This window comes from Vigna umbellata, chromosome 1, assembly GCF_029865625.1.
Source record: "Vigna umbellata cultivar VRB3 chromosome 1, Vumbellata_1.0, whole genome shotgun sequence".
NCBI classification, from domain to species: domain Eukaryota; kingdom Viridiplantae; phylum Streptophyta; class Magnoliopsida; order Fabales; family Fabaceae; genus Vigna; species Vigna umbellata.
In genome coordinates this window covers 56,424,040-56,484,682 of record NC_142165.1, presented here as the reverse complement: position 1 = coordinate 56,484,682, position 60,643 = coordinate 56,424,040, and the positions used below count along the sequence as shown (strand labels likewise).

General features: G+C 36.1%; 3 protein-coding genes and 1 pseudogene across 3 annotated transcripts; all 4 read left to right on the top strand.

The window, feature by feature from the left end:
- The first annotated feature begins 1,784 nt into the window (after window positions 1–1,784).
- Window positions 1,785–3,340, top strand: LOC148205836 (uncharacterized). Its single transcript, XM_088103871.1, has one exon. The coding sequence runs from the start codon at window positions 2,094–2,096 to the stop codon at window positions 3,186–3,188; it is 1,095 nt and encodes a 364-aa protein (XP_087959997.1). The 5' UTR covers window positions 1,785–2,093; the 3' UTR covers window positions 3,189–3,340.
- A 21,028-nt stretch (window positions 3,341–24,368) lies between these two features.
- On the top strand, window positions 24,369–24,986 carry LOC148205835 (ubiquitin homeostasis protein lub1-like). The gene is made up of 4 exons (XM_088105472.1): window positions 24,369–24,519; window positions 24,654–24,723; window positions 24,810–24,869; window positions 24,982–24,986. Exons 1-4 carry the CDS (start codon window positions 24,394–24,396, stop codon window positions 24,984–24,986), a joined length of 261 nt encoding a protein of 86 aa, XP_087961598.1. The 5' UTR covers window positions 24,369–24,393.
- A 580-nt stretch (window positions 24,987–25,566) lies between these two features.
- Window positions 25,567–27,576, top strand: LOC148205834 (uncharacterized). The gene is made up of 3 exons (XM_088112568.1): window positions 25,567–25,754; window positions 26,176–26,341; window positions 27,241–27,576. The coding sequence occupies exons 1-3, from the start codon at window positions 25,674–25,676 to the stop codon at window positions 27,336–27,338; spliced, it is 345 nt and encodes a 114-aa protein (XP_087968694.1). The 5' UTR covers window positions 25,567–25,673; the 3' UTR covers window positions 27,339–27,576.
- Window positions 27,577–43,638: 16,062 nt separating this feature from the next.
- On the top strand, window positions 43,639–48,238 carry LOC148205833 (uncharacterized; annotated as a pseudogene).
- Window positions 48,239–60,643: the final 12,405 nt, after the last annotated feature.

Here is a 60,643-nt window from a genome sequence, read left to right as displayed (position 1 = left end):
AGGGCCCACATGCAATAGAAGAAAGAAAGAAGTAGAGAAAAATGGTTGAAACTTACTCAGACAGAGAAACTGATCGATCTAAATTGAAGAGTTTGTCACCAGGATCACTCCTACCGTCTCAATTTTTCAATCAGATGAGTAGAAAAGTAGAATTTCTAAAGGGAAGTAGAGAATTCTAGAAAAATAGTTTCTAGAAAGATAATGTGTTTTAAAATTATAAAATTCGTTTATAACAAAACTATTTATAATAAAGTCCCATATTAAAATAATACCACCTCTAAAACGCTATTTTTTTGAAGTTTTACAATGATTAATTGAAATTTTTATGAGAACAAGAGTAAATATAATTATTTTCTAATATAAAAGATTGATGGAGTGAGAATAAATAATATAAAATGATACATTATTGTTTATACGAACATTATGAATTCATACATTATTTTTAATTTTCCTCAAGTTCATATTAATATAAATTACTGTAACCTTTTTTTTTCGTTATTATCTTTAATTAATTAATTTTATTTTTAAACATTAAATTAGTTAATTAAAAATGCAAAAAATAGATATCATTAGAACATAATAGAATAAAAATAAAAAATAACTTTACTTTAAACAAAATTAAAAATGACTTTAGTATAAAAAAAATTGGCTTATGTTTTCAAAGGTATGTAAATACAAAAATAAATTAATTTCATTAAGTAAATTAATCACGATTTACCAACCACAATGCATTCTAATTCCTCGTATATACTAAAGGAATAAAGATGAGGTATAAAAATATCATAAAATATTTTTTATTTTATAAAACAATAAATAGTTAAAACGAAAAATATTGCGAAAATAAATGAAATAATTTAAAATTTAATATTTTATGAAGTAAATTATTTTAATATTTAATAATTAATTTTATGAAAACTGTTTAATTCAATCAATTAACTTGAAAATTAATTTTATTATATTTTAATTTTCTAAAACTGATATGTGAAAAGAATTATATACTACTTGTTATTTAAATAAATTTAATTTAATTTATAAATAATTTTTTTTTCTTACTTTTTTTGTTTCATAGTTAATCATATATTATTCTTTATTTATATTCATGTTTATTAAATTTTAATTGAAAACATCTCGAAACGTAACGTGTCATTTTATATATCAATATTTCTATGTTGAAGTAGAAAATGAGTTTGTTATGTAAAATAAAATTTAACACCACTAAAATTAATAAAAATATAGGACAAAATTTCAAACTGGAATTATTTCTAATTTTTGTTATAGATTAAAGACTAGAAAGATATTTAACAATTTATTTTATTATATAAATTTTGATAATTACAATTTTTTTTCTTAATTTCTCATCAATTTAATTCAAACAAACTCCATTTTTACCTTTGTTTCTCTCTCTCTCTCCTTTTGTTCCTTCCTTCCTCCACACAAAGCATTACAATTATGGTTCATAATCTCATATATGATCCATCAGAATCCCAACAACAATAGAGATTTCAACCTCTTCCATTCAAACATATTGAATCTTCTTTGAAGGAATTCATCAAACAAATGAGTTCAAGCAATCTTCATTCATTTCATTTGAACTTGCATACTCAATGACCAATTAGGTACCACTGTTAATCACCTGTAGAACCAAAGTTCAGATAAACCTTTCTTCTCAACTATTTGTATATCAAAAGGGAAATATATAACTCACATTATATTAAAGAGTGGTAGAAAGTAGGAGCAGCAAAAACAACACTCCTTCCTTAAAAGTTCTTCGATCAATAACGTTAGAAACTCACACTAACCTAATTGATTAAGTATTTGTCTGGTTCAAAAGGCATTTTTAAGAACATAAATATATCTTGAAAATTTTAAAACTTTGTATACAAAAATAAAAAATTGCAGAAATGGAAAATTGAATTGAATGAGGGTGAAGATTTAGATGTGTGATTTGATAGAAGAAGGATGAAAGAGGAAAAGGGAAGTTGAGAAGATGAGTGAGTGGGTATTAAATAGAGAGATGGAGGGGTTTTGGTGTGGCAGTTGCTTTGTAGAGAGAGAAGCAAAAGAGCGAGTGTGAGGGTGAGAGTGAGAGGAGCATGGAGTTCCACCGCAGCGATTCATCGTCGCCGTCTTCTTCCATGCCCACACCCAACACCACCGATCCCAAGAAACCCGCAACCGACCCAATGCACTCATGGTGGGAGTCAGTGTCCAAGGCTCGTTCCCGCATCCACGCCCTCGCCGCCATCCTCCCCTCTTCCTCCCACGACCCCCTTTCCTCTCTCGCCGACTCCGACCGCCCTGCCCTTTCCCTCCTCTCCTCCTCCGCCGCCTACGCTGCCGTCTCAGCCTCCCTCTCCGGCTCCCACTCCGACCCCCTCTGCCACTGGCTCTACGACACCTTCCTCTCCGCCGACCCCCATCTCCGCCTCGTCGTACTATCCTTCGTCCCTCTCCTCACCGGTCTCTACCTCTCCCGCATCCACTCCCCCGAGCCTCCTTCCCTTGCCGGCTTCGAGGCCGTCCTCCTCGCTCTCTACGCCGCCGAGACCAGATCCCGCAACGGCAAACCCCTCCTCGTAACGATCCCTGACCTCTCGCACCCCTCCATCTACCACGCCCCTCTCCGAAAACCCCAATCCCTCTCCCCTCCCTCCGTCGGCCTCATCTCCCCTCCCTTGGAACCCCAACTCGGCGTCAAATCCACCAAACGCCCCGCCATCGTCGGCGTCGCCCTCCACTCCTACTTCTCCCAGATCTCCCACATGCCCGCCTGGTCCAAGCTCGACTTCTGCCAATTCGCTGCCGCCTGGGCCGGCTCCGACCCCTGCCCGTGCCGCACTCAATTCGACGACGCCCCGATTCCCGATCATTCCGATATTCGCGCCGCCAAAGGCGAGAGAATCCCTCTCCCCTGGGAGATTCTCCAACCCTCGCTCAGAATCCTGGGACACTGTCTCTTGGGGCCGTTGAACTCTCAGGACGTGAAGGACGCGGCTTCCTTCGCGGTTCGCTGTTTGTACGCTCGTGCCTCGCATGATTTGGTACCGCAGGCCATTCTCGCCACCAGGAGTCTCATTCAGCTCGATGTGAGGACCGCAGAGGCTGCCAAGGCTAATGCTGGTTCCAACTCCAATTCGAACACACCCACCAAGGTCAAGAAGCCTGAGATTCTCTTGGTTTCCAAGTGATGATGAGTTGGAGGAGGAGACGGATAAGCGTTGCTGCTGTGTACTATTACTGTAGGTCTTCTTCATACTGTAAGCAGAATTCATGTTTGTATAATAGAAACTTCATAGTTGCATTGCCGACACTTTTTATATATTTTTTTTATTTTGTTTTCTCTTTGCTTCTTCTAGGTTATACATGTATGTTAATTTATTTTTTTCCTACCGAGTGATTAGGTAGCTGTATTGACTTTCTTTCTTGATGGAATTATGCTGTGCTTCGGGTGTGTGTGCGTGTGTGTGGCTTGTCTGATCATAGTCTTGCAATTTCAATGTGGTGCGTGTGGTGCTTCTTGCCTTTGGCTTATTGTTGTACTCTGTGAAGACTGAGGAAATTGAATGGGGCCTTACTAATGAGTTGTGATTTTCCTGCGGTTGGTTTTACTGGAGATTTTAGTTTGTACCTCTGATTATTATGATGGCCTGTGCTCAGTAATCTGGTATTATTCAATTTATGCTGAGATGTCACTGCGAGGCCTCCTCTGTATTGTTGCTTATTACCAAACTGACAGTGCCAATTATTGCTGGCATTAGAAGATTGTATGTGAATCATCATTTATATTGTATGTTATGCTTTAAGATTCTTTTGCATCAAATTTGGGATGTATTTCATTCTAGGATAAAAGGGATAGTTAGAAGGGAATCAACCCCCTTCGGGGGAGCACGGGAACTGTGACCTCACTTATCACTTAACAGCTTGATGCACATGTGGCAGATGGGTATGTGGTATGCTAGGGGGCATTTTGGTTAGAATGGAGGATAAGGAAGTTTTGGGATTATTTTTGGTCTGGGAGAGAGTAGGCTATCTCAAAATTTCCTGTTCTGTCCCTTCTTCTTCCTGGTTGGATACTACTTGTATACTCAAATTTACCTCTCTAATAGATATGTTTTTGTAAAAAAAAAATACAGTGCCACCGATGAGTTTCTGCTCTAACTGGGTGTGGAGAATAACTTTTAGAGTTTGTTTGATTCTTGTCATTAGGATATTGTTACATTTGACAATGCTAATGAATCTATTTGTACTACTCATTAGAAGAAATGACAGAAACAATTTTGTAGAATGATACTCCCCTAGGATAATTTGAACTCCGTACTGTCTAGCCATTGTAGGTTTAGAAGTGTCAAAGTTTAAGTGAGTACTCAGTTTGGCTCCTAAACCTTGGTACAAAATAATGTTTTTCATTCTTTTTGTCTATCATTGAAGGGGACTTCAGAGTTTTGTCCTTGTTATCAGATAATGTTTCGGTGCTTAGGTATTACAATACTCATATACCTATCTTTACTTTATACGATGTCGTGGTTCATTATAAACTAAAGTTTAGCCAGTCCTTGCATGGAGTTATTGAGCATGTGGTGTTTGTGGACAAGAAAATTATATATTGGAAAAGGATTAGGCCTAGCTTTATCCCCAAAGCTAGTTCATGGAGGGTAAGATTATGCAAGTCTTTATTAGAAGAGCTACTTTGGCCATATTCTTGGCCTGTGTCGGATATTAGCACACAAACATACACTTCCTCTTGCCCAATAATGATCATCTGAAATGTGAAGTTTGTTAAAATAACTAGCCTCTCTGCCTCCATTTATTTAGTACCCTCTTCAATCAAATTACTTATCTTAACTTCCCTTTACCTCTTTCATCCTTCTATCAAATAATTCTTCCTAACTAGTGCTGTGCTGTACACCAAATATGTAAAATATCCTTCTCTTTTTAATTTCCTTTTACTTTTCTGATCCTAATATTCCCTCATTGCAATCTCCTAACACCTTCACCGGAATTGAATTCAAAATTTCTTGTGAAATAAACAGAGAAATTCTTCACTTATCTATAAAAAAATTGCTGCTAATATGTTCCTTCGCATTTGTATTTCAGGATGGAAAATGTATAATTTAGCTGTATAAAAAATATTTCATGTTCAATAATTTCTGATTAGTTTGGTTGAGGAGTTAGATATAAGGTACCGTAGATTGATGAGTTAAATATGTTACATTTTCAATCAAACTAATGGCAAATTGACCCACTGATTCGGTCCACTTCTAACAAAGCATTTATTTGATCCCAAATTCCATATTTTTGTGAGCAAATCGTTTGTAATTGGGAAGGAAATGGAAGATTGACAAAAAAAACATTCATTATTTAGATTCAAAATTTATCTTTATGATTAGTAGCTTGAAACTGAGTAAGCCTTTGGTTTTACTAAAGGCAATAAGTTAATTTGCTGACAGGGTTTGGACGAGAAAAAAGTTAGTTCATCTGACTGATTCTAGCTTATAAATTATTCTGAAAAAAGAAGTTTATAAGTTAGGTGTGTTAAATCCAAGAATTCCTTCATATATCAGTCTCTTTACTCTTAGGAAAAAGAATATTAAATAAGTTATTTCTAAATCTTGCGAGATTGGATCAAAGACCATTAAAATTCAAAATGTCGATTGGTGTGAAATTTTGACTGGTTTGAATGCGGCTTTGTATGGATTAATTCATTTAAATATAAGCTTAGACAAACTACTCTCCATACACCCTTCTCTCTACGAATAGATCAAATATTTTCATGATCTATGATTCTTTTTTTTTTAAAAATGACATCAAATTCAGTAACGTGAATTTAATTGGAATAATGTCCCTGCATGTCAATTTGACAGTTGGCTTAAAAGTCTTTAGGGAGATTTTAAGTGATTATTGTATCATATTGAATTTTGAGATTCCTTATCTATTTTTAGACATCACCCAATCTCTTCATGTAAAACTTCTTTCGAATATTTTCAAATATTTTCTCAGAAAAGCACACGTGATCTTGGATAGTTTTTTAAAATTAGTAATAATGAATGAGAAATAATTTCTAAGTAAATAATTTTATATAAACTATTTGAAAAATGATGTTAAATGATAAACAATGAAATGTAATTACATTGATAATAAGAGATATATTTTTTAAGGAATTCAAGTTTTAATGTAGACGTATTTTTATATTATTTTAAATTTGAGTTCATTCACGACTTACGTTCATTTGTTTATATTTGACTTGCTAATTTAAAATGGGGAATCCTAACTTATAAATCATTCTTGATTGTGGTGTTTTCTCCGTCTTATTATCTTCTTCCACTTTTCTATTTTCGTAATAGTTTAATGGAATTTGTCTTTATTTTCCCTAATTCTTGACTTGACTAGGCTTTCTTCACACTTCAACCTTAAGTACTTCTCAATCATTAGAATCCAAAATGGCGTAACCATTGTTTTTAAACGACTGAATATCCTTTCGCAACACTAAGTAAATTCTAATCCAAGTCTAGCATAAAAAAAGCATCACCAATAAAATTTAGGACATACGCTATTGGAAAACAAAAATTTTACAATTCCCTTCGACGTAAACACTTTCTCCATTTTTTCAGGGTCTTTCTTCCATCACCCCAATTTTTCTTCCTACACCCCAATTTCATGCATTACCCCTTTTTACTATTTCGCTGTTTGACTGAATCTTTGATTTCACGAGGGTAAAAATCATAATTCATTGCTTTTTTTCTTACTTTTAGTTGCACCTCTCACTTCCTAAAATTTTCAAGGATAATGATACTTTAAAAACATTTTTTTATAACATTTTAATATCATCTACGTGTCATTATGTGATTGGTCTAAAATTACTCCACAATCAATAATAATAATCATAAACACCAATATGGACCGATCACAGAATGACACGTAGATGGTGTTAAAATGTTATCAAAGTATCATTATCCATTTTTCAAATAGGGTGTCCTATCAACTCGTAGTATTTTTTAATTTTTTAAATATTTTTATTTTTTATTTTTTTTTTAAAAAAAATTCACGTGTCAAGCTGACATTGTACCATGTGGCAATGATAGTGTGACGTTGATAACAGTTGATTTTACCATTATTTGTGATGCAATTTTGATACTAAATCAACTCTCTTTGATTTTGAAACTTGCTTAAACTCTTGTTTTTAGTTGAATTTTGTGAATAAATTAGTCGAAGTTATACTTAATGATTTTTATCACTAATTCTCTCAATTTTGTAGGTTATTAGTATGTTTTGGAAGAGGAGCAAAGTATCAAGGAGTTGGAACCCAGGAAGAACAACAGAAGCACCAGAATAGAAGACTGCAGAAGGCTCAAGGACGCTTGATTGTCCTTTTCTAAGGCCCTGGGCACTGGTTGTCACGCAATTACGTCTGGTTGCCCTCTTCAGGGGTCCTCAACGCTAGTGGTCGTGCAAGGACGCCTGCTTGCCCTCTTCTAGGGCGCTCAACAGAGAAGGTCACACAACCACGCCTGGTTGCCCTTCTTTGGGGCGTTGAGCGCCAGTTACACCCACCGCAAGACGCTTGGTTGCCCTAGCAAGGGCACTGAACGCCACTCTTCACGCAGTTTCGCCTGCTTGCCCTTAGTTAGGGCGTTGAGCGTTGGTGACGTGGGCCTATGTGATACTTTGGATCTATTTAAAGGCTTTGACGCATTGGAGGTGGACATTTTTTGATGGCTGAAGCACAAAAACCCTATTTTCGACCCTTTGGAGGAAGATTGGGTATGCGGGAGCTTTCCTTTTCTCTTTCTAGGGTTTTCATCTCATTTACATTCTTCCATTGTAAGCCAAGGTTCTTCATGACAATGTATAGCTAAATTCATTTGTTGTTGGGGAAAGATGTAACCTTTGAACTTCATGTATTTGAACATGTTTTGAATATTTTATGCTTCTTTCATTGAATGTTAGTGATTTTCTCCTATTCTTAATGCTTGTTATGTTTTGGCCATTCATAGCTTGATGTTTGAATTTCTTTGTTATTGGGAAATACTTAGGAACCATGATCTGGAGGATTTCACCTAAAGGAAATATTATCTAGGGATAAAAATATGACGGTTAGTTGTCTTAAGCTTCTTTTCTTAATGCGAAATTGGTTATTAGAGTTTCAAGGGATTGTTGTCTAATAATCAAGGCTAGGCTTTTTACACCAAGGGATTGGGTTCTAAGTAATTTTGTAAGTGACATTAGCATTCCAATGAAGAAGATGAGTTCTAATATGCATGAAAGTGAAGTAGGTGAAATCTAATCCCAACAACATCATCATCTCATATCATCTCAATACCATTCATTCATTCTTGTTTTAGCTTCAAAAGATCAATTTTACAATCAAGTTATTATGTTTACTTGTATTGCATTAAATTTCATTAGTTGGAATCGTTCTTTAGTCTTAACTAGTTAATTTATTATACGATTGTTTGGTGTCACGAGTCTCTTAGGAAACAATACTTGGTCTTACCATTTTATATTACTTGATACGATTTGGTACACTTGCCAATGAGTTAACAGACGTGACACTAATAGTGTCACGTGTCATTGTCAAGCAACGTGTTATTGCATTTGTCTTAATTTGATCTCTATATTTTTATTTTGTCTCAATTTGGTCTTTATATTTTTATTTGTCTCAATTTAGTCTTAATTTTTTTAAAAATTAAAAAATTTTGTTCCTCTCCAAATTAAAAAAAAATAATTTGTATATAAATCTTTACAAATTTTTTTATACAAATTGATACTTTTTTTTATTAGAAAAATAAAAAAAATTACGATCTAACATATGATATATTTTTATTTATGTAGTACTAACGAAAAAAAACTTAATTGCATTAAAGTTTTCAAAACAAAAACAAAATTGAGACATAAAAATGAAGAAACTCATTTAAAAATTTTCTACAAAATTAAACAACAAATAAAATCATTTGACCTAAATAATATGAATGAGTAAACTACAAAAGTTAACATTTCAATAATAAATATTTAAGAATTTGGAAAACCTACATACTGATATTTCATTTAGTTAAATCTTCTTAAATTATTCGTTAGTCAACTTTCTCGAAACCCTTTCGAACAAAAAATTATATTTAATTTAATCTTTTAATTATTTAATTTTTAAGGAAAAGCTATATTTTATATATCACCAATGTAAAAACATAAACAGTGAAATAGTATTTATATAATAGTATTTAAATTTCCTAATTAAAATCCATTTATAATAATTTTTAATATAAATAGGGACTATTTGAATGATTAAAGCAAATATAAATATGACCTTCAACTTAGTATAACTAGAATAAGAATATATAATAGTCCTTTTAAATTGAGAATAAACTAGTATCTAATGTTGGGTATTGAAGGTCATATGTGGGTGTTATAACCATGATATGTTCAAGACTTTAATTGGTCACCCTTATGCTAGTAGATTAAATCCAGATGAACAATCATTATTTGTTGGCATGACTAAGAGTCAAGTTAAGTCTACAAACATTTTGCTTACCCTAAAAGAAAATAATGAAAATGATGTCACAACAATAAAATAATTGTATAATGCTAGATATACTTATGAACGATCTTTAAGATGATGTAGAACTTAATTACAGTTGATATTGTTAGAACGTGATAAATACATTCATTAGAGTAGATGTGTACATGATTATAATGACATCAGTTAACTATTTTAGGTACATCCTGATGCAATTAAATTGTTTAACAAATATAATATATTTTTCATTTTTGGATAACACATATAAAACCAACATATATAGGTTGAATCTCTCTACCGCCTTTGTGTTCTTATCAAATGAATGAGTGAATAACTTTGTTTGGGGTCTTGAAAGGATAAAAGGGTTGTTCATGACATCTGATGGTCTTCCTAAAGTCATTGTTACTGATAGAGACTTTGTTTTGATGAATGCAATAAGCATAATGTTCCTTAAATCTTATCATCTTCTTTTTCATTTCCACATTCAAAAACATGTTAGAGCCAAGTGCAAAATGTTGCTTAACTCTATGGAGGCGCGAGAACTTGTCTTGGATGCATTGAAAAATGTAATGGATCGTGGAGATCATTCTACTTTTACTTATTAGGTTAGGTGGCTTCATGATGTCTGCAATGCTTGGTCTTTATTCTTTGAATTTGTTAATGTATCATGGATAATTCCTTATAAAGAAAAAATTGTGAAGACATGGATAGACAAAGTCAGGCATTTAGGAGGGTGAAAAAGAGAATGAAAGAAAGTGTAGAGAGAGAGAGGGTGTGTTGTGGCTTGGAGAGAGCTGTAAGAATCAAACAGGGGTTACCCTAGTCAAAGATTCAGTATAAGAGTAAAATTGTAATGTGGAAAATTTAAAAAGGTTAGTGTGGAGGAAGAAAGCCCTATGTTTTAAGCTTAACTTTAGTTTAGATAGCCTAATCCAAATTGGTGAAGATACTCAGATCTTGTGTCATGTGATTTTGTGTAATTTCTATCAAGATGCAACACATCCTTTATATGAGATCACATGTTTAAGTAGATTTAAACAAGTGACCTTCAATTTGATGCTCAAAATAATCGAGTCTATGGAACAAAACTTACTTGATGAACAAGTTGATTAGTAGTGTTTTTAATTCTAGCACAGTTAATACTCACCTAATTTTCATTTCAACGTACACAACATAACTACCATATTTTTCAATCCAAATGTGTTCAAAACCCTACAACCATTCATAATAACATAACCCACGTCCACGTTCGTACCTTAGGATTTAAGAATAAAACTCAATGGTAATATATAAGAATACTCACTTATTCAAAATCAAACACATAGATAACAAACATTTTAAAGATTGCGATTAACTAACTAATTCACTAATCTTATGGCTAATGCAAATTTTCTCCGGAATACAAAATTAGAACCATGAATTAGTGTTGAAGTGTGAGATACAGAAAGAGAAAGAAGAAAGGAAAAAAATTAACAAAACAACTACTGGTGTTGTGTTCCTTTACTGTTAAGGTAGACGGGTTTTCGAGTATGTATTCCTATTTAGCGATTTGAAAGTGATTGAGAAACAAATGTAAAAGGAAACTTAAAAATGAAACATTTACTTTTACCATTATACCTTTGTATAATTTCACATGACTATATAAGAAATGAAATCTTCGCATATGGATATATCAGAACATGTATGGGCTAAGTGTTTTGGGAATTGTTATGGATTGCAGGAAATCGATTCCCTATATTTGAAATCCATTATTTTATATATTAGGATATTTTGAAGGTTTGACAAATAATAATATATTAATTTTAATAATAATAACAAAATAATAACTTTATATTTGAATTTATTAAAACATTTTCTTTATTTTATCATATTTATCAAACATTTTTATTTTTATCTTCAAATCTTTTAAAATAAATAATACAAATTTGACCTTTAAATCCATCGTATCCATCCTTTTGAAATTGATCTTAAAAGTAAACATCCGCTCATAGGACCATATACACACAAATTAAGTGCAGACTTGGAAGATGTGATGATGAGAAAAAGCAACAAATTTCTGTGAAAGTTGTAACCAAAGAGCTTGCAATGATGCCTATTCAGTACCTCCTTTCATCATAACAGAACCATGTTATAAATCAGAGGGTATTACACTGTTCTTCTCACCATGTTATAACTATGGTTTCTGCATAGAAATTTGTCATATACGGAGGGTTGTCTTCAGTCTTGTCTTGTCTTGACACCTTATACAGTTGATGAATTTAGTAGAGTAGGCTACAGTTTCTGGCTTTAAACTAATTATATATGCTTCCTATCATTCTCAATCTCCTACTGTTTCTTACGTATTTTAGATGTCTGTTCAATACTATTTATGAATGAAACTTTGTAGCTTTTTATTTTAATTTTAATTTTACAAATAAATGGTGTATTCGTTTATTCAAATAAAACTACTGTAATTATTTCAACCCTGTATGTTGTTTATATATCTTTTATTTTTTTTCTAATTTTCTTAGATTTGTGTTTTTATTATTTTAATTCTTTTAATAATAATTTTATCCTTTGTTTTAGACTATTTGTTGTAACGAAGAAAGAAAGAAGCAGATTGTTCTGCCTGTATTGATTTACATGATTTGCAATGAAAGAAACGCGAAAGAGAATAGGTGAAAAGGCCACTCACTCCTTTTATGAGAAAAAAAGAAAAAAGTTACATCAAACTTGTAAATTACATACAAACCCTTAAATTTTCTTTATGCCTTAGTTCACAACACTCAATCATTAACATTGTGCTTATAGTAGAAAAATAAATTTATATAAATAAAGATAATATTTTAAAAAATAATAATAATATAAAAATTTATATAATAATAGTAGTAATAAATTAGTACAATAATGATAATAAAAATAATTAGAAAATCATAAATAATAATAAAATTCTAACTTAATTTATATTAATTATATTTTATTTTAAATTAATTTTAACTACAAGGATATAATTATATTCATTCAATTTTATCAATTAAAACATTCTTTAATCTCTCAAATTTTTTAATCATTCAATTACTTTCATAAACTTTCCTTCCATTTTTTTTAATTTCTTATCATCTTTATGTTAATCCAAACATTCTTATTTTTATCTCTCTTTCTCTCAAATTCATTAACCCAAATCAATTTACATAGAAAAATTTGTCGGAATGAATTCTCCTCGGTCCTCGCATGTGTAAAGAAAATAGAGGAGAAAGTCACGTCAGCCTATGTTAATTTTCACAAATAACCTCTTTTGCATTGTGACTTTTTTCTTTTTCACTGTCCAAGTCATGCATTTACAACTCCATTTTAACTTACATTAACTTTAAACAGACACATCTTAGTTTAAAATAATTTCACCAATCCAAATTATTATTTAATTTATTTTAAATAATCACCAACATTTTATTTCCGCTTAATTTATACAAAACTCATTTTAATTTAATATAGTTTTTAATTTTAATTATCTCATGTTAAATATAACTCACATTTCCTAATAATAATAATAATAATAATAATAATAATAATAATAATAATATCTGAACTTAATTTCTACCGATCACATTTTATTTTAATATCATATGATCATTTTAATATTTGTATTTTAAATAATAACTTACATTTTATTTTAATATAATTTACAGTTGTTATATTTTCTTTTAAGTTACTTTTATGACCCAGGATCAAATGGTAATCTTCTCATTTTTACAATTAAAATATTGTTTTAATCTATCAAATTCATCACATCATTTACAAATTTTTATGAATGTTTCTCTCAAACTCCTTAATCTAAATAACTTCATTTTTGCCTTTCTTTCCTCTCAAGTCCACCCTTTAAATCCGTGTTTAGAAACAATTTCTTCACATGATGGATATTGTGATGGTAGACCCAAAGTGATAGGCCGCAGTACCGATAGATCATTCATGAGAAGAAAACATAAGTTTTACCTAGCATTGACCTGGTGGTTAATAAAAAAGTTAAAAGGTCGTTAATGCTTAAGGCTGAAAAGAGAAGTAAGGAGAGCCTTAATGTTTTCTCCACGTGTGAGGATTTATCGGATTTGGGAGAGAATGATTGAATGAATTTGAAGGTAAATTTTTTGTTGTTTGTTTAAGTGAATTTAGAGGTAATTGAGAGGAGATTTGGAAGTAAAGTTTTTGAGAATTAGTGTAGGATTTGATTGATGTGACAGATTTAAAAAATTTGTTTAATTGGTAAAAATTAAAGATTACCAAAATGCTCCTAGTTATTAAAGTAATATAAAATGTTATTGGTTAATGTTATATTTAATTGTAAAAATGTTTATAAAGAGTAAAAAATTAAAAATATTAATTAAAATTAATTTTTAAAAAGTAACAAAATTATAATTTAGTAAAATGAATTTATTTTTAAATGTACTATTTGTTTGTAATATAATTTTATACCAAGTAGTATGAATTTATTTGTTATGGAAGTGAGATTGATTAATTTTGAAGAAACAAATAATTAAACAATAAATACAAGTATTGTGAGGACCTGGAAAATAGAGTTAAAAATGGAGCAAAAAGGTGCCTTAAGTTAATAGGACCAGACTTTTAAAAAGCCATTTCAAACATCCTGGCCTATTAGCTTAAGCATTTTGTCTCTCTCTAGAAGTCAGTCTTCCTCTTTTCTCTGCCTTCTCTCTACCACAACTTTGTCTTCTTTCTTCTAGTCCTCTTCACTAAGCCACTGGATTTCTGTTTAGGTGGCGCTCAAACGTCCGCGACGTAGAGGGCTTCACAACCATCTGATTCATTTTGGGTTCTAAGCTGGTAAGTCCCTGCATGCAACCTCCTCTCTGTTCTTGAACTAGGGACATGCATTCTTGCTGGTTGCATGTGCCTTTTACTTTTTCCTTTTCCACTCCATTTTAGCTCTAAGAGCTGTTCCTATCACCATTTTGGTAGTTTATAAGGTTTGGTTGGGTCCATGCTGTGTGAGTTACCGTTAGGGCATTCTAGTGAGCTGTGCTGTTCAACTCTAAGTTAAGAGGAGCTAGGATATGTTTTTAAATTGGTTGCATGAACTATATGCTGAGTTTTGTACTGCTGTACTGTTGATATTGTGTTTTGATTTGGAAAGACTTAGTTGCATGTGTTGGGTTGAATGACTGTGAAATTGGATTGTAATGTATGTAAACTATTTTGGGATGTATTTAATTTCTGTAATCACTATGTTGAAGTGCTTTGGGGTAAGAGGTCTGTTGTAACATTGACTAAGTGGGAAACTTGGTGTTTTATCAGGATTTTAGGTCATTTGGAGAGGAAGTGAGGTAGTTATTTTGGGTATTGGAGGTTTAGAGTGCAATTGGGCTGTTTGGGTAGCTCAGATAGGTCAATTTTAACTTGCTAGGAACATAAAACTGGACTTGAACATGTTAGAAATGGTAGAATTGGAATTCGGCCCCTAAGTTGAGGAAATTAGTGTTTTAAGAAGGAATTTGGGTCTTAATCACTTGATAATCACTGTAGAAATGTTTATAATCATCTAGACAAGTTTAATTAGGTGTAATACAAGAATAGGGAGTGTTAGAAATTGGATAAGAGGCCTAGAAACGGTAAGGGCGTGTGTGAGTGCCTAATTTTGCAGAACTTGCATTCTGCAGATGATGCAGAGTCGCTATGCGAGCTGTCTCGCATAGCGAGACCCTGTAGAGGGTGCTCACTGTCTGAGTCATTCGCTGTGCGAATGACCAGAGGGTGATGCTCTCTGTTTGTGGATTCGCCTAGTGAATCCGGTCGCTATGGGACTGGTGGTCGTATGGAACCACTGCCAATTTAATTCAAAAGGAGAATGGGGCGCATAACGAGAGTTTTAGGGGGGGTGTTGGTCTCTGTCTAGGCTCTCGCATAACGACCTGGGTGCACTATGCGAGAGGTGTGAATACTGGTGCCAGCTGTGAGTTAATTCGCATAGCGAATTAAGTGGGTGCACTATGTGATGGACATGAGGTACAACACCTCAACGAGTTAACTCGCCTTGCGAGTGGGGGTGCACTGTGCGAATCCTTCGAGTCCAGTCTTCTCTTTTGCTCTCTTTTTGGTTGAATTAAGTGTGTGGAATGTTTGGAATCATAGTATGATGGTGGTAATGTGATTATATTAAAAGTATGCGAGTGTATGAAACATGTTTGGTCATTGAAAGTATGTGGTCTTAAAAGTATGGTGGATGGACGTAATTCCATGGATCTCAAAGGGAAGTTACATGGTGGTGCCCTATATTATTGGATATAATTCCATGATCTTTAAGGAGAAGATTCATGGTGGTGCCCTTAGTGTTTAAAATGATTTGCATGGTAGCTCAGTCTTGGGGGTTATCCTGAAACTACAATGGTTAATCATTCTCAAGTAGAGAGGATTGAATCATGTCGTGAGTAGTAGTAGGAGGTCCTAGTCTTGGGTTCTTCCAGTATGGCCCAAGGTGAGTGATAACGGACTAACCTCGTGAGTGTGATAGGGTGAAACCCATTGGCAATGACTTTGCAAAGCAGTAGAGGCCACCACGAGTGCATGACCCGCCATAGCTCGACAATCATTCTAAGTCCGGACGAGTCAAGTTTAAGTGCAACAAGTCATGTTTGTATGGTTTAATATATCTGTCTTTATTTGCATATTGTGTGTGAATGTTATAACATGATTTTATATCTAGCTCACCCTTGCTTCTGTGTTGTGTTTTGCTTGGGTATGCTTTTCTTTTGCAACGATCATCCACTTGGATGTGAGCAGAGGTGGATGAGGTGCCTCTGGAGCAGGCTTTGGAGGAAGATGATGCTGTTGCTAAGTCTAATTAGGACTCTTAGGGGTTCCTTATCTTTTTGAAATACTCTATTATGTTTAAGTTTTAAATTTGGACTTATTTTAGGATGTCTGTAACTTTAATACTTTACTTACAGTCTACTTCTAACTGTTCTCTTATATTAAAATATGGACTTACTATATTATATGCTTCTATATAATTTGGGATGTTACAAGTATGAAAACTAATGTCAAACATAATAACATTCAAAAATAGGTAATGTAAGTTATCAAACACATAAGTTAATATAAGCAAAAAAGTAGTGTAATACATTCATGGAATAGTAAACAACTTAATAATCTAAATGATGAAGAATTAAGTTAAATTCTGATTCAGGTGAGCAAATTGTTGGTTCATGTGGAGGGATAGGTTTGCCAAGTTATCTTCAATACGTTGAACCCGCACCTGCATTTAAGCATATGCTGCATGATGTGATGAGGCCAATTTAAAGAAGATTTATCTAGATGAAACGCGCACCTATATATCACGGAGACGTAAAACATAAAAAAACATTCAAGCAAATTTAAAGAAGGAATGCAAATGTAAATGAAAGATGCTAGACGGTCCTAAGTGAAAGTGCAAGTGACACTTTAAGCCCCTTGACACACTTTCACACTAAGAAGTGGAAACTAAGCTATTACAATGTTCAATGGTGCACTTGGAATTGCTTGAAAAACATTTTTCCAAGACACTTAAGTTGCAAATGAAAAAGCATATTAAACCTCAAAGGTTTCGTGATATAATGAATGAAAAACACTTGAAACTATGCCTAATACAAGTGAAAAGGTGAAACTGCAATGGCTGTAATTGGTGCAGATCCAAACTGATTGGAAAAAGATCTTGTGCTGGTCAAAGAAGTGTTGCTGGATCAGGAAGGAAAAGACAGCTTGGAGATCAACTCTTGAAGCCAATTCAGCAATTTCTCCACTTCCTAGTATGCTACCCTATTGAAGAAGGGTTCTTGCAGCTAGGAGACTTCAAGAAATGTCACAACACCAATGCACAAAATCAAACCAGTCACACCAAAATTCTGTTACTGCACTAGTTTTTTTTCCAGTCAAAACAAATTGGAATGCACAAATGGAAGCCAAACAAGTTGAATTCAAGTGAGTTTGAGCGTTGAATCAAAGGTGGGACTCAAAAGGAACCTAGGAAAGGCACTAGAACATATTAAACAATCAAGAAAATAAAAAAATGCAGGTCAAATTCGAAGTGCAGTAAAGTGTTTGATAAAAATTGCAAAGTGTTTGATAACAATTGCAAAGTGTTTGATGAAAGTTCCCAAAGAAGTGCAGATTTTTGGATTTTCGGTTTTTGGGGTCAAAACTGGATTGCTTGGTTTTATTTTGCTTTTTATGGATGTTCTATACTGTTTTGATCATATCATTTCATTTGTGGACATGAAACCAACTCTTGCCAATCCAGAACTGAAATTTAAAGATTGGAAATTTTCAAACAGCACCAAAATTGAATTCTGCACTAGAAAATCACACTTAAAGTGGTGCTTTTAAACCCAAAAATGTATGGAAGTGTTTGAACAGCTTAAGTGATGCTTCAAGCAACTTTATATCATCAATTTGAAGGTGTGCAAACACTTAAACAACAAAGAAACATGTTGCAGAACAAAATCATTGGCCCACTTCCAAATTTAGGCAAAATTGATGGTTTAAATGGTGATTTTGAATATAGGCTCAAAATTGACCAAATGAATAGTGCACACAAGTTTGGAATGGTAAAAAAAACTTGCTCAAATGTGAAGAAAGCATTGAAACAGCCAGATTCATCAAATGACAATAGCAATTGCCATAAATGCAGAAATATTCCACCAAAATATCACTAGAAAAGGCTTCTAAATTGGTGGTTTTAAACCCAAAATTTGTAGGAAGTGATGCAACAACTATATTGAGTGATCAAAAAACTTTGTAAAATGATTTTACAGATGTGAAAACTGTTACACAACTCAGAAACATATCACAATGCAAAATGACTGGTTCACTTCCATTTAATTCACAATTTTGATGGTTTAAAAGGTGATTCTGCATATAGGCTTAAAAATGACCATTTGAACTGTGCATACAACTTTAAAATGACAAAATAAACTTGCTCAAATGTTGTATATGCACAAACACAACAAGATTCAACAAATCATACTTGCTATAGCCAAATATGCATGAAAATTCACCAAAACTACACCAGAATTCAGAATGGAGAGGAATTACACATGAATTCAACACCACAGTGACTCTAACATATCCTAAAACACTAGATCTAACTGCAGAGAATCAGCTAGCAGAGTTTGAGTGACCTAAGGACAAACCAAAACATTAAGCACGGTGCATACACTTTGGTGAAACAATGACAGTGTTATGAAACCAAATTTTGATGAACTCAACCACTCGTTTTGCAATTCTATGATTAGTATGAGTTGCTACACCTTGAAACATGTTTAAAAACATTAAACAAACTTGCACAAAGGTTGAGAAACATGAAATCTAGACAGAAACATATTGGATCATATTAAACCAGAAATGCATTTTTATGTAGATTTTGTAAACTAGACAACTTTCGATCAATGCTTTAAGCTCATTTGATCAAAGCTAAAAAATGTCTCATTGCTTTATATGATGAATGTATAGCTAACAAATGCACTAAACACGAATTAAAACAAAAGAAATGAAAGTATCACAGAATCAAAAGTATCGCAAAAAAATTAAAAATATTAATTTTATACGAAGTAGTACGAATTTATTTGTTATGGAAGTGAGATTGATTAATTTTGAAGAAACAAATAATTAAACGATAAATACAAGTATGAAAACTAATTTCAAACATAATAGTAATACAACTAATCAATTAAGGCATTTTAACAATCACCACCCGAGATCATTTTACATAGCTTATTCCACCTCTTGTGTGGTGGAAGTCCCATCAACCTTTTTGTACATGTAAAGTTTTCACATAAGAGATCATAACATTGCTTAAGCAAGTTTTCATCAGCAATATTCATACCACTCAACATTTCATATATGTCGCCCTCTGTGTATGTGAATGTCGGGGTGCGACGTAGGATCTCGGTTTGGGAACACAATATTTCATTTCTATTTTCCATTTCATCGACTTGACGTACGAATGCATTTGAAATCGTAACAAAATGAACATTTGTAGATCCAAGGACATTTGTGAAACCATCCAGGCTGGTTGTCAGTTTATCAAATTGAGCATCAATTACATCAACCATAGGTGCCTTCTTTTTAGAACCCTGTGAGGATGAAGTTCCTCCAGATGGGACAGAAGGCACATATTGAGTCTGCCCTGGACTATACTCATCCACAGATGGAGGAGGTGATGGTGGAGTTGGGTCAGTAAACCCTAGATATATGGGGTCCTCTAGAATGTACTCCATAATCTGATTCAGATCAACCTGTACACAAGGCCTAACCCGCTGTCAACGTGCTTGACGAGCGGTCCGAACACCACTCCTAGTAGCTCGATCCGCAGCCCATAACTCGACCATTAAATCGTAGTGTCTGATACTTTTAACTCTCCACTTTGTCGCACTTGGCCTCGACTGAAACAACATACATTACACATAATATCGATCATATTATGTATTTTAAGAATCCACCAAATCTTAGTATTTAACGTTTACCTGAATGAGGTCCTCCCAGACTTCGTCCTCAGCTTCAAATCTCATAGTAACGACGTTTCAGCCAAATCCACTCAAACTAGCAAAGAGGTCATGTACCTCACGCCATTTGTCTTTCAACACTTTTTGTCGATCAACAATGTTACTATAAGCTTGGGATGTCCAGCTTCCGTCAACCCTATTTCCGAGCCGTGATTCTTCAATCATGGTGTGTAGAAGATGTGCGTCCATGTCCTCTGTCCACTTTATGAACTCTCTAGTAGGACCAGAGGACTCAATGAAAACTCCTTTCCCTCTATTCATTTTAAACGTAATTGATAAATAAAATGTTAAGAAGTTAAGATTAAACAACCATAAAAGGAAGTTGTTGTCATTTTTAAATAAAATAGTCATACAACACAATAAAATACAATAACTACGAGTTTTGATAATCTCGCCACATTTGATCGCTATGGAATCCCTGATACTACTACCAATCCTATGATCCTCTTCTCTAACTTGAGTGGATGAAACATTATGCTCTTCCCTTTCATTCAACTCATTATCAACTTCATCAAGTAATGAGTCATCGTTATCCACGATACAAAGGAAGTTGTGTAAGATACAACAAGATAATATAATGTCTATCATTGTCTCCAATCCATAGTGTGGTTCAATGCCACTAGCAATGATAAGGAATCATTTTTTCATCACATCAAAAGTTCTTTCAATAATATTTCTCAACGATGAATGTCGATGATTAAACAACTGGTGTGAATTCTGTGGTCCTCTACGTGTATATTCTTTAAGGTGATATCTGACGCCTCTATATGGAGTAAAAACTGTGTTTTTCAACATAAATCCAGCATCACCGAGGTAGTATTTTCCTACAATGTTGTACACACAAAGGTATTTAGTGACATTAATTAATAAAATCTTGAACATTTAAATATACACACTCACCTTGGGGGATAACCAACGGATCATCTCGATCAAGAGCATTTTTTAAAATTCTTGAATCAGATGCAATGCCTTCTCACCCAGCTAGAATGTATGTGAATTTCACATAAAAATCACACACCACAGACACATTTTGAGTTGGCCAATTTTTTCTTCCTCGAAATCTCGGAGCATCTAATCTTGACACCTTTACACGAACATAAGTATCGTCTATGGCCCCTAAACAATCCTAAACATAAAATTAACAAGTCATCATAAAACTCAAAATTATTTGTCATCCTTTGATAAAATAACATCTTCAAATATGTTCAAATTAATACCTTAAAGTACGGGTAAAATCGATTGTTGTTGAAGACATATGGATGAACCTCATTTCCTGAGGGTTGAATTAAAAATTCTGATTCCAAAGTTAAAATAGCATCCAACACATTGTGAAAGTGTTTGCTAACCGTCGACCCAGATCAATGAAAGAAAAATGCGACACTTTGATTCTTAACATTATGGCCAATTATATGAAGAAATTGAGCAACTTGTTCCTCCACTATCGACCAAATGACGTCCTTAACTAACCCAGTTGTTCTTAGTCTCTCACAAAGATTAATAAATGCCTCTGGACCCATCCTAATAATGTCGTGGCAACGATTAGTATGCACAAAGTATGACATCAATTGCTTCCTACGACGATCTTTGTCTGATAGGAAATTGTTTACACTACTCGAATCAATCGAGTACATATTCAAGATACTCAACGCATGTCCAACAATGCATAACATTGTTAGTGCAGCCAATGAAGTGGTTATTTGTAATTGTTGACGTATCGTTGCGACTATATTGAAGTCTACACCAACCACATCATCATCTATATCTTCACGGTCCAAATATGATAAATATATTTTTTTTCTTCCATCTCTATTTACTTAAACAAATATACATACTATAATTAAAATCATGCATTCATATATTCGTTAAACATAATTCATATATACATTAATACATTCATATATTCATTAAAATTGAAGAAAAATAAATAACGTAACACAATAACCTGATTCATAGGTTTATTATCAACTACATACATATATTTTTGACAAAAAAAAAGTTAATTAATATATTCATACATTCATATATTATATATTAATATATATTAAATCAACATAATACATTGCATTCATATATTCAACCTCATAAAGCTACAAATAACCACCACTCATTAACGAATTCATATATTTATTATAAATAATGAATGTGTAACACTTACCTCTTGAAGACGTATAAAGAGAGGATTGAGCAATAAATTTTTAGTCAATGTAATGCCACTCATAGATTCTCTAATCAAATAAGCAATTTCTCCTTGTGTAGTTGTTAAGTTCAAATGTCAATTTACAAAGAAAACTATCACTCTTAAACAAACCAAACCTGCAAACATAATTATATGAAATTATTATATAACAAAATGCTTCAACAATGCACACAAAGCTTCAAAAGAAGTTTCAATGTTAAATTCAAATGTACCACTTGGTTGCCCTGATGCACCACAATCCCCCACCTTCACAAGCAACCACCCAGCCACCTCTTTCATAACAATGGAACTGTATCAAAACTGGTTAACATCTCATACTTACATTGTCGAACTCATCACAAACTCCTTTCATTATCAACAAAGAAAACAAAAATACAAATACTTCCATACAATACCAACTACACACAATGATGTTGATGAACCTCCACCACCTTCCGTAGCTCACACAACGCTCCACGAGGTTGGAAATCTCCACCACCTTCATGCACATACCTCGACCACGATCACAATACCTCCAACCATTGAACACCTGCCACTACAAGAAATATTAAAATTATATACGGATTATTATATACGGATTTAAATCCGTATATAATTTAAATATTTTATACGGATATTACATACGGATTCTAAAATAAAATTATATACAGATATTATATACGGATTTTCCGTATATAAATTCCATACATAAACTTGGCGCGTGGCGGCGGGAAAATTTCATAAGGATATATCCCCTGAAATTCCATTACCTGTATGTAAGTAGAATGAAGTATATTATATACGGATTTCAAAAATAATTTTTAAAAAAACGTACTTTTATTAATTAGAAGCTGAAACCTATCATTCACTCTTTGTTATCCCTCTCGAACCGTCGAGCTACTCTCTCTTTCTCTGAAAACCTCGAGCTATCTCTCTCCTCGAACCCTCGGGTCCTTTCTCTCTCGAACCCTGGAGCTCTCGTCGTCCCTCTCTCGAGCCGTCTTCGCTCTCCCTGTCCCTCTCTCCAGCCCTCTTCACAGTCCCTGTCCGTCGTGCTCTGCTTCTGTGTCCTCTCTCTCTGTCAAAGTGTCCGTCGTGTTCCGGCGTTCACCAAGCAATCTCCTTGTTCGTCGGGTGTCGTAGTTGGATGCTGAAGGAGTATCTTCATCTGGTAAGTAAACCCTAATCCTAATGCTTAGTAATCGATGAAATCGTTAATCGCGAACCCTAATCTTTTTCGTTGTTTGTTTTATTTGGCACATTTGTGGTTGGTCTCGCAAGCCGTGGTTGGAGTGTCAATCTTTTCAAAATATTTGTCCCTTTGTCTGATGTGAATATACCATCCTCTTTTATGTGTGGTTTAATTATTAGGACCTTGAAAGATTAATGTGGTTTCTACAACATCATTTTGATGTACTTATCCATTAAGCTTTATAGGACACTTTCTTGCCCATTTTGATGGCTACTCATTTGTAACATCAGTTTTTCCTTTTCTTGTCTGTCCATATTGATAATTTCTTAACCAAGATTTTCACTTGACCATGGTAATATATGGTTCATTTCTCCTTGGTGAATAAATGACTTCCGTTTCATGTGAACATTTTACAACTTGAAAATCCATTTTTTTTAATTTTAATCTATATATTTTATGTTATGCTTGGATTAGCTATGTCTTGCTATTATTGATGAACTCAGCTTGATCTGTTTAATTTTGCTAGGAAGAGGGTTGGAGGATTGAAATTAGAAGAGTTACCAGGCTTGGAGGCACTAAAGATCCCGGGTATACTTTTAACTGTTTTTCTCTTTAAATTCCATTTAGCATGAGCATTACCCCTTACCCCCACCATTTGTTTCTTCTTTTGGAGTGTTGGAATCGGGGTTGGGGAGACAGATATAATTTGCAAGTAATGGCATCACATTGGTTGAAGATCGCTCATCTTTGTAAAACAGATGCTATTTTCAGCTTTGAATGTCTTTTCAGATAGGAGAGCCGAGCTTGATTGAATGAAATTGTAGCATTAAATGAGTCATAACTTATAGGTTTTCCACAGTTCTGTTATACCTGTTGGCTAATGACATTCTGTAATTTATACATTTGCATGATACGTGGTTAGAGAATGAACATCCCTTCCTCTTTTTAACTATGTTATAACTTTCTTGCATTTCGAGCACTCGTCTTTGACATGGTTTCTGTTTTAAGCATCTTCTGGTTCTTAACAGGATCAACTGATGGCCAGACAAAAATAGTGAGAGAGGGGGATAATGGGGTGGCATATGGATGGAACAAGAGAGAACAGAAGTGGGATAAAGTAATTCCCTCTGTTCTATATTTTGTATTTCACTTAAACTATCTATTTCTGTTGCCTAATTGAAATCCAAGTTACAGTGGCAAATATAGATGATATTATAAGATTTTTTATTAACAACTCTCGTTTACTTAAAGATCGGTGAAGTTGTTGATGGACCTGAGGAATCAAATCGCCAACTGTTTGATGGTATTCAGTATGATTATGGTCAGTTTTCTTTGCTTCCCTGAACACTTAATTAGGTTTGCCTTCTGCAGATTCATTTCTTATAAACTTTGCCTGTGTTTATTCAGTGTTTGATGTGGATATTGGTGATGGTATGCCTATCCGTAAGCTTCCATACAATCGATCAGGTACATGTTTTTACCTACAGGCAGCATGTTTAATCCTGATTTAATAATGAACAGACTCACTTTCTTGTGCCACATCAGGAGAAGTTATCTTGTTGTTCTATGAATGTTTTAGAATAGTGACTTTAACTGACTTAATAGGGTCAGTAGAAACGTATTAATTATTATTTCATTAGTTTCTTATGTGTTGTATAATTCAACTATGAAAACTTGGAGAAGTAGATGGATTTATTCATATTCCACTAGAAAATCTGGATTGTGTAACATGAACTACTCTGGTCCAAGTTAGGGCTAACATTTACGGTAGATTGCATCAGTTTCTAGAATGTGTGCGCGTGTGTGCATACTTGGTCAATGTACTAATGAAAATAAAGCAGTTGTTTTGCCCTGTCCTATATAGAAAAAAATGAGGTGTGGTAGTAAAATAGCACTCAAATATTTTTGTTTTCCTTGCATTTGATTTTCGCTTATGCTCTGAAGTCTGGAGTCACAGTACTTAAGATAGTAGAGACATATTTATGAAGAAGAGAATGTGTCAATCTTTTCAAAATATTTGTCCCTTTGTCTGATGTGAATATACCATCCTCTTTTATGAGTGGTTTAATTATTAGGCCAGCATATCATCTTTATAGAATGTTGCTCAATGGACGAGTAATTTGATTCCATTTGGAAGTGGATGGTACTTAAAGTAGTGTAATAGTTCTTTTAACACAATTTCTGTGAGGAACTTTGTACTTTTTCCCTCTTTGACTTATTATGTAATTTTTTAGCTCATACCCTGTTATTAAATTCTGTTGTCAGAAAGGGATGCTTGTTTTTGATGCTGCTCAGTTTGATGGGATTCTTAAAAAGATTATTGAGTTCAATAATGCATTACAATCTGACCAGGTAGATATGGTAGATGTTTTATTTTTCTTTGGTTATTAATTTGTTATAGATACAGTTAAAATCATATACTTTTGGCCAAAGGAACTTCAAAGTTGCCATGTTCAGGATTGGGGAATGTTTTAATCTTCCATGTCTGCTTTACCCATGATCATTTCGAACTCCAATGTGCTTGTTGGTGATGATAACTTAAACTGCCTTTTGATTAAAGACTTGAAATCTGAAGTTTATGATGTCCTTTAATACGGACTTACACATGATTTCCAACTACCTATGAGAAACTCTGCATATGAACTATGTATAAGAATTAATAACAATAAAGCTGCACATTTTAGCAAGTGGGCTTCAACTTTTACGGAGCATACATGAATTCAAAAATAAAGTGTGCTGTGTAAATTGGTTATATTTTTTGAATCTCATGCAGGAAAAGCAGAACTTGTCTTTGACTGAGCTCCATGTTTCCATACTGGGTGCCATTGTTAAAATTCTGAAAGATACTTCACATTATCATTCTAGTAAATTTGCAGACTCTGATATAGACTTGTTACTGAATCTGCTTCGATCATGGCCTATTGCAATGATATTTCCTGGTTAGTTATTGTCTCTTGTTTTGCTCCTTTTTGTTGTACTTCAAGAAACTTTTGTTGCTAATTTGAGAAAATCATTGGAATTTCTTTTTTTTTCAATTTTTTGTCCTCATTTATAGTTTATGAGTACTGATGTTACTGCATAATGAGTTATACTGAAACTAATATTCCTACTCTGTATTTTGTATTATCAAATCTTATACTACACTTCATTGTTTTTATTTCGATGTGAAGAGACGAGAATGAAGGCTGGGAGTGTTGATTCAAATGCTACATAAATATTTTATTGTATTAGTTGGTTAAAATTTTGTTTAATATATATTTGTATAGTGTGGATGCAGGGCATATATATTTATTGTATGGGATGTTAGTCTTGATTGATATATTGTTATATATATTACATTTATTACGTTATATATTATATAGCAAGCTAAGATAAGTTTTCATTTCAAATTTTGGGTGTAAAATATTATAATATATATATATATATATATATATATATATATATATATATATATATATATTAGATGGTTTGTAATAAACTTTTTCCTTTGGGATTATTAGTATATTATATTAAAAGTATTAACTGGATTGCTGCAAAATTAATTATATTTGGATGTATGAACGTGTGAATGTACCAAGAGGTTTGAACTAATATTATGCACCATACCTTGTGATTTTAGTATAATCTTGTTGCAAATTTGGATTCAATTGTTATTAATTAGTTGACTTCTTTTTCATAGTATTTTAGATAAAAACTCTTAAGAAAAGAAAATAAGAAAAAAGTCTTCCTCGCAAAAAGTGACAATAAATTTCTATTAATTTAATGAGTTAAGTGTAGAATCTTTTAATTAATTTTTTAAAAGTATTAATTGTATTTCTTTTTTTCCTTATTATTGTAGGTCGGGGCAAAGTGATGGTATTGGAGCAGTTTGCTTTGACAACTATTGACACGGTGATAGCTTTTTACCCTATAACATTTCACATTATGCGAAATTGAGCAATGGACTAGACATCATGTTTGGAAAAGAATAGCGCAAGGCGACATCTTTTTCTATCTAGAGAAGATATTGTAGTTGTTGTAAACATCCTTCTCTGCCTTTAGACTTTGATATTTTACCATTTTGGACAGATTTTTTATTTATTCATTCAAGTATAGGATCCTTATATATTTTCTTGTACAACTTTTTTACTTTTGCATTGTCTTTTCTTGGATATAGAAACCATTTAGCTCGAAACTTATGTTTTATTTTTGATAAATGTTGAAAGTTTTCAGTGAATTATATCTTTTATTAAATAGTTATAAATGTTTATCTATATTAGATGATTTTTGGCAATTTGTTAGTTATGTTGACTTTTATCAGCTATTGAAACTCATAACTATTAAATGCAGATGCAGAATCACCTATTTTTTTTTTATAAAATCATAAATTATATACGGATTTTTCCGTATATAATTATATACGGATTTTATATACGGATTTTTCGTATATAATTATATACGGATTTTATATACGGATTTTCTGTATATAATTATATACGGATTTTATATACGGATTTTCCGTATGTAAATTATATACGGATTTTTTCGTATGTAAATTATATACGGATTTTTCCGTATGTAAATTATATACGGATATATCCATATATACCTTACCTACGCTTCTTTTATATACGGATTTTTGTCCGTATATAATCCGTATGTAATATCATTTTATATACGGATTTTGGAGGTTATATACGGATTTTGACCGTATGTAACTGTGATTTTTCTTGTAGTGTGCATCACAAACAAACTGTTAGAGGTGCTTATCTTTCACCCACCTCCATCAACTCCTTTGCATGCACTGAAGATGTTTCACTCCTCTCTGCATTATGTTGCTTCGTCTCGTTCTCGACCTTCGTCGACTGCATATACACGCATGGGATGAAGCTGCATCCTCCACCTTCATCAAACATTTTATTATACAATCCAACGTAACCATGGACAACTCAAAACATGACAAGAAGAAGTTCTCTCAGATGGGCTCCGCCAGCTCCACCACTTCCTCCGCCACAGCCTCCACCAAAACCTTCTTATTGGCTACGAAGCACCTGTCGCGAATGGTTCTGTTCAGCACAGAGGAGTAGTTACCCCTACCGTATGTGTGCACTCAGGAGAGGGCGTCAACGTCGGTGGCGTCAAAGTTTCGCTGGCCGAAGACTTCCACCAACTGTTCGAAGTTTGGTTTCGGAATCGAATACCACTCCAACGTAACCAAATACATATGCTTCGTCAATTTTTCCCAGCCAGGAAACGGATACCCTAGTGAGCGAACCGAATACAGAGCTTTTGAAATTACTTCGCAGGAGTGGAACCGAATACCACTCTCTTGGAACCGAATACGCCACCCTCATACTTCATTCCAAGCACTGTTCATCGTCTTCTTTCACTCTCAAACCCACGCATTCATCTTCAACCCTTTTCTTCTTCATGCCATGAACCTGCAGAAGCTCCTTCTTCATCCCCATCTACAACTCTACAAATCAAAAACAATAATAAAATTGGACAAACAAAACACTATCTTACTAACCTCACGGGTTTCTCTTCGTCGTCTGAGCAAAAGACCCAACACCTTTCAACACTCCCTTCGCACACAACTTTCAACACTCGCTTCGCACACCTGAGGGCATCAATATATTAAGTCTTTATGATCCCTGAATAAATACAAGAACCTACCCAATACCAATTAGATATTAACTCCTTCTCGTGGTCAAAAGCGCTTTCAATACCATACTGCATTCTCACTGTGTGCAGGAATCTTTCCTGTGGAATGCCTCTATGAAGCATGGTCAGCTCAGGTAAGGAATCTTTCTGTAACCACGCGAAGCCAAACTGCACTCTCGTCAATCTACAGTAGTAAAAGCCTGAGCATACAACTGTTCTTCAAACTTTTTATTATCAACTCTTGGAATTGGTTCTCTGTAGAAGCATGTCCAAGGGAATCGATTATATATACTAAAGTGATATACAAAGATGGAGTTTAATAAAACATTGAGGTCACACATGACTTTTTACTGCAAATCCCTGCTAATCTCTTCCCCATCGTAGGTGACCGAAAATCCATCCATCCCGCAAATCTGTGGTCGTTCATCCTTGCTTTTCATCTCAAGCGAACACGAGAACTCTTGCATTTCATCGCTTGCAAATTCACATGAACAGTGTAATCTGTTCATGCAAACATTGTAAAAGAGGGGGAAAGCTCAGGAGAAACAGAACGATGAAGATAAAGAGGGCTTTGGAAGTGCGGATCACAACTTTTAATGCTCTAGCTGATAAGATTTTTACCTTTTGGTTAAAATATATATGAGAAAGAGAGTCAATGGATGAATTTCAGGTGATACATAAAGGATTATGGTGGCGTGTGCTACAAGGGATGTAGAGTTGAAAGTGGAAAGGTTGAGTGGTAGATAAAATAAATGTTTAATAGATAAAATTTCTAGATTACAATTTTACTTTTATAATTAAAATTAGTATAAAATAAATTTTAATAATAATTATTATTATTATCAATGTTATTATCACTATTATTACTCCTTTAAACATAGGTTATGTCACACTTGTGTATACATATTTTTTAAATATCTATAATATGATATTAATATGTGATAATATTGTAAATTGATTATAGCAAAGTGTAATATGCATTGTGTATCATTAAATTACAAACTTATAATTGCACATATCAATTGATTCTTTGTTAGGAGCTCAAATAACAATATATATTAGTATGTACTTGAGTTTTCTTATAACGAGTTAGACAGAATCAAATATTCTATTAAATATCCTATCATTTATGGCTCTTGATTTTGGCGATTCACAATATTAATTTTCTTTTATCGTGTAATTTTAGAGTAATTACTGTAATTGTTCATCAGCATCCTATTTAGGAAAGTATGTGTCTATATTATTATAACTATAGGATCTTGATTGTATATTACTACTTGTATTTAAACAATACATGATCAATGCAAATCATTACATTAAACACCATTTTCTATCTTGGTATCAGAGCTATCAAGTAAACAACTCTTGATCCATAACCATAACCATCATGTCATCCGCTTCCTATCAGAAAAATAACATACCTTCTACAATCTCTGTCAAGTTGGACAAAGACAATTATCCACTATGAAAATCTCTAGTCTTACTAGTGATTAGAGGATGTAAACATTATGGTTATATACTAGGGACAATAGAATGTCCAAACCAATTCATTGTTGCAGAGAACACGACAACAAAAGTCAATCCTAGCTATGAGGTATGAAATCCTAGGATTAAGCCATAAGAAAAATGCTTTAAGTCTATACACCACAGCACCAACACATGACAACGATGGTGCCCAATATAAAACAGGAACAACATCCAGCACATCACGCGACAATGCCCAAACACATAAAACACACTAGAGAATTACCAAACCACACCACGACAACAACAGTCAAACGAACACCATGCATTTCAGCTTACAAACCCACCACACTAGTGACGCATTGGAGGAGCAACCACAACGAGAACTTCACCTACCACAAACGAGAGCTTTAACCACGACAACTTGACCCACCCACCATTGTGGGAACTTCAACCACCAATGGCAACCAGCAATGTCATAAAACGAAAGCAAATAGTGATTGGGACAAGCAAAGAACAAAAGCAAGTGAACATTATAAGGTATTACAATAAAGTGTATAAAATAAACAACATCTAATGCATGTTTAGAACAATGTTAAACGCCAAAACCTGTTTTTCTAAAACAACATCATGTTATTCAAACAATGCTAAATGATAGCACTTGAATCATCCCTAACCACTTAAGATCCTCTAAAGCTTTAAAGCATGTACTTTCTAGTACTTCTTTGTTAGTTGTGTTGTGCTCTCTTAGTCTGTGCAAATATCCACCTTTATCAAAAAGTCTGCTTGAAATCGGAACAACGTTAAGAGATAGGAAGATATTCAAGGAATGTTTCATAGATGCTTTTTGCATGCTCTTTCTATAGACATAACATAGTTGATTTGCCAAGACGTAACGTAATTTCTTAATCTACCTTAAAGGCTACACCTCTAGAAGAAAGTCAAAAGCATATTTTTCGAAGATGTCTATATAAAGAGGACTATATGAAGAGAAGAAAATGAAGAAAATATTATTGCAATACATTCACACTACTTCAAATCCTCTCAAAGAGAGTTATTCATTCTATTCTTGTAATATTTCAAAACACTTTGTGTTTGTTTTTCGAAGTGAAGTAATACACTTGTAAAGTTTAACCTAGTGGAGTAGATTGTCTAGTTAGATAAACTAGTGATCTATGAGTGATTATACTCGTCTAACCAGTGGGTTAGTTATAAATTAGGAGTAGATAAATTTGTAATTATTTGTGATTAGTGAAACTCCTTCAAGAAATTTATAGGAGAACTAGACGTAATTTAGTTTAGAGTGAATCGGTATAAAAACAAAGTGTTCTTTAGGTGTTTGTGTTTTTCAAAAGTTTTCCTTTAAACGTTGTTTTAGAAACTCAAATGTTTAACATCTATTACAGATTGTCTAACCCTTTAAAGAGAACTAAACATTGATTTGTGAAAAGTTTAAGACTCTATTCAAATTCCATCCTCTTTCTATAATTTTTCTATGTTTCAATTTCAAGAAATAAAAAATTAAAATAATTTATAGGTGTAAAAATGATAGTGAATTAAAGTATATTATGATAAAACTTTTAGTTAATATGCTTTATATTATTGAAGTTGATAAATTGACATATAGTATTTACAAATTTAATATTTTATTTTTGTTGTAAATATTTTATAGAAAAATAAAATATAGGAAAGTTTATTATAGTGAAATTCAATTAACTTTTAAAAACATGTTATATTGTCTCTTAATTATTTATAAAATACATTTAATTAAACATTTTGTTAAATTATATTATCTTGATAAATTATTAGTTTAATTTTTCGTAAAGTAAAATTAAACTAATAGTTGATACATTATCAAAATAGATACATAAAAATTGTTTATAACACGATAAATTTATTATTACTACTATTATCAATTTCTAAAATAATTTTAAGTAAAATAGGTAATTTAATTACTGATTATAAAATCATTAAAAATTAATTAATTAATAATGAATTTTTAAATTTTGAAAGAGTTAATAAAAATAATTGAAATAATGATAAAATTAAACAGTGAATTTTGTCATTCTAACAACTTCTACCATACTACACTTGCATAAAATGGGAATGAAACAATGTTAATATAACCCTACAAATAGCTTGCATTCTTGCTTTATTCCACACTCCAACTTTCAACACCTGCAGGTTCTTCGTCTACAGGACACTAACACGTTCTTTGCCAACCCTCGATTTTCGAACCTCAACACTCACATGTTAGCTATTCACATACCATCATTGTGTTTTTTCCCACAAATTATTATTTTATTAAAAGTTCAGTCGTTATTATTATGTTAATATAATATTCTTGACAGAATTTTTTAGCATTACAAAGGATTTTCTACACAAATTCATTTTAAAATAATAAAGTTATTGATATTTTCTTAAAGCTTTTGACTGGATATACTCTTAAAGCATTTTCTGAAATTAGATAAATAATTAAACGTTAAAAGTATTGATTTTTTTTAAAAATAATTCGGAAAAGATGAATAAAATCATAAGTAGATGATTCTACAAGACTTTAAGCTATAAGTGAGTCAACTTATAATTTCTATATTAAATAGGGAGGATAATATAAAATTTTGAAGAGAAAAAAAAGTCATTTCTGTCAAACCTATAAGGTTACAAACAATTATTATTTTAGAAAATGTAACTTGAATGTGATGTTATGTTCTTGCATCACTGCAATATCTATGAAATTAATAATAATTTATTTCTTACTTCTCCATTTGCAATTAAGTTGGGGACATAACATTGTGAACAAAACTGTTCATTATTACAATTGGGCAGTCTAGTGAAAATCTAAGTAACATAATGTTGGTGGAATATGCAGGATTGATAGAGTGTTTTTGAAAAGTAATATTTATTTTTACTTATAAGGATAAACGTATTTGTACCAAATTGTTCTAAACTTGATATATTTTAATTTTTAAATTTAAAAAAAAATGAATATAACTGTTTTAATCTAAAATATTTTGATTTTTAAATTTTAGAAAATAATATAATTATTTTAATTTAATAACATTAATTTCTTTTATATATCAGATTATGTTTCAAATTAAAATCTGAATTCAAATATGTAATATACAAGACAAAAAAATGTATTTAATTTTTTATTTTTACTTATTAAGTCTTTTACTTTCTATTTCTTTTTATAAATTAGACATAGATATCAATTCATAAAATTTAGATCTAATATATTTTATTTTGTATAATTTGAATTTAATATTTTAATATTTCTATTCATTCATTTAACTTATTAAATTAATCAAATACTACTTGTTAGAGGATTAGTTCGATGAATTTTTGACCGGTGAATCCATATAATTTTTTTTAATTTTCTATTTTAATTTTGAATAAATAAAATAAATATATCAAATTTTTAATGAGAAAAACCACTAATTAATTTTATAATAAATTATAATGTTATATATTTTAATAAAAACATTCTACCAAAAATAAAATTTTAAAACATATATAAAACTTATAACTATTAAAAGTTCATCTTTGAATTGAATCAAATATCACAAAAGTATAATTTACTATTTAAATGATTTGATTTATTTAATATTATTCATGGACTTAATCAGATTGCTTTTTCAGATACCTCGATGTGAGTTTTACCGAGCCCTCATCCCTAATCTAAAGCAGAAATAAAAGATAGGAGGAGAGGGTCTGCAACCAATGGTCAATCTAGGGTTCTGAAGAGTCTTATCTGTCTATGGGTTTTGGGTTTTGCATTGCAAGCTGCATTCTGCACATTCAGTATTCACATGTTATAGAGATCTGATTCAGAGTACTCACATAATGGCATGCATGTACGATCACTGGTTTCAGCTTTTTATCATTATGCATAATTTATTGACTGTCATGTCTCTAACTTTCCAACGGTTTGCATGTATAACTTAAACCCTAGAGGACCTCCAACTGCATGCATTAATTAATAATACCATTTTCATACTTCTGCCTTTATTCTTCTTCCTTCTGTTTTCCACTTGCAACTTTTTCAGCTTCACCAACATAGAAATCATCGTTTCTCTCATCAAGAAAAAAGATAAACACAAACTAAATAAATGTCATCACACTGCCACCCTCACCTGGAGAAATTGTCCTTCCATGTTGTTGCGCAGATTACATTAATTATAAAACTCATGATGTAATTTCAAAACTCATTTTTCTTCCATCTTTTGACAGGTTTTGGACAATTTCTCATAGTGGGATTTTCATTTTTTATTTTAAATAATGTTAGACAAACGTTGTTATAAATTGCAAATTTCATTTATAACACCATGTGTTATCTGTCTGTTAACTTTTGCATGTAAACGATTTTGGTTCTCGATTTTAGGATTCTGCTTGGTTTAAATTTCAAAGTCTTGGTGATACTTTTATGATGTAGTGAATAATGGTTAATTTAATATTTTTATCTATATTTTTTCTTCTTCTTATTATTTAACAACTAGTACTTTTTTTTATCTTTCTTGATATTTTTTCTATAAGATGGATATTTTTCAGTTTTGTCTAATACTTCTCAACACGACTAAAGATAAATATAGTGCTAATACATGGCATTAGGTTTGCAATGTCATTTTTAATGATTTTTTTTCAAATAACAAGAGAATAAAAAACAATTATTTCAAGAACTAAAAAAATTAAAATAATTTATAGGTGTAGAAGAATGACAGTTAGTTAGAGTATGTTATGATAAAAATTTTAGTTAATTTCTTATACTTTTTATTATTGAAGTTGATAATGGTTTTTGAATTGTGTAATACATTAGTCACCTATCTTGAGTGCATGACTATGAGTTTTAAAAAATTATATTTCTTTGTTTAAATGTGATCAGTATGATATATTGGACCTCAAGATCCGAGTATTGAAATCTGTTAGAAATATTATATCTTTTATCTTTCAGTTAGTTTGTTATTATTTCTTATTTGTATTTTGGGCTTAGTCCATATTTCATCTATTATAAATAGATAACCCTATGTGTGTTTAACACAAGGGAGATTAATCCCATATATAATTTTCACTATATTTAACATGGTATCAGAGCAGGTTTTTTGATCTCTTCCGGTGGTCTTTGCTGTCTGCCGGCGGTCGGCCGTCATGGCCGCCGGCAGCCCCTAAAAATTTCATAAGATTCATTTTCTCTTCTTCTTAAATCTCAGCACCCAGAATCAAAGAGACAAGTCTCCTGGGAACCAATGCCTCCTCTAAACCAGTCGTCGCTCAATCGATTGCCGCTCTCTGCTGCCACCGACCATACGCCTTCTCACCAATGCTTCCGCATCTTCGGACCTCCTTCTTCTTTTTGCGTTTTTTTGTGCTTCCTCTCTATAGTAGAGGGTTTGAGGGTTTCGCCTCTGTAGTAGAGGATTTCGCCTCTGTAGTAGAGGGTTTCGCCTCTGTAGTAGAGGGTTTCGCCTCTGTAGTAGAGGGTTTCGCCTCTGTAGTAGAGGGTTTCGCCTCTGTAGTAGAGGGTTTCGCCTCTGTAGTAGAGGGTTTCGCCTCTGTAGTAGAGGGTTTCGCCTCTGTAGTAGAGGGTTTCCCCTCTGTAGTAGAGGGTTTCGCCTCTGTAGTAGAGGGTTTCACCTCTGTAGTAGAGGGTTTCGCCTCTATATTGTTGTTCTTGCCTTGTTCTTCCTTTCTTATTGTATCTGCCGCACAGATCTGCTGCGTTTATTGCCTCCTTCTCCGCTGCTCTTCTTCATCCACTTCTGAAGTTGAAGTGTTTATTGCCTTCTTCTCCGCTGCTCTCCTTCATCCACTTTTGAAGTTGAAGTGTTTATTGCCTCCTTCTCCACTGCTGTTTGTTCATTGAGATGTGATAACCCATCTCTGCTTGCCTCACACTCTTGAAGACAAATCATCTAGTTCAAAATCAAGTTCAATTATTTCAAGCTTGGTTCATACAATTTGTATGCTCTAGCTTGAGGGGGAGTGTTAGAAATATTATATCTTTTATCTTTATCTTTTATCTTTCAGTTAGTGTCAACACCTAATTTCGTCCGGATTGACTAAATAATAGGTCGCTTCTTACGTTGTCCCATTCTATGTAATTTTTCTTGTATTGTTTTTCTTTCATTCTTTATTTTTATCTTATTTGGTTATTTATTTATTTTATTATTTTTTTTTTATTTTTTAAGTTTACTTTATTATATTATATTACTTTATATTTTTTCTTTTCTTCCATTATTATTCTATTTTATTTTACTTTATTTATTATTATTTTAATTCTATTTTCGTTATAATATGTATTATTACTATTTTGTTTCTTCTTACATTATTTCTATATTAGTTTATTTTACTATATTTTATTTAGTCTTTTTTTAAAAAAAAAAAAAAAAAAAAAAAAAAATTAATTTAAAAAATAGAAATAAAAAATAAAAAATCCTAGGGTCAATGAAGCTGCCCCTCCTACAACGCAAAGCGTCAGGCAATGCTTACCATCCTGCGACACACAGTTATGCTTAAAATGAGCACATTCAGTGACAGCGTGAAAAAGTCTTGCTTCCTTTTACTGAAATTTGTTACGTAAGACTACAAGCATACATCAAAGGGGAAGATTTTTCGAACGAGCTTCTGCAACTAATACAGTGAAGACATGAAGAAAAAGAAAAAAACAAAAGGAAGATCCCGGAGGATAGGCCAGAGCTCCCAGGAAGCAGAGGAGACAGAAGTTTGGGTTGGCTTTTGAAAATCGTTTCATCACAGTCATTAAAAAGGGAGGGAGAGAATCATTTTGCCTGCACCTTCACCTTGGCTGCCATCCGGAACCGTAGTGCACATTCAACCTAACGTTTCTGGGCGTGTAAGAACATTTTGGTAATCCAAAGAAGATTCGGTCTAAGAGAGCCAGGGGACTAAAACCGGACGGAAGAGTCTTGAAGCCGCGAAGGTAAGTCTTCGTATTCCCAAGCTTTTTGGTCATGCTCCTCGTAGATATGCTTTCCTTATGCATGCTGAGAGATGAATGATTGATGTTCCACCAATGTATATGGTTGCATTTGCTTGCTTTCCTCTGTTAATCAAAACTGCACCCAAAATGCAGTTTCAGCGCCTGCAAATTTCGTCTATTTAACTAACAAGAGAAGATAGGCATACACTTTCCTAACATCAACACTCCATACCCCTTTGTTACCCAGAAAACGTGCAAGTAAAGAGTAAACTGGATTAGCAAATGCATTTTCATAAAGCAAAACAGAAGGCAGAAATAACTTTTCTATCTAACAAGATCTCCCTCAACCCGAGTTATAGTGTCGGCCGCAACTACCTTCCATCATCCTTCACCTGTATCAAAGAGAATAAAAATCACAGATCCCATGCCAATACGCTCAAAGTTTGCCTCTGTTATATCCAACACATTCAAACAAGGGTGACAGATTAATATTTCAGCTGCATCGCTAGTTCAACATCCTTGAGTTCATTGACTCCATCACCAAGCACCAAAAACTATGTTATCACCAGCCTGTAATACACCTATCTAATTAGTCCACTCCCTCAAGATTTCTAGGTTACAACATTCATCAGACTAATTCCAAAAAAGAAAAGAGGCCACCACTGTTTCAGACAAAACAGACATCCATCGTTCTTAATCTTAGAAGACAAAACATCCAAACTAATCAGTAAATTTCAGAGAGAATGAAAGAAGGAAAGTGGTGGCGCCGGTGAGGGAAGGAGCTCCGGCGAGGGCAACTGGGCGCGGCGGTTATGGCAGAAGAGGAGATCTGACAGAACGGCCCGTGGCGGCCTCGGTGGCGGCACTTTCTGCCTCTTTGGTGGCGGCGTCCGTGGTAGAAGAGAAGGAGAGGAGAAGCTTGGCGCGACAACCGAAAGGATATGCGGCGGCCATCGGCGCACTGGCGGCGGCCAGTCCTGGTGGAGGTGAGGAGGGTTACCATTTTCGAAGCAGGAAGAGAGGGAAGGCAGTGGTGCCGCGGCGGCAGTCCTCCTGGTGGCGCCTGAGGTCGCGGTTGATGCCGAGATCAGTAGAGGGCGTCTTTCGTTGGGACTTGAAGAAGCAACGGCGGAGGTGGGCGCTTCCGGGTTCCCTTGTTCAGAGAGAAGAAGATCCTGGGTCTCAGAGAAGAATGGAGTGTTTAGAAGAATGGAAGAAACCCTTGCTGATTGAAAGGAAAGGCCTTAGGCCTGTTTTTCGGAAACCAACACTCTCTAAAAAAAAAACAAACAAAAATAAAAATAAAGGTCCTTTCTTCTTCGCGTAATCCCTACATCGCACCCGTGCACCCCCCACACCTCCCTGGGCCAGTGCTGGGCCATACCCAAAACGAAACCAAACAAAGTTGTTTCTGTTCCCCCTGTTTTCCTTTTCACGCCCCCTGTCCGTCTGGGCTTAGGCCCAGTTCGCTGTTAAAAATAAAATTAGTTTGGGCACCTCCGTTATCACTTCCACACCCCTTTCAGTTTGGGTTTAGGCCCAATCTATAAAAAAAAAAGAGGAAAATAGTTTAGACACCCCAGTTTCTTATTTAGGCACCCCTATTATTTGTTTTATTTTCATTACTTATTTATTTATTTGCTTTTCTTTATTTATTTTATTTTGTTTCCTTCTTTTTCTTATTCTATTTGTTTTTTTTATTATTGTTATTGTTGTTATTATTTTTATTGTTTTTTTATTTTATTTTATTCTAAACATCTATTTATTTTAAAATACATATTTAATAATACATAGAAAATAAAAATATTTATATATATACAAAATTTACAAAAAAAATATTTTAAAGGTTTAGGCACATGTGTGATCGTGCGCATCGTCCTTGTGCTAAAACCTTTTCTTCTTCTTTTCTAAAAAATAATAATAAAATATTTTAAAGGTTTAGGCACATGTGTGATCGTACGCATCGTCCTTGTGCTAAAAACCTTTTCTTCTTCCTTATAAAAATTACAAAAAAATACGTTCTAAAGGTTAAGCACACGTGTGACCGCTCGCGTCGTCCTTGTGCTGAAAACCTTTTCTTCTTCCTTATAAAACTACAAAAAAATACGTTTTAAAGGTTAAGCACACGTGTGACCGCTCGCGTCGTCCTTGTGCTAAAACCTTTTCTTCTTTCTTATAAAATTACAAAAAAAATACGTTTTAAAGGTTAAGCACACGTGTGACCGCTCGCGTCGTCCTTGTGCTAAAACCTTTTCTTCTTTCTTATAAAATTACAAAAAAATACGTTTTAAAGGTTAAGCACACGTGTGACCGCTCGCGTCGTCCTTGTGCTAAAACCTTTTCTTCTTTCTTATAAAATTACAAAAAATACGTTTAAAGGTTTAAGCACACGTGTGACCGCTCGCGTCGTCCTTGTGCTAAAACCTTTTCTTCTTTCTTAAATAAAATTACAAAAATATTTTAAAGGTTGAGCACACGTGTGATCGCGCGCATCGTCCTTGTGCTAAATACCTTTTCCGTTATTTTATAAAAATATCAAAAATATGAAATTTTCAAAAAAACTAAAAAACATCAACAATTTCAAACAACAAACAATATCGCCTTGCCATAACTACGTGATCCTTGATTCTCCATCAAGAGTGGAGATACGTAGGAGCAAGGCTTGCCCTTGTCAGGTTCACTTCCCCAAAAATCCAAATGTATCCAAAATCATCTTCAATCAAATTTCCAAACAATTTCCAAACTAATTTTCAGGCAGTTTCAAAAGAACTACGTAACCCTGATTTCTCATTCTGAATGAGAATACGTAGGAGCAAGGTCAATCCTTGTCGGGCCCAAAAACTAAAAAATATATTTTGTTTATTTATAATTTTATTTTAGGGGATATTTAAACATTTTGAAAACCACATCATATTCGTGCATTTAGTTAAAGGTACTGCCTTAAGGCAGGCGTTGTAGGGTGTTAATACCTTCCCTACACGTAACCGACTCCCGAACCTAGAATCTGGTTCTTGTAGACCATGTCTTATCATTTTATGGTTTTTCCGTAGTTTTCCATAAAAAACTATGGTGGCGACTCCAAATCTCTTTTCGAAACCCGTTTCTTTTTGGATCGTCGTCCCGTCGCGATTCCGGTTGCGACAGATGGCGACTCCACTGGGGACTTTTAGAGAGTCGAGCCATTTAATTAGATGCGCGAATTTGGTGTGGTTTTGCTTTGTGTTTTTCGTTCCCTTTTCTCTATCTATGCTTGATGTTTGGAATAACTGCAATAACGGTGGAATATTGAACCCTAGGGTAGACAATATGTTTATATCTGCCTGGGAATTTTTCTGGTTGTTTTGCAGGTGAGGGTTTGGGTATGCATTGCATTCTCCCTTCACACACACACTTTGTGCATATCATGAGTGGGGCCCTATACCCGGGTCTGAGCGTAACTTAGAATTAGAGGAGTTGTGTAGCGGTGTCATTCTGGGATGTACTTCCTGTCTGGCTATCGTGAGAACTCAAGCTAGAGTCTGTTCTCTTCATTTGTGTCTCCACATCTAGTTGATTACTCTGACTGTTGTGGAGAAGCAATGAAAAGGGCCATAGCTCTAGCGACCATCGACCTTTAGGTTCAGAGAGCCATCCTTGTGAGGTTGCATGTACTTGACTTTCAATCTGAAGCGCTGAACCTTTATTAGGGCACAAAGGGAGAAATGTGCATTCCTGTAACCCTCACTCTGTTTGTTTTTTTTGAAAATAATGACTTTGCATTCTCATACCATGCATACATTTTTGTTAACCATGTTGTTTTACTTCACTATATTTTCATGCATCATGTTCATTCGTCATTTGGTAACATGCTGGTTTTAGGGGGAAATCACAGGCATTCGCTTGATCTCGTACAAGATGGAAGTTGATGCAAGATCTGGTGCTACACAACAGACCGACTCTGCCATGTTAAGAAAAAAATCTCGCCTGAGGACTCATAGTGGGAACTTGACAGGGTTGATAGACTTAGGCAAAAGGTTAAAGACCATAAAGAGAGAAAACTTCAAGAAGAAGTATGGGAATCTGTTGGATTTAATGGAGGTAGAGGTACAGTTGCCTGCTATCACAGCCCTGGCACAGTATTACGACTCTCCGCTAAGATGCTTCACCTTTCAAGATTTTCAGCTGGCGCCAACTATAGAGGAGTTTGAGCACATCCTGGGATTGCCGCTAGAGGGTACCACTCCGTATCAACACTTGGAGCATCACGCCTCCATCCCTACCATCGCCGCCATAATGAAGGTACATCCCGAGGAACTTGAAGACAGGTTGGTAACTAGGAATCAAGTGCGCGGACTGACGCAAGGATATTTGGAACAGTACTTGCACCATCTAGCTGATGGGGAAGAGTGGGAGACTTTTATGGACGTGTTAGCCCTTACCGTGTATGGCGTCATGTTGTTTCCCAAAGTAGAGGACTTTGTGGATTATGCCGCGATAGATGTCTTCGTGGCAAGAAAGACGAGATCAGAAAACCCTGTGACAGCAGTCCTCGCAGATGTTTATGGGACCTTGAGTTTTTGCCATGAAAGAAAGGGGAAGAAAATTCTTTGTTGTTTGCCGGCACTGTATGAGTGGATGAATGCGCGCGTATGTAAGGGGGCGGTTAGTGTCAGGTGTTTATCGGGAGATCCTTCACACCAAAGGCCCAAGGACAAAGGAGGAAACGAGTGGGCCCAATTCTTTGCTGGCTTGAATGGTGGAAAAGTAAAATGGCGTCTTCCTTGGCTTGGGATTAAGCCCTCCATCCATCATTGTGGCAACTTTCCCAATGTACCCCTCATAGGTACCCGATATTGCATCAATTATAACCCTGTCTTGGTTCAAAGGCAATTCGGAAATCCCATGAAAGGGGCACCTTCACCGGACTACCTTACGACATTGTTCGTCTATTATGAGGATGGGCACCTCACCGAAACGTTGAGGAAAGTTAGAAGTGCTTGGGAAAACGTTATGCGAGCTGAAAAGGATTTAAGGTTGGGAGTGGTGGACGACAAAGTTAGTTATCATACCTGGATCCTGGAAAGGGTAAAGGAAGTCAAACTGCCTTTCAAGCCAATCAGCGATCAGCCAGTTGATGAAGGGTCCTCCCAAGACCTAGAGAGCGAAGAGGTGAAGGGGTTGAAAATAGAGATGGAAAAACTGAGGGAGAAGAATGCTAGGTTGAGAAAGGAATTACAAGCTGCGCGCAACGATTTCGTTGATATGAGGAATGATAAAGAAGAAAAAGCACAGGCCTATGAAGAAATTGTCAGAAGTCAGAAAGCCGAAAGAGATTATACATTCCGACTGAAACAAGATCTTGCAGCTGCAAGCAAGGAGCTCGCCATGAGAGTGAAGGAGAAGAATGCGGCGTTAGAAGAGGGAAAACAGTGGAAGCACCTCTACGAAGAAGCCAAAAGAGATAAGCGAGAGGCCCTGAAAAGACTGAGAGAAGCGCAGGTTCAGGTAGAAAAAGCGGGGCACGAGATGAAAGAAATGGCCGTGTCTTTTGAGTCAGATATGAGCCAGGAGCGTTGGAAGCTAGCAGAAGCAGAAGAAGAGCATCGAACCATGATAAAACAAATGGAGGAGTACATTGAGGAGCAAGAGGAAAGATGGAGGTCGACGGAGTTCGAAGAAAGGCATCAGGCTTTGGTAAAGCGAATGGAGGATCACATCGCCGAGCAAGAAGTGGTTGTGAGACATTGGAAGGAAAGTTTCTCCCAATTGGCGGCCTTGGCAAACGAAGCAATTGAAGACATCCCCAAGATGGTGTTGGACGCCGAAGCGAGCATTCATTTTTATAGCCCGCCGGAAGAGATAAAACTTTTTGTTAATCATTGTAAATGGTTGGTAGGCGAGATGAAATCCTTTATCGCTCGAGCTCGAGCGTGATGTATTTTGAGATCCTTGTGTCTCGTTTTCTTTATGCGATGTATTGAACTGAGTATTTTAATGAAAGATATGGAAGGTTTGTCTGGTATCAACTTGTATTGATTTCCATCAGTAATGTCATCGTGATCTTGTGATTTCCACCTGTTACCAACATGCATCATGTTTTCTTTATTTCGTTCTCATCTAATTTAAAGTTAATCAAATAATAAAACAGTACAAGTGAGGAAAACAACGGCCAATTTTCCGCGACATCCCTACAGGACTCGAGCCAATTCAAGGATAATGGAAAGCTGGGAGGAGTCGCAAGAATCCATCAAAGCCGAAGTTAGCCAGTTGAAAGACCAGGTTGGCCAGATCTTGGCTGCCCTTGAATCCTTGAAGACTACTGCAGAGTCTTCGTCCGCACAGATCGGAGGAAATGCCCATTTTTATCCCCCGTTGTTGAACACCGCCAGCCAATCGATACCTTTCCCGCCATATGGGTTACCCCCAGGTTACACTCCTCCCGTAGGAGAATACTTAGAAACAGAGCATGCATCTTTCTCCTTTCCCACAACTGTCAATGTACCGCCAATCGGCACTCAGGGACCCGTCTCCGTGTCAGCTCCCATGGTGAGTGCACAAGGGAACGAAACAAACACAGTTGAAGGGACACGAGTAACTGCAATGCCGTACGTGGTCGCTAATCATGAATCTTCAGCTAGGGCCGCATCGCAAACCGCAGTGCATGGGAGAATCAGTGACCTTGAAGGAGCTAAAGGCAGGCATGGAGATTCTTGAGGAAAGATTGAGGGCCATTGAAGGGGTGGAAAGCTACGGCTTTGGAGATGTTGCAAGACTAAGCTTGGCCCCTGGTGTGAAAATACCGCATAAGTTCAAGGCGCCGGAGTTTGAGAAGTACAAGGGTAGTACATGCCCTAAAAGCCATCTGACCATGTATTGTAGAAAGATGGCTGCGTACGCCTATGATGACCCGCTACTCATCCACGTTTTCCAAGACAGTTTGGCTGGGGTGGCGTTAAACTGGTATACCCATTTAGAGCCCTCTAGAATTCGTTGTTGGGCGGATCTAGCTGACGCTTTTGTGAAACAATACGTATACAACACGCATGTTGCACCGGACCGTCTGCAGTTGCAAAATATGGGGAAGAGAGACAATGAAACTTTCAAGGAATATGCCCAACGGTGGAGAGAATTGGCCGCGCAAGTTGAGCCACCTTTGTTTGACAGAGAGATGGTGGCAATGTTTGTAAATACTCTTCAGCCGCCGTTTTATGAACATATGGTGGGGAACGTGTCCGTCAATTTCGCGGATGTCATCATAATTGGCGAAAGGATAGAAATTGGGCTGAAAAACGGGAAAATTGTGTATGGCCCGCCCGCAGCTACAAACTACAAAAAACCCGGTTTCAATCCGGGAAAGAAGAAGGAAGGGGAGGTGCATGCAGCCTCGATAATGCCTGCGTGGAGAGGTCAGGCTCCCACTCATGGTTATCGACCATACTTAGGCCAACCCCCCTATGCAGCTAACGCCTCGTTCGATCATCAAACTAGGCCACAACAACAACAAGGGTATTATCAACCACCGCGAGTCCCAACTGAAGCGTGGAGGGCCGGGGCAAACGCGGGTCCAAATATCAATGCGGGTCAAAACACCAACCCGAGAAAGAATCAATTTGTTAATTTCACCCCCATCCCTATGACTTACACGGAGTTGTTGCCTCAACTTGTAAAAAAGGGTTTGGTTGCCATTTGCCCGATGAAGCCTGTACAACCTCCATACCCAAGGGGTTATGATGCAGATGCCAAGTGTAGTTACCATGGAGGAGGCATTGGTCACTCAACCGAGCGGTGTGTGGCTTTCAAGTATAAGATACAGGCTCTAATCGACTCTGGTTGGCTAAAGTTTCAAGAAGATAAGCCTAGCATCGAGGATAACCCATTGTCCGGGCATGGGAGTACCTCGACGAACGCCATCGAGGCCGGAAAACAGGAGTTGATAAGGGATGTGAGTGAAATCCGGAGTTCTAGGAGGTTTATTTTCGAGGCGTTGTTAAAAGTGGGCCTAGTGAAAGGTGATTATGATATGGGTACATCATGTGCACTTCATCCAGATGCTGAGCACTCTATTGAAGAGTGTGTTGAATTAGAAGATATTCTGCAAGACCTGCTTGACAGAAGTTTGATGCAAGTATGCCGCGAGGATAAAGAGGAAGAAGTGTTTGCACAAACTGGTGGGGAATCTGATGTAACTCTACCGGAACCGCTGGTGATACGTTTCAGTAGAACCACTCCTGCACCGATGACTGAAGAAAAACCGTCTGTGGTTATCTGTGTCCCATCCCCCTTTCCTTACAAAAATGAGAAAGCTGTCCCTTGGAGATATGGGGCATTTGCGTTAGGAGAAGGAAAGGGTGCTGACCCGGCCATTGAAAACATATCAGGCATCGGGGGATGACGAGAAGTGGTCGAATCTTTACACCACCAGAGCTGACAAGAGAGGGAGCCAACAATAAGGAAGCAACAATGACCGCAAAAGCTAAGGAGTTCTTGAAAGGGAAGGGTGTACAAGAAAAAGAGACCCCTGACGAAGGAGAGAAGAGAGAGATATCCGAAGAAGAGGCTTGCGAGTTTTTAAAGTTCATACAACAGAGCGAGTACAAGGTGGTGGAACAGCTAAACCGCATGCCTGCCCGGATCTCCTTGCTAGAACTGCTCATGCATTCTGCATCTCACAGGAAGTTGTTAATGAAGATACTTAGTGAGGCCCATGTGGAGCAAGGTATTTCTCTGAACAAGTTTGAGGGCATTGTTGGCAATATCGTTGCTAATAATTACCTCACCTTTACCGATGAGGAGATACCTATTGAAGGCAGGGGGCATAACAAGGCTCTTCATGTCTCTGTGAAATGCCTGGATCACGTCATAGCGCGTGTCTTGGTGGACAATGGCTCCTCTTTGAACGTCATGCCAAAGTCAACATTGGAGAAGCTACCCTGTGACGGAATGCATATGAGGCCAAGCTCAATGATTGTGAGGGCGTTTGACGGTAGCAAGAGGGAAGTCATGGGCGAAATAGAGTTGCCGGTCCAGATTGGCCCATGTGTGTTTCAAATAACCTTCCAGGTCATGGATATCCTCCCAGCCTATAGTTGTTTATTGGGTCGCCCGTGGATCCATTCTGCGGGAGTTGTACCTTCCACACTGCACCAGAAACTGAAATATGTCATGGGAGATAAGCTAGTGATAGTTTCTGGAGAGGAGGATCTCCTTGTGAGTGGGCCATCCTCTGCCCGTTATATAGAAGCAGCCGAGGAAGCTCTCGAGACAGCTTTCCAATCATTGGAGATCGTGGGAAACACCTATGTGGAACCATTTCCAGTAAACCCATATCTGTCATGTGCCTCTATCATGGCGGCCAAGGTCATGCTGAAAGAAGGCTATAAGTACGGGAGCGGTTTAGGCAAGCACGGACAGGGGCGGACATCCCATTGGAGGTGGTCGAGAACAAAAGCAGGTATGGCCTAGGGTACAAGCCCAGCAAGGGGGATAAGAAGAGGCTGATCGAGGAAAGGAGGGAGCGTAGTCTGGCTCGGATAGAACGACGGGAACCAAGGACGAGGAAGATTCACATTTGTGATATCAAGGAGAGTTTTCGCAGCGCTGGATGGGTGAACACTAGCCTTATAGCGGTCTTGGAAGAGGAAGATGGATCTGAAAGCTCGAACTTCGTGTGGGCTTGCTCACCAGATGCGCGGCTCAGCAATTGGAAGACTGTGGATTTACCTGTGATGTTTAATTCGAACGAAATGTAATATATTAATTGATCCTATCGCTTTACCCGGGGCTTTAGGATTCATGACTTACGGGTTGACGCTTTTATTTTGCTTTCAGTGTGATATTTGAATCGTGTTTATCCTCATTTAGCCTCCTCCATCGTTTTTTTGTTTATTTATTCTTTTTTCAAAAACTTAAATAATGCAGATATGACAATGAATATTTTGAAAATAACAATGTCGATATCCCTAATCTGGAGCACCCTGTCGATGATACGGAAGATGATTATGAAGATGGTTCGGAACCCTCTCCAGAACTAATGAGGTTAGTGGAACAAGAGTCTAAAGAAATAAAACCCTATCAGGAAGATGTCGAAATACTCAACTTGGGTGAGAAAGACGAGATAAAAGAAGTCAAGATCGGCACAACCATGAAAGAGGAAATAAGAGAAAGGTTGCGTGTCCTATTGAAGGAATTTAAGGACGTGTTTGCTTGGTCGTACAATGATATGCCCGGTTTGGATACCGATATCGTGCAGCATAAACTCCCTCTTAAGCCGGAATGCCTCCCGGTCAAACAGAAACTAAGGAGAATGAAGCCTGAGATGTCTTTGAAAATCAAGGAAGAGGTGCAGAAACAATTTGATGCAGGATTTTTGGCTGTGGCGAAATACCCGCAATGGGTGGCGAATATCGTACCAGTACCCAAGAAAGATGGTAAAGTTCGAATGTGCGTTGACTACCGTGATTTGAATCGTGCAAGTCCAAAAGACAATTTCCCACTACCGCACATCGACACTCTAGTCGATAACACAGCCAAGTTTTCGCTATTTTCATTCATGGATGGTTTCTCAGGATATAATCAGATCAAAATGGCGCCAGAAGATATGGAAAAGACAACCTTTATCACGCTGTGGGGAACTTTTTGTTATAAGGTGATGTCCTTTGGGCTCAAGAATGCCGGGGCAACATATCAAAGGGCGATGGTGGCACTTTTTCATGACATGATGCACAAGGAAATCGAAGTTTACGTGGATGACATGATTGCAAAGTCTGAATCGGAAGAAGAGCACGTTCTCAACTTGAAAAATTATTTGAGAGATTGAGAAAGTATAAACTCAGGTTAAACCCCGCCAAATGCACGTTTGGAGTGAAATCTGGGAAATTGTTGGGTTTTGTGGTTAGCCAAAAGGGGATAGAAGTGGATCCTGATAAGGCGCGAGCGATAATAGAAATGCCTGCGCCTAGAACAGAAAAGGAGGTTCGAGGTTTTTTGGGTAGACTGAACTACATTGCTAGATTCATCTCCCAATTAACCGCTACGTGTGAACCAATGTTCAAGTTGTTACGAAAGGATCAAGCTGTGGTTTGGAACGAGGACTGTCAAGCCGCTTTTGAAAAAATCAAACGATACCTGCAAGACCCTCCCGTATTACGTCCACCTGAGCCAGGAAGACCACTTATTTTGTATTTGACTGTGTTGGATAAGTCGATGGGTTGTGTGTTGGGTCAACACGATGAAGCTGGGAAGAAAGAGCACGCCATATACTACTTGAGCAAGAAATTCACAGACTGCGAACAAAGATATTCGTCGTTAGAACGAACTTGTTGTGCATTGGCGTGGGCTGCTCATCGCTTAAGGCAATACATGTTGAGTCACTCAACCTGGTTGATATCCAAGGTGGACCCTATCAAGTTCATTTTTGAAAAGCCTGCTCTTACTGGAAGGATAGCTCGGTGGCAAATGCTATTGTCAGAATATGACATCGTGTATGTTACTCAGAAATCCGTCAAGGGGAGTGCGTTAGCAGAATACCTGGCTCATCAACCCATCAGCGATTATCAGCCAATGCACCCGAATTTCCCGATGAAGATATCATGGCTCTATTCGAAGAAGGTAGAAAAAACCGAGACGAAGAAACGTGGTTATTATTCGACGGAGCCTCGAATGTGATGGGGCATGGCATAGGGGCAGTTCTCATCTCTCCAGAGCATCAGTACATACCTATGACGGCAAGATTATGCTTTAATTGCACAAATAACATTGCAGAATATGAGGCCTGCGCTATGGGTATTCGGGCGGCAATAGAGTCCAAAGTGAAAATTCTGGATGTATATGGAGATTCAGCCTTAGTCATCCACCAGTTAAAGGGAGAGTGGGAAACTAGGGATTCGAAATTAATTCCTTACCAAGCTTACATCAGGGGATTAATGGAGTATTTCGACGCCATCACATTTAACCACATACCGCGAGAAGATAATCAATTAGCAGACGCTTTGGCTACTTTGTCTTCGATGTTTGAAGTTGACCAAGATGCAGAATTACCAATGATTGAAATGAAGTGCCATGCAGAGCCAGCATATTGCCATTTCATCGAGGAGGAGGTAGATGGTAAACCTTGGTATTTTGATATCAAGCACTATCTTAAGACCCGAGAATATCCTGAGAAGGCATCTGAAAACGATAAAAGGTCGTTAAGGAGGTTGGCTGGCAGCTTTATTTTAAATGGGGATATTTTATACAAGAGAAATCATGACATGGTTCTCCTCAGATGCATGGATGCAAAGGAAGCCGAGATGATACTGAAAGAAGTGCACGAAGGTACCTTTGGCACACATATGAATGGGCATTCAATGGCCAGGAAGATCTTGAGAGCTGGTTACTTCTGGTTGACCATGGAAAATGATTGTTGTACACACGTGAGGAAGTGCGAGAAATGTCAAATGTATGCAGACAATATCAATGTGCCGCCCACGACCTTGAACGTGTTGTCTGCACCGTGGCCATTTTCAATGTGGGGAATAGATGTTATCGGAGCTATAGAGCCAAAAGCGTCAAATGGACACCGTTTCATACTAGTCGCGATCGATTACTTCACCAAGTGGGTTGAGGCTGCTTCTTATGCCAACGTGACTAGAAAAGTGGTGACCAAATTCATAAAAAAGGAGTTGATCTGCAGATACGGGTTACCTAACCAGATTATCACTGATAATGCCACCAACCTAAACAACCAGATGATGGCGGAGTTATGTGAGGAGTTCAAAATTCATCATCTCAATTCTTCCCCTTACCGTCCAAAGATGAATGGGGCAGTAGAGGCTGCTAATAAGAATATCAAGAAAATTGTGCAAAAGATGGTAGTCACCTATAAAGATTGGCACGAAATGCTTCCTTTTGCTTTGCATGGATATCGTACATCAGTACGAACGTCAACTGGGGCAACACCTTTCTCGCTTGTGTATGGCATGGAAGCGGTACTTCCATTTGAGGTGGAAATCCCATCTCTACGAGTTTTAATGGAAACCCAATTGGAGGAAGCTGAGTGGGTTCAAACTCGGTTTGACCAGCTCAATCTCATCGAAGAAAAGAGACTAACAGCGGTGTGCCACGGGACATTGTTTTACCAAAGAAGAATGAAAAAGGCTTTCGACAAAAAGGTGCGCCCAAGGGAGTTCCACGAAGGCGAACTGGTGTTAAAGAAGATTTTGCCTATACAAAAGGATCACAGAGGCAAGTGGACCCCAAATTATGAAGGACCATTTGTAGTAAAAAGGGCATTCTCTGGAGGGGCACTAATCCTCACAAGGATGGATGGAGAGGAGTTACCTTTACCGGTTAATTCTGATGCGGTAAAAAGTTTTACGCATGATGATTCCGCGATAGGGGATGCCACTAAGGGATATTAACACTGTTTTTGAATTATGTTGTATTCTGTGTTACTTCATTCAATAAATACCATACGGTCTTATCCATTATTCAACTTTTACGATTTTTCTTTCGACACGATTCATGTCGCACTGGGTTTTAAAGTAAAGTAAGGAAAAAAAGAAAGTGATAGTAATTAAAGCATCACAGGTATATCCATCGAGCACAAACTCGTTCCTGAGGGATGTCGTAAAAAAAAATAATAATAATAAATAATAATAAAAAAGGACACATGTTGAATTCGTTGTCAATAAAGTCTGCCGAGGGCATAGTACTTTCGAAAAGCAAAAGCAAACAAAGTTTTGAAAAATGCTAGTGTTGAGTCTTTTCCTGATTCATAGTAACTAGTGTTCTCTTCCTACTGAAGCATCTGCATTCATACTACTTGAACCCCTAGCTTTCTCGTTCCCCTTTAAAACAGAGGATTGTCATGAATATAATACTGGGGCAGTTTTCATCAGGATGCGCGTACCCAATGATCCGTCGATCGGAAAAAAAAAAAAAAAGAAAGACAAAAAAAAAAAAAGAAAAAAATTTAGTTGATGTGTCAATCGCTGTAGAGTTTCACTTCAGGTTTAAGGTTGGGGGAAGTAAGGCAAGCAAGCTTCAGAATGACGTGTGGCCATTTTTCTTCACTCAAGTGATAAAAGAAATTTATCCAGTTGCACCCCCCTTTGAGCCGTAAGTTATAATTGTTTTTCTTCATCACCCTCAACAAGAATCATTAGCATATCGATGTCAATCCAAAGGAACGTCAAGGGCGTCCAAGTCAAGGAGAAGATTTGTGGAAAAAGAGAAATGAAAAGAAAAGTTTCAAAAAGGGTCACAGTAGAGGTGACGAGACGAATGAAAAAAAAAAGAAAAAAAAAGAAAGCCAAAGAAAAAAGAAGAAGAAAAAAAAAACAACAACAAAAACAAAAAAACAAAACAAAAATGATGAAAAATAAAAGGACGTCCGAAGTTCCAAACTCCTAGAGATAGTTGACTCGACACATTGCAGATGATTCTTGTTAAGATAATTCGACCGTCAAACACTTATTTGGGCCTTCATTATCCGTTTCTTTCAAAACCCTTTGACCTTTAGCCAAGGTACAAGCCAATTAAAGTCCACGCCGACTGAAGAATGTTTGTCCTGATTTTTCTCATGAACTTAACTCTGGAACGAAATGATGTGGTGAATGACATGATCACTAGAAGAAGAGAAAAGCAGCATAAAGGAAAAATGAAAAAAATATAATGTGAAGTCTTCCCGTCAAGAGAGAATCGTCAAACTAGGGCATTCCTCCCTACCCAGACTTGTCCACCTCTCCAAATCACACTTATTTTGCACAACAAAGTTGGGGCAGGCTTGTCAGCCTTGATTTTCGAAATATTAACGACACCCCCGGATGGGGAGAGCACGAAAGTTAATGTTTCCCCCAAACCATCATTCAGCCATCCACTTTTCATAACCATTTTCTCACATTTTGTCGGGTTCAAGCTAGTTTGAATTGCAAGAAGCGTTAAAAGGGATTTGAACTAATGGTTACACTCTTTTCCTTTTCATCAAAGGACTCACTATCTCTCGACATTATTTTCAATGAATGCATTTTGAATGTACATCAAGTTGAACGACAATATTGACAACGGATTCCAAACCTAAAATTTTCAAAAAATATATAAATAAAAAAAACATATATATTAAAAAAAAAAAAAAAAAACGAAACAAATGCCTCATGTGTTCATGCATTCATGCACCCATATGACATCACATCATGCATCTCAAAAGAAGCAAAGAAAATTGTTCGAAAAATCCTCAAGGAAAAAAGTTATGGAAAAGGTTAATACGACTTTCGCTTCTAAGCCTGTTCATTGTTTTGCTCGATATTCACCAATGTTTCAAAAATTTGAGTCCAGGTTTTTCTTCTACAATAGCGCCCCTCTGTAGGGCAATCACCGAACCTAGTGATCAAGCTCATTCATTCATCCATAGGGTTGTTACACCCTCCACGAGCTTGTTACACCTCATTCACTCATCCATAGGGTTGTTACACCCTCCACGAGGTTGTTACACCTCATTCATTCATCCATAGGGTTGTTACACCCTCCACGAGGTTGTTACATCTCATTCACTCATCCATAGGGTTGTTACACCCTCCAAGAGGTTGTTACACCTTATTCACTCATCCATAGGGTTGTTACACCCTCCACGAGGTTGTTACACCTCATTCACCCATCCATAGGGTTGTTACACCCTCCACGAGGTTGTCACACCTCATTCATTCATCCATAGGGTTGTTACACCCTCCACGAGGTTGTTACATCTCATTCACTCATCCATAGGGTTGTTACACCCTCCACGAGGTTGTTACACCTTATTCACTCATCCATAGGGTTGTTACACCCTCCACGAGGTTGTTACACCTCATTCACTCATCCATAGGGTTGTTACACCCTCCACGAGGTTGTTACACCTCATTCATTCATCCATAGGGTCGTTACACCCTCCACGAGGTTGTTACATCTCATTCACTCATCCATAGGGTTGTTACACCCTCCACGAGGTTGTTACACCTTATTCACTCATCCATAGGGTTGTTACACCCTCCACGAGGTTGTTACACCTCATTCACTCATCCATAGGGTTGTTACACCCTCCACGAGGTTGTCACACCTCATTCATTCATCCATAGGGTTGTTACACCCTCCACGAGGTTGTTACACCTCATTCACTCATCCATAGGGTTGTTACACCCTCCACGAGGTTGTTACACCTTATTCACTCATCCATAGGGTTGTTACACCCTCCACGAGGTTGTTACACCTCATTCACTCATCCATAGGGTTGTTACACCCTCCACGAGGTTGTTACACCTCATTCACTCATCCATAGGGTTGTTACACCCTCCACGAGGTTGTTACACCTCATTCACTCATCCATAGGGTTGTTACACCCTCCACGAGGTTGTTACACCTCATTCATTCATCCGTAGGGTTGTTACACCCTCCACGAGGTTGTTACACCTCATTCATTCATCCATAGGGTTGTTACACCCTCCACGAGGTTGTTACGCCTCATTCATTCATCCATAGGGATGTTACACCCTCCACGAGGTTGTTACACCTCATTCATTCATCCATAGGGTTATGACGACCTCCATGAGGTCTGCACACCTCAAATCTCTTAGCCTTGTTCTTTTTGTTTTAATTTCCCTGTTGTTCCTTGTTCATTTTGAAATCCAGACGAAATTAGTATTTCTATCTTTACTTAGCTTTTACTCCAATAATACGAAAATATCAAATTTTCATATTATCCGGTAATATCTAAGTAAAGAGGGGCAGCTGTCAACACCTAATTTCGTCCGGATTGACTAAATAATAGGTCGCTTCTTACGTTGTCCCATTCTATGTAATTTTTCTTGTATTGTTTTTCTTTCATTTTTTATCTTTATCTTATTTGGTTATTTAATTTTTTTTTTAAGTTTACTTTATTATATTATATTACTTCATATTTTTTCTTTTCTTCCATTATTATTCTATTCTATTTTACTTTATTTTATTATTATTTTAATTCTATTTTCGTTATAATATGTATTATTACTATTTTGTATCTTCTTACATTATTTCTATATTAGTTTATTTTACTATATTTTATTTAGTCTTTTTCTTTTTTTAAAAAAAAAAAAAAGAATTAATTTAAAAATAGAAATAAAAAATAAAAAAATCCTAGGGTCAATGAAGCTGCCCCTCCTACAACGCAAAGCGTCAGGCAATGCTTACCGTCCTGCGACACACAGTTATGCTTAAAATGAGCACATTCAGTGACAGAGTGAAAAAGTCTTGCCTCCTTTTACTGAAATTTGTTACGTAAGACTACAAGCATACATCAAAGGGGAAGATTTTTCGAACGAGCTTCTGCAACTAATACAGTGAAGACATGAAGAAAAAGAAAAAAGACAAAAGGAAGATCCCAGGTCAGAGGATAGGCCAGAGCTCCCAGGAAGCAGAGGAGACAGAAGTTTGGGTTGGCTTTTGAAAATCGTTTCATCACAGTCATTAAAAAGAGAGGGAGAGAATCATTTTGCCTTCACCTTCACCTTGGCTGCCATCCGGAACCTGAGTGCACATTCAACCTAACGTTTCTGGGCGTGTAAGAACATTTTGGTAATCCAAAGAAGATTCGGTCTAAGAGAGCCAGGGGGACTAAAACCAGACGGAAGAGTCTTGAAGCCGCGAAGGTAAGTCTTCGTATTCCCAAGCTTTTTGGTCATGCTCCTCGTAGATATGCTTTCCTTATGCATGCTGAGAGATGAATGATTGATGTTCCACCAATGTATATGGTTGCATTTGCTTGCTTTCCTCTGTTAATCAAAACTGCACCCAAAATGCAGTTTCAGCGCCTGCAAACTTCGTCTATTTAACTAACAAGAGAAGATAGACATACACTTTCCTAACATCAACACTCCATACCCCTTTGTTACCCAGAAAACGTGCAAATAAAGAGTAAACTGGATTAGCAAATGCATTTTCATAAAGCAAAACAGAAGGCAGAAATAACTTTTCTATCTAACAAGATCTCCCTCAGCCCGAGTTATAGTGTCGGCCGCAGCTACCTTCCATCATCCTTCACCTGTATCAAAGAGAATAAAAATCACAGATCCCATGCCAATACACTCAAAGTTTGCCTCTGTTATATCCAACACATTCAAACAAGGGTGACAGATTAATATTTCAGCTGCATCGCTAGTTCAACATCCTTGAGTTCATTGACTCCAACACCAAGCACCAAAAACTACGTTATCACCAGCCTGTAATACACCTATCTAATTAGCCTACTCCCTCGAAATTCCTATGCTACAACATTCATCAGATTAATCCCAAAAATGGCAACCACACTCACACTCATACTCATCCGAACGTAACACACACCCATCGTTCCCAACCTCAGTAGACAAAACGTCAATGGGAGAACCAATCAACATCAAACCAATCAATAAACGATGAAAATGAGGGGAGGAAAAGAAGGAAAAGTGGTGTTGCTGGGGAAGTTTTGGCATAAAAAAAATTCGAAAAGGCCTGGATCTGGTGGCTGGCGACGATCTCGGTGGTGAGCGGTGCGGCTGGTCGAGATCGCGGTGGCAACCCGCCTCGCCGGCAACGCCTCAAGTCGAGCGCGAAGGTGGTCTCAGCCGTGAGTGATGGAGCTGGAAGGGCTGGAGTGACGGCCGGCGGTGGCTTCGACGGTGGGCGGCCCGTGTGCATAAGCTGGTGGAGGCGGACCCCTCCCTGGGTTGCCAGCGTCGGAGAGAGGAGACGAGATCGAGGAAGCATCGGCGCGGTGCTTGGATCGGAGAAGCAGCGTCAGCCTCGCGCGCGGAGAAGAGAAGGCAGTCACGCCGGGGCCGCCGGTGGTTTCGGGTGTACCTGTTGTCGCCGGCGTTTTCAGAGCTGGTGGAAGGCGGTGGCGTGGAGGCCGTTTCTGGCTGGGAGTGGCGGCGAACCTCCGGGAGGGGAAGAGACCTTGGGTATGGAGAGGAGAACGAGTATAGTGTTAGGGATGAAAGGGGAAATGCTGAAACCCCTAGGATTTCTGAACAAAATAATTGGGCCAAACCCTAAAACAAAAAATAAATGTTTTTCCTTTTCACACTCCTCTCTGCTTGGGTTTAAGCCCAGTCCGGTATTGGAAAGAAAAATGGTTTAGACACCACTTGCAACCCCATTCACACCCCATTTTCGTTCGGGCTTAAGCCCACTCTGCAAACAAAATAAAATAAAAAAAGAGAGGACTAGGCCTGACCAGCGAATACTCATGCACCTCCCGCTTTTCACCCGCGCACCCCCATACACCCCGGGCCAGTGCTGGGCCAAGCCCGAGAATAATTTTCTCCCGCAGTCTCTGTTTCTCACTTCCACACCTCCTGTCTGCTTGGGTTTTGGCCCAGTCCATCTACATGGAAAAAATAGTTTAGACACCCCAGTTTCTTATTTAGGCACCCCCTACTATTTGTTTTATTTTTATTACTTATTTATTTATTTGCTTTTCTTTATTTATTTATTATTTTTCCTTATTTATCTTATTCTATTTGTTTTTTATTTTATTATTTTTATTGTTGTTATTGTTTTTTTTGCTTTTTTATTTTATTTTATTTATTTATTCTAAATATCTATTTATTTTAAAATGCATATTTAATAATACATAAAAAATAAAATATTTATATATATATATACAAAATTTACAAACATATTTTAAAATGTTTAGGCACATGTGTGATCGCACGCATCGTCCTTGTGCTAAAACCTTTCTTCTTCTTTTCTAGAAAAAAATACAAATACAAAAATATTTTAAAAGGTTTAGGCACACGTGTGATCGCACGCATCGTCCTTGTGCTAAAACCTTTTCTTCTTTTTTCTCTTTCTTTTATAAAAAATACAAAATATATTTTTAAAGGTTATGCACGTGTGTGATCGCTCGCATCGTCCTCGTGCAAAAAACCTTTTCTTCTTTCTTATAAAAATTATAAAAAATACGTTTAAAGGTTTAAGCACACGTGTGACCGCTCGCGTCGTCCTTGTGCTAAAAACTTTTTCTTCTTCCTTATAAAATTACAAAAAAAAAATAAAAATAAAAATAATACGTTTTAAAGGTTAAGCACACGTGTGACCGCTCGCGTCGTCCTTGTGCTAAAACCTTTTCTTCTTTCTTAAATAAAATTACAAAAAATATTTTAAAGGTTGAGCACACGTGTGATCGCACGCATCGTCCTTGTGCTAAATACCTTTTCCGTTTATTTTATAAAAATATCAAAAAAATATAAAATTTTCAAAAAAACTAAAAACATCAACAATTTCAAAGCAACAAACAATATTTCTACCCAGAACTACGTTATCCTTGATTCTCCATCAAAAGTGGAGATACGTAGGAGCAAGGCTAGTCCTTGTCAGGTTCACTTCCCAAAAATCCAAAATCATTTTCAAAACAAATTTTCAAACAATTTCCAAACAAATTTCTCAAACAGATTCAAAAGAACTACGTAACCCTGATTTCTCATTCTGAATGAGAATACGTAGGAGCAAGGTCAATCCTTGTCGGGCCCAAAAAACTAAAAAATATATTTTGTTTCTTTAGAATTTTATTTTAGGGGATAGTTAAACATTTTGGAAACCACAACACATTCGCGTATTTAGTTAAGGGTACTGCCTTCGGGCAGGCGCTGTAGGGTGTTAATACCTTCCCTACGCGTAACCGACTCCTGAACCCATAATCTGGTTTTCATGGACCGTGTCTTATCATTTTATGGTTTTTCTGTAGTTTTCCAGAATAAACTATGGTGGCGACTCCAAATCTCTTTTCAAAACCCGTTTCTTTTTCTTCAAGAATTGGCTTTCAAATGATTCACCGTTGGCCATCAAGCATAAATTTTCTTGCTCATTAGAATCACTCGAGCTTGGGGAGTTTGATGTAGGGCTTAAATTTGAGCAAGTCAATTTATCCACATCTATGACTTCATTATAAGTGAGTTTTAAAAATTCCCACATTTCCTGTGCACTTTTATAAACAGAAACTTTGAAGAAATCATCAATGGTTAGTGCAGATAAAATTATATTTCTGCCCTTAATATCATATTGGGCTATCCTATTTTCCTCAACAGTTCTGTTAAAATAAGGTTTTTCCACTTCAACACTATCAACAGTACTTTTAGGAATATAAGGACCATTTTTTACAGCTTCCCAGATGCCTCTATCAATAGACCCCATGAAAATTTCCATTATGACTTTCTAGAATGCATACTTATCAATGGTAAAAAGTGGTGGTCTATTGATGGAAGCACCTTTGACGTAAACTTGATTTCGATCGGCCATTTTCGAAAAATTTGAAAGAATATCAAAGCAAGCTTTGATACCAATTGTTGGAACAATCGGTACCAATTTTGCGCAGCGAAATAAAAAAGTAATCGGTTTTGCGATTGTTAAAGAGCGTACAGTGTGTTCGGTCAATTAAAATGGTTCCTTTAATTTTCTTACAAAAATATTATCGAATAGTTGATGTGCAGAAAATATAAAGAGTGTATGGAGTAGAAAAATCACACAAATGATTTTTATTCTAGTTCGAATCAAAAGATTCTACGTCCAGTCGTTAATCACTATAAATAGTGATTAACCTTTTCATTAAACTATTGTTCACAGATTACAATAAGATGAAATACAAATAAGAACAGAAAGAACCTTCTTTCGACATACGAACTAGAAGTAAACTGCTCAGCCAACTTGAAGAGAACCGCTTTGACCTTAAACACACTAAGTGCAAGCTTCTCCTATTTACAAGACTTGACAGAAGCACACTATCACATAAGAACTTCTTCAAACAAACTGTATTCTCAAAAGTGGCATAGATTCATTTTCACTCATAGAGAGCTTCCCTTAGGCACTGATAACACTCTAGATTTACATATTTTTCTTTGTTAAAAATCATTTCTTAGATTTCTTTAGTTTTTAATTTCTTAGAATTAGGCTAGTTTTATGTTTTTCTCTTAATTCTTTAGTTTTATAAAATTCTAGTTAAAAATAGGTTTTTAGGAGTTTTTTTTCTCTTGTTAATCATTAGAGAATTTATATTTTTTCTTAGAAAATCTTTAATAAAAAAAAAATCTTTCTTTTTAATTCTTAGATTTTATTTTCTTTTCTTTAATTTGATTGTTTTTTTTGGTGCAGATATGAAATAAATTGGGCTTCTATGCTGACTGGACTGGCACTGGGTCGCGGAAATTGGGTGCTACAAGTAAAAATTTGAATGTTGCTGCTGCATTGGAGAATTGGGCCACTTGAGCTGCCACTGCATTAGGCTGAAAGTGAATTGGGCTGCATGGGCTGATTTCAATTAAGTGGAACGGTGTCGTTTTGGAGAGACTGAAGATGTTGTTGCAGGGGTCTTTACTTTTGTGATTTCATTTGGCAGAAAACGTTTTTGAAAGTGAGGGCATGTGCTGGGCAGAGAGACGTGAGACGAGAAAGGAAGAAGAGGAGCGCGGCACTCTGACCATAGCTGACCGGAGAAGCTGACCGGCGAGCAAATGGAGCTGACTGGAGATGCCACTTAGAGGGCGAAGATTGAAGCGTCCAAGTGAAGCGAGGTTCCCCTCTCCCAATTTTTCCTCTTTCTCTTTTCGTTCTCCAACCCTATATAAAGGGGTTTTTCTGCATGTAAATAGGGATATAGAGAATACTTCTTCAGACACATTTTTACCCTTTCAGTTTACAGTTCTCTGTTCTAGAGATTAGGGTTTTTACGCTTTTCTTAGAGTAGGATACTGTTCTTGATTCTGGATGTCGCTGATGAGATTCATGGATCCGCGACAATCCGTGAGTTCCTCATTCGGTGATCTCTGGTATAATGTTTGTAATTTTCCTTTCTCATATTAATAAAGTGCAATTTCGTGTTTCTTTCTCATTTCTGGTTTGCGTTTTGATTTTGTTAACTGTTTTTTTTATTCTGCCATTGTTATGTTCTGAGAAAACGAATTGGACTCTCATTCTCTGCATCTTTGCAATTCCTTTTGGAATTGAATGACTCCACAGTGAGCAATTGTTTTATTCGAGATGTCTTCTCGAGTCAGAGATGAGTTCAATTCTGTTTTTTTTAGATTGTTATATTGCTTTCGATTGGTTAGAATTTAGGTACTGTTTTTGATTTGTTTTAATTCTAAATTCTGTTTTTGATTGATTTCTGGTGATATATAGATTAGGATAGAGTGATCTGTATTGCTGATTTGGTTTCATTGCAAGTTGATTTCTGTATTAGCCAATACTTCTTACTTTGATTTTTGTT

Bases quoted from the DNA above. Each gene is read 5' to 3' on its own strand.
- LOC148205836 (XM_088103871.1), top strand. From the start codon at position 2,094: ATGGAGTTCCACCGCAGCGATTCATCGTCGCCGTCTTCTTCCATGCCC.
- LOC148205835 (XM_088105472.1), top strand. From the start codon at position 24,394: ATGGTTTCTGTTTTAAGCATCTTCTGGTTCTTAACAGGATCAACTGAT. The intron at 24,520-24,653 runs GTAATTCCCTCT...GTTTACTTAAAG, and splicing joins GAGAACAGAAGTGGGATAAA to ATCGGTGAAGTTGTTGATGG. The intron at 24,724-24,809 runs GTCAGTTTTCTT...GTGTTTATTCAG, and splicing joins TGGTATTCAGTATGATTATG to TGTTTGATGTGGATATTGGT.
- LOC148205834 (XM_088112568.1), top strand. From the start codon at position 25,674: ATGCTTGTTTTTGATGCTGCTCAGTTTGATGGGATTCTTAAAAAGATT. The intron at 25,755-26,175 runs GTAGATATGGTA...AATCTCATGCAG, and splicing joins ATGCATTACAATCTGACCAG to GAAAAGCAGAACTTGTCTTT. The intron at 26,342-27,240 runs GTTAGTTATTGT...TTATTATTGTAG, and splicing joins TATTGCAATGATATTTCCTG to GTCGGGGCAAAGTGATGGTA.